Genomic DNA, 70,624 nt, shown 5'->3' on the forward strand with positions numbered 1-70,624 from the left:
CCTACACAAGAGAGAACAAAGAAGAACAGAACCGTTTATGATTTTGGCACCTTCCGACAGCAAATCATTTCTGAAATGTAGCCTCCCCTTTTCTGTTTTAACCACTAGAAGTTTGCCAGGCTGGAATCCCCCTGCTTTGGGTGCGCTGGGGGACCTATAAATCACCCAAAACCGTAGCTCAAGGCTCTCAGCTGGATTGGGGCTGGACTGGGTCTCTCACCAGTGACTTTGTGTCTGTGACAGTCCCAACAACCAAAGATCCTCATGTGTTTTGCAATGAACTCGACTTGGGCATAACAACCACAAGGACCAACAGAGCCACAGTCTCACCCACAGGCTCTGTCAGTCCAAGCAGATCAGACTCTGATAGCTCCGCAGACCTGCTCCTCCTGGTCTGAGGAGCAGAGCATTATCACTTGTGGTCTTCCTCACAACTCCCTACAGCTGCTTCAGGGGAGAATCCTGGAAAAACCCTGCAATCTTCCTCCCTCCGCTGCTTGTGATTGCTAGGCCTGCCCAGCGTCCTGCATTAACTTAAGACAGCCCAGCTGGGCCTCTCGGGACAGTCTCAGCCCCTCTACTGAGGGATCAGAGATCAAATGACTCTGACAGTTGAGGCCTTCCCAGCTCTTCTCTTCCACCCTAGGGACAGCAGAGTCCTAGTCTAGGAACAGCAGAGTCCTAGTCTAGGAAATTTGTATTTTCGTAGAATTTTTCAGTCTCCAAGAGCACTTCCTGTTCCTCTTCCAAGGCACAGGGTCCTTTGTGTGCATTCCATTCCATAGCCAATGTCCAGGACAGCATCCTCTACCTCATAGCTGGGAAGTCCTGCGGCCAAACTTTGGTCAAATTATGCAGTAACAACAATTAAAGCAAAATGTGGCCATGAATTTGCAAGCAAAGAGTGATAAATGGGAGGTAAATGAAAAAAAAAGAAGAAGAAGAAATAAAAAAGAAAGGGCATAGCTACACCTAGATATGGTGGAGTAGAAAGTTTATTGTAGATAAAAGGAGAGCACCGCCAGACACAGGGACATCTTGTGTATTACAGAGTGGACATGATCCTGAGCCATGTAAGAAAGGAGAAAGGGGAGAGGAGAGAGCCAGACCAAAAGGCCAAGAGGGTAAATGATAGGAAAAAAGATCAGGTAACCAAAATGGTTGCATTACATCAGGAAGGGCAGCTCAAACCCTGGGCTAGAGGGTGGGGTCTATCAGGCATACCTTGTAACAGACAGGGACTGAGGGATGCTGGGAGAACCTGGTCTGCTTTGACTTATTAATTTGGCACCTCAGCCATTTGATGCAGGGTTTGAGACTTACCAGTAGGGAAAAATGATAAGGTTGAAATGATTTAATTATAATCTCAAAAGTTATTTTAAAACATTGAAACAGGCTTTATGGTCAAACTCAAGAGTTGTCTAATAAAGCAATGCTACACAAGAGGAACACAGGGTATCTCAAGAACATTACTAACCAAGCCTACAGTGGACTTGGGACTGATAACCACAATCCCATTTAGTAGGAAGAGTTGAGTCCTGAGGAGCTGAAGCAATGTCTTCTCAAAGGCCCTGCACCCAGACCATTACCAGCTCTCCCAAGCATATTCCCGGCTTTAGAGAAGGAGCTCTATTTTAGTCTCAACACACTGGGGCCCTCAGGAAAGCTTCCCAGGCCGTTACTGGCTCTACCAAGCATATTCCTAGGTTTGAGAAAGAGTTATGTTTCTTCTCCATATATGAGGACCTAATGGAAAGCCTTGCTTGATCACGCCAGCCCTAAACACAACAGAGTTTTTCCGTTTCAAAGAGCTGTAAGCCGGTATGGTCTTGCCCATGTGGCAGAACTATGCTTTTCTCAGGAAGAAGGCTGGACCTTCATGGCACACCAGGCCTTAATGTTGGCTGTGACCCTGTAATGCCCCTTTAAGCATGTTGTCAGAGTCCTGTTCTTTGATATGAGGATAGGCCTAGAGGCTGCTTGTAAATCCGAGCTGTCTCCTTTGTTATGGTTTGGAGCCAAATGTCCAGGACAAACCTGGTGAGCAAGTATTTGTGTCCCAGCATCCTAATCTCTGACAGGCCTGTCTAGCATACTACTTCTCCATGGGTTGTTTTAGGGGCAGACTCCCTCAGCTAAATTCTACTTGGTGTCACTATTTCCTAAGCACTCATAAATCCTTTACATCAACAATTCTACTCTGTACATCACAGCTTAATATTGGAATGCTACCCAACGCTTGAGACACTGAGAGGACCAGGCCTGAGCCGCCCCCACCAAAGAACTAGGCCATAGGTCACCAGTTTCAGAAACAAGATAATACACCTAAAGAATAACCTGGTTAACATTTAACCATCACCCCTAGCAACAACTAATCAGTGAATACCTGGAGTTCACCCAGGTGTTTTTTACAATAGGTTGAGTAAACAATTACGGTTTGGCCCTCCGGACACCTTAGAGTTGCTAAATGTCAATCAATCAGAGAACTGCCAAGCTGGAACTCCCCGAACCTTGCTGTAACCCCTGAGCTCGGGGCTCTACACTCGAGAACTCCGTCGGTGACAGTGTGGGCCTGCGCTCAAAGCTTGTAATAAAGACCCTACTGCGTTCACATCGGAATCAGCTCCTTGGTCTTTGGGGTCCTCAAGACCTGGGCATATCAACCTCCACAAAATTAACTCCAAATAGATCTTACACCTAAACGTTAAGTGCTAAGAGCAGAACTTGAAGAAGATACTAGAGGAACTAGGGCTCTCCGAGTTTAGAATCTTGCCAAGGACGTTTCTAATGCTTTGTGCAGATGCAGTCCCCATGGTGAAGTTATTCAGAGGCCACCGCCTGGTCCAGGGAGTGACCTTACAGGTGGCCGCATCTGGCCGTGCTTACCACCCAGCCCCTGGGACAACCCACCACACCAGCTCCCGCCACTCAGCCGCCTGCTCTTCCCCGTGGTGGGCTCACCATGCCGGGACTTCGGGGCTTGCCTGAGCTCCCCCTCGCAGCATCCAGCCGCAGCGCTCAGAGCGCAACAGGCAAAACCACTCCAAGTTGCTCAGCTACTGAGCGGAACCCGCAGCAAGACACCCGGAAGAACCCGCCTCCTCGTCTGACCGGCTAGTCTACCTTGAGGCCCTGATTGGCCAGTGAGTCTTGAGTGACATGAGCACCTCCCTTAGGGTTAGAGTGTGCTGAGTGGGCGTAACATAGTGATTCCTGTCCCAGGCTTCCAGTCCAGGGCCAGACCTTTTTAAAATCTGCAAGAGATTGTGCCTGTCCTCCAATAGCCTACCCGTTTGTCTTTCCACCCAGCCCTGGGGAGCACCCATTACCCCAGCTCCAGCTACTCAGCCCCCTGCTCCTCCCCTCTGTGGGCAGTGACTCTGCGCTCAACCCTTCTGACTTCTGAGTTTGCCAGAGCTTCCCTCGCCTGCGCTCAGTAGGCACTTCCCCTTCTTCCTCCGGGAATTAAGGTGGAATAGCTTGCATGGCCCATTATTCAACTTGTAATGGAGTTATCAATCTGTCCCAGAAGTGGAAGGGTGCCCAGAATATTAACAATTAAAGGGACATTTTAGGAAGTAGGGTTTTTTTGTTACGTTGCTTCATGCTGGGTCAGGTAAACTGCTGCTACTTTTCACCTGGTAGGATGAGACAACCCTAGGAGAAAAGCAGGACACAGGTGACAAACACTGTGAATCAACACACCTTCCTCAGTGGGAAAGTCAAAACAAAACAAACAAACAAAAACCCAAACCAAAAATCCTACAGCTGTATTAGTAAAGTTTCAGACCTGAAAGAACGGATCTCTCCTGTATATAGAAAGTGGATTACAGTGTCTCGCAGGCTGTGGTACAAATAGTCCAACAATGGCTGACTACCAGTGGATCATTGTAGAATCCAGTAGTGGTCCAGTCCATGTGGCTGGATGTTTTAGCTGGTCTTCAGTATATACCTGAATTCCAAAGAAGTAGGCCAGTTAAAAAAAAAAAAGACTTATTAGCCAAAGGTAGGGCAAGCAGATGAAGAGAAGGTGCTATCATTTTCAATGTCCTTTATATATGTAGGCTGCCACCAGAAACTGTGGCCTAGATTGAAGGTAGATCTTAGCACCACAAAAGATCCAGATTAAAGAAGGGTTTCTCCACTTCAAAAGCTATAATTAAAATACTCCACAGCACCCAACTCTTTGGATTTTACTTAATTCCAGATGTAGTCAGTTTGAAAAGCCATACCAAGAACAGCCAGCCCAAGGGCCAAGACAGAAGAGCTGAGAAAGATTTTTTTCCCTGTGTCAGGCAAACAGAGCATGGGAATCATTTTCAAAGCAATGATTTTATTCAGCAAAGGAAACAATGACATTTTACTTAGGGAGTGTGGACATGTTCATATATAGGCCTACCTACTCCTAAGCATGTTAAATTAAATCCTCTTCTAACAAGGTCACAGTGTAAAAGCAGAGATATTTAAGGGCATTCTTAGCTCAAAGTCATGCAGAAACATGTGTAAATTATGAAAATGATGGAAAAAAATGACCAGAATGTCCATCTTGTACCACAAGGTCTTAGCCAAAAAATCAAGTAAATGACACCATGAAAGTAGATTTCCCAGGAGCCAATGCTACCTGTTAATCATGATGTGTGACCTAACAGGTAGATGTACCAATGCCATAATTCTCACATATACAAAGGACAGAGAACACAAATTCAGAAAGCAACAAGGAAGAGTCACCTGTCAGCACTGTGAACACTGTTCTTAGAGGAACAGCTTTGCTGAGCCATTCTAACCTCAGAACAAGGCTGCTTTTGCCTCTGAGCAGGCTGGCTCAGAGCAATGCCACAGCTGCTTCCCTGCAAGACCAGAGAGTTCATTTTAAGTTGTCCTGACTGCTGTCTGTATCAGGGCTGGGACATCACCGAATAGAATCCTATTTTTAAGCTTTATTTTTTAATATATATTAAAGGATATATATGTTTGTTTTGCCTGCATGTATCTATGCACAATAACAACAGAGGCCAGAAGAAGGCAGAGGCCTGTGACTAGAGTTACAGGAAATGGTGAGCTTCCATGTGGTTTTTGGGAATGAAACCTATGTCTTCTGTAACAACATCCATTGTCCTTAACTACTAAGCTATCCCCCTAGCCACTTTTTAATTTAAATTTTATTTTTATACATTTTAATTTAAACAAATCATATCACTTTCCCCCTTCCTGTCCTCTCTTCACCCCTTCCAAAATTCTTCCCAATTTCTTCCTTGTTAAGCAGGCATGAATAAGTATGCTCAAACATATGAGTAAAACTTGCTGAGTCCATTTCTGTTGTGTGTACATGGTTTCAGGACTGACCACAATGCATTGTATAATCAATTAGGGAGCTCATCCTTGCCTGAGGCTAATTCTCCCACTTGGAGATTTTCACTCTTTAGTAAGCAACAGGATTCTGGGTGCACAAAGGTCCTTGCACCCACAGATCACTAGGGAAACAAGAGATGTTAAATTTACAGGGGCTTCTCAATGAAGGAGATAAAACACCTGCATCTAATCCAAAAGGCTGGGTGTGGATTTTGTTAATGACCACGTGATCTCGGCTACATGTGGAGGCAGACCTCACCTACCGTTTTGCCATAGAGGAAGACCTAACCCAAAATTTCCAGAATGATTATCCCAGACTCTTTCTGGCCTAGACTATTACCCATCTGTAGGGGAGCTGTGATATGTACTATCTGGCTGGTTGCCCTCTATGCTATTGGTCAGAGTCCACAGTAAATTCTAGGGCTTTTAGCCATAGAGCCCACCCTCATGGTCACATGTACTTTGTAAGGTACTTTCCTTGTAGTCACACCTTAGCTTTATTGTGCACCTGGGATTGGACTGATTGTTGACTGTAATCTTTTCCCAAATAGTACTGTTTTAAATATGCTGGCAATGAACTGCCTAATATTAGACCCCCCCAAGTCTGATCCTGTAGCTGTGGGCTTTTCCACTTGTGCCCCTGTGCCTGAAAAACAACTGAAGCTTATTATTTATTAATAAGCCTAGTCCTTAAGCTTTGGCTTATTCTCCACCTAACTCATAACTTCTTATCCCATTTGTACTAACCTAAGTTCAGCTCTGTGGCTGGTCACCTCTCCCCTGCTTCATACATCCGGCTGTCCTGGTGGTGAATCCTTTTCCTGCCTGATTCTATCCCAGAGTTCCTCTCTCCCTGCCAAAAGTCCTGTCTTCAAATCCTGCCTCAGCTTATTGCCCATCCTATTTTTACTGACAGGTGATGTTTCCACACAGAACACAAGCGTTTATCCCTCATGATACAGGTGGGTAAGTCAATCTGCATCAGTTCTCATTCTCATCCCTAGTGTGGTTTGCTTCCCTGTCTGGTAACCGCAGGGACCCCCTCAACAGAAGTTTGACCACCAAGTGACCTAGAATGCCTTGGACAGAAAAACATTATCAAGATGTTATCAACATTATCAGGTGGGAAATACCTCAGAAGCTAAGAACACTCAAGTTTCTTCCAGAGCACCCAGGCTTCATTCCTAGAACACAAGGCAGCTCACTATTATCTGTAACTCAAGTTCCTGGGGTTCTGACATCAGCTCCTGGCCTTCCTGGCCAACAGGCATGAACAGGGTACAAAGATACACATGCAGGCAAAACACTCATACAAATAACAAATAAAACTTTGTATAACAGAGCACGAGAGAGAGAGAGAGAGAGGGGGGGGGGAAGGAGAGAGGGGAAGGGAGAGAGAAGTTGCATCATAAAACTTATTGTTCAAGCTGAGCATGGTGCATTTCAATTCCAGCACTCAGAACACAGAGACAGGAAGAATTGTGAGTTTGAGGAAAGCCTGTGCTACATAGTAAACACACACACACACACAAGGAAAGAAAGAATAAAACTAAATAACATAAATAAAAGGGAACAATGAAACAACACATACCTCTTAAAGTCAGGTGTTTGCTGTCAGTGCCCATATAACCATTTTTTAAAAAAGAACATTGCCAAGCATAGTAGCACATGTTATTTATTAACCCCAGCACTTTGGAGACAAATCCATCTCTATGACTTTGAGGCCACACTGGTCTACACAGTCACTCCCATAATATAACACATTTCAAATGGACAAATAAATTTTTAAAAAGGTGAATACTGTGGTGTCAAGAACCAGGGAACAACCGCTGCAAAACTTGCAATCTCCTATGAAGTAGATGAGAGATCGGCCCCAACTAAAAGTGAGGTTGCCATTTTTTATTCAAGCTGAAGGCTGAGGCACATAGCCAAAAATTAGAAAAGTGGAATTTTCTGCAGTTTGTGATTTAGTAAACTACCAGCCAGCTCTCAGAACATACCAAGAGCAAGGGAAACGATATACGATGTGTAAATTTCAAGATTATAGAGGAAGAACAAGTCAAAGAAACAAGTTGACCTTTAACTTGGGACATGATTAGAGAACACACCATAGGGAACAATAGAGAAATAAATCAAAATTTAACATTAGGTCTAATTATGAAAAGGAAATGAAAATGTAGTCAGCTGGCTTTTGACAAACACAATTTTGTTTTCTTTGAAACAGAGTCTCATTTAAACTGCAGCTGACCTTGATTTGCTAGGTATACTATAATGTATAATACATATTGACTCTATAATAGAGAACAGTATTTATTAAATCCTATACCTTTAGCTCATCATTCACCGCATGACAGTCCTCTATAGAAGAGGGATCTCAGAATAACTGTGGGGCTGGAGAGATGGCTCAGAGGTTAAGAGCACTGGCTGCACTTCCAGAGGTCCTGAGTTCAATTCCCAGCAACCACCATCTATGAGATCTGATGCCCTCTTCTGGTATGCAGGTGCACATGCACCCTAATATAATAAATTAGGGTCTGGAGAAATGGTTCAATTCCCAGCACCCATATGGCAGCTCTTAACTGTCCACAACTCCAGTTTGAGCAAATCTGACACTCACATAGACATATGTAGGCAAAACACCAATGCACATAAAACAAAAATAAAGTTGCTTAAAAAAAAAAAAAAAAAAGAAGTCTGATGGGGTTGAAGACTAGATAGTTAACAGTTTCAAAATTAATCGTTTAGGATAACAGAAATTGATCTAGGTACAGAACTAGGTACAGAAATTGATCTAGGTACAGCCACCAAGTTAGGATAGTAGAATACTTTATCCAAGGGTGCCAAATACATAAGTGTAAACCTTTTTTTTTTCCCCTATACAGGGTTTCTCTGTGTAGCCTTGGCTGTCCTAGACTCACTTTGTAGATCAGGTTGGCCTCAAACTCACAGAGATCCACCTGTCTCTGCCTCCCTGAGTGCTGCGATTTGAGGCATGGGCTATCACAACTGGCCATAAATGTAAATCTTGCCTAATAATTTTCATAGTTGTTATTACTGCATATAGTGTATTAATGTAAGAGAAAAAGCCTTTTATTGGACTAAAACAGGAGAGGTGTAGGCATGGTCTGTGTACTGTGTAAAGATACAAATGTGGATTTCTGTGACCCCCATACCTGGTTGCAACCCCTGTTCTGAGAATCTCCTGTCTCAGTGTTGTGTAAACACTGCTCAGTTCTTCCCTGATAAGTCAATAAAGAGGCTTAACAGCCAAGTCTGAGTAGAAGAGAGAATAGGGCTGGACTTCTTGCCAGCCAGAGGAGGAGGAGATAAAGAAGGGATTTCAGCCAGAGGTCCAGAAGACATCATGAGAAAAGGGCAACTGGAGCAGAGAAAGCCATAAAATTAAAGTATCTTAGGGATTTTGGCAAAGAGGAAGCCAGACTAGCACGGAGGGTTAACAATAGCTTAATACTGCTCAGTTCTTGTGCTGTAAAGCTTATTAAACAATTATAATACTCCAGTCTCAATTATTTGGGTGTTCACTGGGATAAAAAAGAAATTGCAATGCACAATTTTAAAAGTAACACTAACACTGCTTTTCCCCTTGGGGTATCCAGGCTTGTTGTGCCCTGGGCTGGCCTGGAGGGAGTGAATCTTAGCCAGGGCTGGTGGGTTAGTCAGGATCTCAGGCAGCATGAGTGCAAGAGAAACAGCCTTCTCCATAAAGTTTTCAGTGAAACAGCTCTCTTCACTGGGATGGGCGGTAGGGGACAGGGCTATATAAACCTTGGGGAGTGGGTAGGGGTTTTCAAGGTGAGCATACATCATTGGCTGAGGCTGAGGTGCTGGGAACGATCATTTGCAAAGAGGAACTCCAGGTGCTTGCTGGATATGTCCTTATAAGGAGAGAGGAAGTTTAACCTGTAACCTGGCCGCCAGGCTATGTGACTACCTCAAGGATGGCAGAGTGCAGGTTGCAAAGCTACATGCATTGGGACATGCAGACCCAGAACAGGGAGGAAGCAGTCCTACTCCTGCCTGTCTCAGGATGAGGTTTTCAGGGTTTGAACCTGTCTCAACCTCACTCTTGCTCTAGACTGGCTCCTCCAGTCACACAGCTTTCCAGCCCCACCCCACAACCCCATGATCTCATTTAACAAATACAAAAAAAAAAAAAAAAAAAAAAAGAGGGTGGGTGTAGAGGTCTACTTAACAATCCTCTTAAAAGGCCACCTAAATCATAAACATGGCTATTGTTAAGGCACTTGACTTACTTCATACCTAATTATCCTGAAATTCTTTTCTGTGGCCTAGTCCAAAATACCAGCTTCACCGAGTTCACTGCAAGAACTCACACTGAGACAGGCAGAAGCATGGAGTTGTATCATTCCTTCCAACTCATTCTGCCACCTAACAGGCTAAGCTGGACCTCCAAATGATCCTGCTTCTGCCTCTCAAGTGGTAACAGTGCATGTCTGTGCCATACTTGGGCCGTTATTTTAAAACACTGGTAGACTGCCCTATTGCTCTGAGAAACTACTGCACCAACTTCTACTTCCATCAGCAATGTGAGAATGTCCTAACCTACAGTAAACATCCTCACTTTCCCCTGCACCTCTGCCATCCAGTACCAAGGACTGAGCCCAGAACTTGTCATATGCTAGGCAAGTGCTCTTATACTCAAATACACCCTCATTTCAAGAAGTCTGTGTACCTCTTCTTTGTAACAGAGTTACTGAAAGGATTTATTCAACAAAGTTCCAAAGGCTTGAGAGCAACCATAGATTGAAGATTTCCAAGTCAACTTTGGTTTTTGAATTATTCATCCATTAATAAATCCATTTAATAAATCCTATTAAAGGATTTTTAAAACATCAGATATGCTATATTTATGGGAAGATACTGTTATTTTAGATCAATCTTCTTATAATCTACATTCTTCATCATGTGTGCAACTGTCCAGTTGCACAGAAGGGACCAGCACTTCTCACATATAAATATATCCACCTTACAGATTAATCTCATTAGTGGTTTCAACAAATATGCAACTTTTCTAAATTTACTGAGGTGGGAATAGATTTTTGAATGGGGTTCAAATGCTAGGCACAAGCTCTATTGTGGACCTTTCTCCCTTGCTGGAAATAGAAAATGTTTCTGGTTACTTTTAAACTCCTATCAAAATCATCCAGAAAATCCAACTCACAGAACAGTTTAATTATTAATCATACAAGATGAATCATGTCAGTCAAGGATTTTAAAGTGATTTTTTTCAGCGTTTTTATAAGTATTTTAAACAATTCTCAGAAAAAAAAATTTCTCTACAGAGAACAAATGAAAATAAGGGCTGAAGATACAGCTCAGTTGATAGAGTACTTATCCAGCATGCATGAGGCTCAGGGCTCAGTCCTCAGCACTACATAAAATGAACGTGGCTCACATTCCTATAATCCTAGTTTTGAGAAGGAGGCAGGAAGACTGGAAGGTTCAAGTCTATCCTTGATGGTGGTGGCACACATCTTTAATTCCAGCAATCTAGAGGCAGAGACAGGTAGATCTCTTAGTTCAAGACCAGCCTGGCCTACAATGTGAGTTCCAGGACAGCCAGGGCTACACAGAAAAACCCTTTCTTGAGGGGAAAAAAAAGTAACAAACAGGACTTAAATTCAAGTGAGCATCTTCTGTGTATCTCCCAAGTCCCAAGGGACCCTGCACATTAAGGACTTCATCTGCTGACTTGCAGGTGTGCTATGCTTCACCCTGTTTCTCCACCTTCCTATCAAATAGCAGAGACCTTCAGCACACCAAATTCATGCTTGAAGCTGGACAAGTCCTGCCCTTAGTCCCTCCATCGATGTCCACACTGAGCATTGCAGCACTTATAGAAGGTAGTCATTGGCTCGTCTGCAGAACGGGTCTGAAGCTGCATGAAGTAGGCACGAGGGTGTTCACATTTTGGACATGGCTCTGACAAAGAGAAAAAAAAAGTTGTCCACATTACACAAACACTCAAGTGTGGGTAAACATCCCATTCCCATGCTAATCTAGACTCCCTTGCTAATGTTCAATTTGCCAAGAGCAACAGCCTTCCCACAGTACAACAATAATAAGGAGACTAGCGAGACCTGGTTTTTGTTTTTTTTTTAAGATTTATTTTGTTTATTTATTACATATACACCAGAAGAGGGCGCCAGATCTCATGGATGGTTGTGAGCCCCCATGCGGGGGCTGGGAATTGAACTCAGGACCTCTGAAAGAATAAGCAGTGCTCTTAACCTCTGAGCCATCTCTCCAGCCCAAAGAGACCTTGCTTTATAAAAGCAACAAAAGCCCTGAAAGTTGAAAATGAGTAAAGGCTTAAAGCTTTTTTTAAACCCTTCCCTCCCTGGATCCTATTTACCTTCACAAATTTGGTTGAAGAATGGCTAGAAGCATAGCATGGGACGGGTCTATTATAGTCTGTTTCGTGGGACTGTAACACACAGCTATAATCTAGCACTTGAGAGACTGAAGCAAGAGACTTGCTACACGGGCAGCCTGGGCTACATAGCAAGATTCTATCTCAAAGACAGATTAAAACAAAGATTTTAAGCCTCTACTCATTATAAACAAGTTCTTGAGGATGGCCTCAAAGTCACTATGTAGCTAGGATGACCTTGAACGCCTGATTTTCCAGTCTCCACCTCTCAAGTAATACTACAACACCTAGCTAATGTTAACTTCTAACACAGAAGATCTGTATATTCCCCTATAGAGGGAAAGACTGCTAATTGTGCTGACCTTCCTTCTAAAACAGGTGATATTTAAGGCTGTCTTCTATCATTCCATTATCACATTTAAGTCTATCAAACATAAATCAAGACTTAAAATATTTACTTCTTTTTTATTTATATTAATCACAGGTTATTTACTCTGTATCCCAGCCGTAGCCCCCTCCCTCATTCCCTCCCAATCCCACCCTCCCTCTCTCATCTCCTCCCTGCCCCTTTCCAAGGCCACTGCTAGGGAGGTCCTCCTCCCCTTCCATCTGACCCTAGCTTATCAGGTATCTTCAGGACTGGCTGCCATGTCCTCCCCTGTGGCCTAGCAAGACTGTTCCTCCCCTGAGGGGGGGGGGGGGGAATAGTTCCTGTTCCCCTTAACATTTACTTTTTAGTGGTCCCACATGTATGTTTTGCCTGCGGGCACTCTGTGCACCATGGTCATACAGTTCTTGGATGTCATAGAGGACACTGGATTGCCTAAAATTAGCGAAGTACAGAAGAAGGTCTGAGGTGCCATGTGGGTGCTGAAAAGGAAACCCAGGTCCTCTGGAAGAGTAGCCAGTGCTCTTAACCACTAACCCATCTCTTCAGCCCCGAAACTGTTTATTGGTTGAAAGATTGAGACAGCTTCTCATAAAGCCCAGATAAGCACTGAGCCTTCTGCCTCCACCCTGAGAGCAATGGAATTATAAACCAAAACCATCATCTTCGTCCGGGTTATGGTCCCCGCCCCCATCCCTACCCCCACCCCCGAGACAGGGATTCTCTGTGTAGCCTTGGATGTCCTGGACTCACTTTGTTGATCAGGCTGGCCTCAAACTCACAGAGATCAACCTGCCTCTGCCTCCCAGAGTACTGGGATTATAAGTGTGCACCACCACACCCAGCTCAGTTATAAATTTTTTAAATCCATATAGAATTAAAAAAAAAAAAGACCAAAACTGATCATTTTTTCAGTACTGGTATTTGAAAATACAACATAACTCTTCCTGAGAAGCCTGCATCCACTAGAGCATGGATCTCTCTCCCCTTCTCAACAACCATGTTTAAATCAATACTGAAACTTTTGTAATGAATTCCAAATTTGCTTCAAAAAAAGAATATGTACCAGATTTATTCTTAATTATACTTGTTTATATCTAACCTTGAGAATCTACATGAAACAACTGTGCAGGTATCAGCATGGTAATTTTCCTTTCATTATATTTAATCCTTGAAAGAATCTGCTTTAAAATTTTTTTTAATACAGCCAGGTGGTGGTTACACACCTTTAATCCAGCATGTGGGAGGCAGATAGGTAGATCTCTGAGTGTGAGGCCAGCATAATCTACAGAGCCAGTTCTAGGACGCCAAGGGCAACAAAGAGAAACTCAGTCTCAAAAAAATAAAATTAAACAATAACAAAAAATGTTAATACTTTGCTTAGAGCTTAAAGACTAAACTAAAATGCATCACCAAAATATTTCTTGCATTGGCAAACACAAGCTATTTGTCATTACTTTATTATTTATATTTTCTTAAGTTCTTTTACACTTATTTGTGTGTGGGGGGGGGAAGAGTCAGAACACAAAGTTTTCAGGAGTCAGCTCGCTCCTTCTACTATCTGGGCTCCAAGAATCAAACTCAGGTTAACAGGTTTGGCCACAACTGCTTTTACCTGCTGAGCCATCTCACTGGCCCTAATAATAAACAGGGCTGCATTAGAATAATAAATAGTAAATTTATAAGCAATAACAGCTAGGACTGAGTCACTGGCTGTTACAGAAAAATGCCCACCTGCAGTAGAATCCACATTCTCCCAGGCAGCTGCTCCACCCAGTACATCATCCACTTCTTTTAGCTTTGGATACTTTCGGTTCGTTACCTAACAAAAACAAGCCATCAGACCCCGAGTAATCATACAGTTTTACACACCAGCCACCAAACCACAACTCTCCTCCAGCGTTCCCTCTACTGGGTAAGTGAACAAATGAATACAAAATGTATCTCCTTCAAAGAGCAGCATGAGCCACTGAAATGTAGGGGTTTTGTGACTGGGATGTCCCCGAAACAGCACAGAGGTTCAGTGTCAGAGACCTCTGGAGACTGGAGGAAACACCAAGACAGAACATGAAGAAAAAACAGCTGAGTAAAACCTACTCTTCTCCTATACCCCTAAGACACCTAATAATCCAACATGAAAGAGAAATAAAGCCAACCACCACCATTTAGCGGGGTATCCCAGCATTCCCCATGTCACATTTGGTTGCTCTCCTAAGTTCATCAAGTATACCTCAAATTTCAAAACGGTGTCACAATTCATCTTACCACAAATCCAGACTCTAAACTCCTACCATACATACAGCTCTAATGTGCGAGCATTTAGAATGAGGTGTCAACAAGGCCTGGTGTCGCACATCTGCAATCACGGAACTCGGGACAATGGAGCAAGGAGGAACAAGAACCGAACCGACGGAAGCGCAGACAAAACAAGGGCTGGAAATGCACCTCTCTGGGTTCCAACACAAGCACCACACATACAAAGCGGCAACAATGGTAAAATATTAAAAGACAACGAATCCCGATGAAAATATCAATGGAATGAGGATAAACAGGAAGAGCTGGGTTTTGGTTTGTTTCTGCGTTTATTTAATTACTATATGTATGTGCAGCGCTGGTGGGCTTTGAATTTATTCTCCTGCCGCAGCCTCTCCACGTGCTGGAATTATGGGCATGCACCAACAGCCACAAGGGCTGGAATTCTTTTTTTAAAAAAAGAGAGGAAGAGAGATAATGGGAAAGGAAGAGGGAAACAAGAGAGGCATAGATGACATCTAGATAGATAGATAGATAGATAGATAGATAGATAGATAGATAGATAGATAATGAATGAGTGTTTGTGTGTGGTTATTCAGGGAAGAATGGCTCGGGCAAAAGGAAGGACCTAACAGTACCGCGTGCACGGTGAAGATCCTCCAGAATGGCGACAGTGGCTGGGAGCAAAAGAGCTACAGAAAGTACACAAGGATTTGAAGTCAGAGAAGGTGAGAAGCGGACCGGAGCCTGGCACGCCGGGGATGGCACAAGAGTTCTTTGGGTTTAAGAGTATGGCTCAGCGGGGAGGTCATGAACTGAAATTCTCGGAATTTTTTCGAGCGTCGCAAAGCGGGCGACGGGGAGCTAGCGGCGGAAGTCACTGAAGGGACCAACAGAACGGCTTCGACGCCGCTGGAGCAGCAACGGCTGAACCTGGGGCGCCTCCTGCGCGAAAGCCCAAGAAGCACACCGCCGGCAGGAAGGCCTGCGCGCGCGGACGCCGGCTCGGTGCCGCGCGGACGGCGAAGGCCCCCGCCGCGGACTCACCTTGCGTGTGACGTTATGGACGTACGGGCAGGTGTTGCAGGCGAAGCGATGGCAGCGCTGCCCCTCCTCCACAATCAGCCCGTTCCCGCAGCCCGGGCAGAAGAGCAACATCGCTCCGGCTTCAACACTCGGTTCTTCCCGTCCGGCTCACCGCGTCGCTGGCGACCGGCTTTTGGCAACACTTTCCCAGAGGCCCTGCGGCGGGCAGCCTCGCACTGGCCATTGGTCGCCGCGGGTAATCCTTCCCCATTCCGCCAATAGCATGCGGTCTGCTCTCCCAGCGGGCCGTAGCCCTGCGCGTGCGCACAGGTCTCGCTACCCGGAAGGGCACTGAGGGGAGACGGCGGAGGAGGCTGGCAGCTGGCGGCTCCGGCGTACCCAGGGCTTGGTGGCCCGTGGGAAGTACTGGGGGACGGGGGGAATACTGCCGCACTTCGAGCCTTGGACCTGTTCCAGGAGAGTGTCTCGCTGCTCCGCAATCTTCCTACCCGAGACTGACAGAGAATAACCAAATGTCCCAGGGATTTAGATTGGCTCGTTCCCCAGTGCTGATACTACCTCTGTACCACTGTCTGCCTGAGGAACGGATCACTTTCTTTCTGGACCTGCCATCCTTCCATCTGGCTATTTCTTCACCTGGCTTCAGTTCTGCTCTTCCGCTTACACAGCTAGACTCAACGCTATAGATAACAATCCCAGCAGCTACTCTCCACAGCCCTCCGGCTGGTTCTCTTCATCGTATTCCTATAGACGCCTTTACCTTTCCCAGCTCTAGCTTCTCAGACCTCTTTGAAACTCCGTGACTCTAAGCCTCTGCAGTCATTCTGTAACCTGCATGGGGAGGAGGCGGGGTGAGTTCTAGTTTGTTTGTTTGTTTGTTTTTGTTAACTATACACAAACTAGTTTAGTTGTCAGAAGAGAAGAACCCCAGCTGGGAAAAAGTCTCTATAAAACTAACCCAAGTGAATGGGGTATTTTATTGAATGCAAATTGACAGAAGAGGACCCAGCCCCTTAGGGGCGGTGTCACCTACACTGGTGGTCCTGGGTGGTGTAAGAAAGCAGGATGGTGGGCCTGATGATGTGGTTCAGCCATTAAGAGCACCTGTTCTCGCGGAGAACAGGGTTTCGAGTCCCAGTACTCCCGGTAGCTCACAAACGTCCGTAACTCCAGTTCCGGGGGATTCCACGCCGCCTTCTGACCTCCGTGGGCACCAAGCGTACCCGCTGGGTACAAACAAACACTCATAGACACACATAAATAAATCTAAAAACAAAATTAAAAAGAAAGGAAGGGAGGAAACAAGCAATCAATCTGGGCAAGTCTTGAGCAAGCCAGTAGAAAGCATTCCTCTAGTGTTATGGCTTCTGTTTCTGCTTCAAGTTCCCTCATTGGCTTGCCCTGATCTGTAAGCCAAATAAACCCTTTCCTCTCCAAGTTGCTTTTGTTCATGATGTTTTATCACAGCAATAGAAATCTAACTAAGACAGGTGGATTTACTGGGTGGCATGTAGTGTGTAATTCGAGAGTTGATAGTAAGTTCTTAGAAAGAAAGAAAGAAAAACCCTTCATGTCAACCAAGGTTACTAAAGAAAGCAGGAATAGTTCACAGTTGCTTTTACTGAAACTGCTATTTGTGAATTTATTGTTAATTAAATTCTGACATTGTAAAGGCACAAATATGTCTATGTTTCTGACATAGCGCACTCATGGCAACTGTAAAAATCATTTTATTAAATGTGTATGAAATATAGTCAGTCTTAAATATACACAATAAAAGGGTAAATTTTACAACTACTATATTAAATTTTTGAGGTTTTATTTTGCCTGCATGTATATCTGCACCACATCATGTATGTAGTGCCTGCAGAGGCCAGACAAGGGCCTCAGATACCCTGGGACTGGAGTTACAGACAGTTAGAAACTGCCATGCAGGTGCTGGAAATGCAACCCGGGTCCTCTGGAAAAGCAGACAGTGCTCTTAATCACTGAGCCATCCCTCCAGCCCCCTAATTTATCATTTTAATGAAGATAAACCTGAATGTAAATTAGCATATAGATCTGAGTGTAATCAGTGTCTCTGTGCCTCCCCCTAAAATTCTCTGGATTACACTCCATTTTTATTCATGCTGGAGCTGAGGAGTAATGATTCACCACATAGGGCTGCAAGTCACATTCTCCAGGACACTCAAAAAATGTCTCTCAGATTCTTGGACAGGTTGGAAACTCTCATATAGGCCTGGTGGCTTTTCACAGAAACGGTGTGGGGAGCTGTCAGGCACCAGAAGTTCCATCGTCCAGCTTCTAACCTTAGTTCAGAAGAGCTGACCTAATATATGGCTGGACGGTAGAGATTCATACACAGTGGCGGCCTGGGCAGCATCAAGGGAGGTCTACGGTGTAGATCCTGGAGGCCAGTGCTCAGTACCTGCACAGTTTTCCTAGCCACTTTGTGTGCCTCCTTGTACCCAAGTATTTACAGGGGAGGAGGCTGAAGCACGGAGCTCCCAGCTCGAGTCTCAGCTGGCCAGCTGGAGAGATGGAGCCTGTTTCTTTGAGGGATTCTTGGTGATATATTGAATTTAGGGATCTGATCAAGTCTCCGTGTGGAAAACGAGGCTCTGCTGAATTCATGAGGATACCTGGCTTGCGCCTAGTAACAGTTTGGAAGTCAAATACTAGGTCTGTTGTTCATCAACTTGACAGTGAGCTCACAGTCCCAGAACAAAGCTCTAGTGCCAGCAGGACCCCTCCCTCTAGAGACAAGACTTCCTGTTGTTCATTTTACTAGGGGCTGAGAAACAGCTCGGTTCAGGTGGTGGGTGACCTGTCATTATCTCATGCAAGGATTCTTGACAGAAGTGTGAAAATGGGGCTGAGAAGAAATCTCTTTTGGGATGTGTGGACAGACATTAGCCATGCTTTGAGAGAATCACAATGGTAAGTTAAGATTTCCTCTGAATCAAGTAACAGTAACAATCATCCATATAAAAAGATATGAAATTAACCATTGAAGTTTTTTTTTTTTTTTAATTCTGGAGTGGTCAGAGTGTCAACTTGATTTTGCATCAGTTTGGAAAATTTCAAGGTTCTTAATATTGTTTCTTGTCAATTAATTAAAAATAAGCTCTGAGGCTCTTAGTTCAGAGACTCTTAGAAGTATGTACTGTTTGGAAGGCAATCTGATGGGTGATAGATTTTGACAGCCAGTTTGAGATAACATGTTCTGGCACAGAAGAGTCTACCTTCGGGATAGCATCTGATAAGCCCACTTATCAGATATGCCAATACTAGGATGTTTGCGGGTGTGGAACAATCATACAATGCAAAACGAAAACTGGCATTTGAAAAGTATGCAAACTCTAATCCCACTAGCCAGAATATAATCTCAACAATTTCACCACAAGATTATCCAGAAAATAAAGTTGAAAGTCAGAAATGATGTACCTTCAGGCATTCAGGGAGCCTGCTGATTCTTTCTAATCACATTGTTGCCTCCTTAAAGTATCAAAGGAACCTGCTTTTTGTAAACCCTTGACTTTTCTTTTTGTCTGCAAGACCAGCCATGTTAAATGAATATGTCTCAATCTCCCACTGAAATCATCAAACCTTTCAAATTTATTATTATTCAGTAAGTCCTAACATCGTTGAAAGACACAAATGTGCCAGGCAATGGTAGCTCGCGCCTTTAATCGAAGCAAAAGCCAATGGATCTTGTAAGTTCAAGGCCAGCCTTGAAGAGGGTGAGTTCCAGGACAATCAAGGCTAAAACAGTGACACCCTTTCTGGAAAAACAAACAAACAAAACAGACACAAACGTATTCATCTGTATTTCTAACATGGGACACTCACAACACCTGTAAGTGAGTAAAATAATTTTTTTGTCTTCCTATAATTGCTTTTCTTGTTTTTTTGAAACAGTATCCCACTATGTAGGCCAGGCTGGCCAGGAGCTCACAATCCAAATGCCTCTGCCACACAAGTGCTGGGACTGTAGATGTGTGCCACCTACCCAGATGATCTAATGATTCTTGATGCTCCTGGCTCCATGACATCATTCACTACCTTCCTACTTATGTCAATAGCTCAGACCCTTCAATCCATTTGGTTCACCAATTCCTCACACTCAGTTTTCAGTTAGGTCTCTAAAATCAGAATTCATATTTAACACTGGCATACAGCTTTTATATATAGCTAAACATTCACATATGAATGAGTCTACATAAGACCCATACTAATTAAACACATACTGAATGTATTGCTTTCTCTTTAACATTCTCAAAATATGAGCAAGTGAGTTAAAAGAGCAAATGACGATGCTCTTCAAAGTTACTTTCAATCTGTCTATTCCAAGTCACACTGTTAATTATGAACAGTGGATAACATTACTTCCACCTTATACAAGTATTATAGATTAAACAATACAATATTTGGTGGAAGAAAATTTAATAAGGAAAAAGAGGGATATTAGTCAAATGTTAAAGACTTATTTCATGTGCGTGTGTGGTTTGCCTGCAGGCATGTATGTCACCACATGTGTACCCAGTATTCACAGGAATTCGGAAAAGGGAGTCAGATTCCATGGAAGTTGAGTTGGTTGTGAGCTACCACGTGGGTGCTAAGAATGGAGCCTGAGTCCTCTGCATGAGCCATCTCTCCAACCCCATTATAAAATGTAAAAAAGAATGGAACCAAGAATCTCATACTTCTGAATGAGGATTAAGCATTCAGGGTCCTCCTTGGTGTTCAGCTTCTTTAGGACTACAGATTTTAGTATGTGTATCCTATATTATATGGCTAACATCCACTTATAGGTGAGTATGTATCATATGTGTCTTTCTGTTTCTGTGTTACCTCACTCAAGTTGATCTTTTCTAGTTCCCACCATTTACCTACAAATTTCATGATTTCCTTGTTTTTAATTGCTGAGTAGTATTCCATTGTGTAAATGTACCACACCTTCTGTATCCATTCCTCAACTGAGGGGCATCTAGGTTGTTTCCAGATTGTGGCTATAACAAATAAAGCTGCTATGAACATAGTTGAGCAAATGTCCTTATTAAATAGTGGGGCATCTTTTGGGTATATGCCTAGGAGTGGTATAGCTGGATCTTGAGGTAGCACTATTCCTAATTTTCTGAGGAAGAGCCAGATTGATTTCCAAAGTGGTTGTATAAGCTTACATTCCCACCAGCAATGGAGGAGGGGTCCCCTTTCTCCATATCCTCTCCAGCATGCATCATCCCTTGAGTTTTTTATCTTAAACATTCTGATGGGTGTGAGGTGAAATCTTAGGGTTGTTCTGATTTCACTTCCTGAATGACTGAAGATGTTGAACATTTCTGTAAGTGTTTCTCTGCCATTCGATATTCATCTGTTGAAAATTGTTTAGCTCTGTACCCATCTTTTAATTGGATTACTTGGTTAGTTGGTGTTTAACTTATTGGGTTCTTTATATATTCTGGATATTAGCCCTCTGTCAGATGTAGGGTTAGTGAAGATCTTTTCCCATTTGAAGTTGGAAAAGACAAGGAACAGGACAGGAGCCTTCCACAGAGGACCTCTGAAAGACTCTACCCACCAGGGTATCGAAGGAGATATTGAGACTCATAGCCAAACTTTAGGTAGAATGCCGGAATCCTTATGGAAGAAAATGGAGATAGAAAGACCTGGAGAGTACAGGGACTCCACAAGGAGAACAACAGAGCCAAAATACCTGGGCCCAGGGGGTCCTGCAGAGACTGATACTCCAACCAAGACCATGCATGGAGAGGAACTGTTCAAAGGAAGCCCACTGGCTGCTCAGTTTCCAAGTGGGTTCCCTAGGTACAGGGGCTGTCTCTGACATGAACTCAGTGGCCAGCTCTTTGATCACCTCCCCCTGGGGGGAGGGGTGCAGCCTTGCCAGGCTACAGAGGAAGATGAGCCCTGATAAACTAGGGATAGAAGAGGAGGAGGTCCTCTCCTATCAGGGGACCAGGGAAAGGCCACAGGGGGGGAAGAGGAAAGGTGGGCGGGACTGGGAGGAGATGAGGGAGGGGGCTACAGTGGCATACAAAGTGAATAAATTGTAATAAATAATATATAAATAAAATTAAATTTAAAAATCCCATACTTGACACAGAAGCAATGCTGAGAATAAAATGTCTTCACACTTTTTATTGAGTTGTATTCACCCATGTTTCACCTCATTAAAAAAAGAAGTAATGTTTCTAATTTCTTGGATTTTCAGCTTTACGTTCCACACTGGCAAGTCTATTTTTATGTACACCTTTGATTCTTACATTACAACACATTTAAAACACCCACTCCTTAAAACACAGCAGTTGTCAATGTTGTTTACAATATAAATTCTGAAGACAAACATTTGAATAAGTTAAGATTTATTAGCCTGAAAACAATGTGGTGTATTATTGTATATAACACCAATATATACTGAATTTCTGGCAGCAAAGTGTTTACTCATGAGAAAATTCCAATTTTCCCCTGGTTTTATAATATAAAGGCCAATCATTTCTCACTTGTTACAACTATATTTAACTGAATTATGGTTTAAAATCACAAAATGATAATATACAAATACAAAATGCTAAGAAAAGTTTAACATATAAAGGGAAAATGTCATACGCATTTTATTATTTTTTTTAAAATCCAGCATAAAGGCAAATGTGGCTTTTCAAACTGTAGCCCATATTCAATCACAGGAAAAAATTCAGTCAAGTCACCTAATATACAGAGTTTACAGATATCATTTATTTAATTTTATGTCCCCAAATTTTCAGGTAACATAAAAGTCTAGCTAACAATTAGAGTTAACATCAACAAATATCTGCAAACTACAAACATCTGCAAGTCAAGTTAGAGCATGCATTTCTCTCTGAAAGAAAAGAAGCTAAAATTGGAGTTAAAAGGCAAGGAAAAACAACTATAAACTTTCTTTAAATAGCTTATATTTAAAGTAATGTTAAGTGTACATTATATTTATAATGTAGGGCATTATATGTTTTCCCAACTATACATGCAGACTATACTGTGTGGTAAAAATGATTCAACTAACTTAAAAAAAAAAAAAAAGAAAGAAAGGAACCAAAATACCCATTTAAGTTTAGAGATATCACAGAACTATCAAACTTCTCCCTGAAAGCCACATAAGGCTAAGCTAAAAGCAAATCATAAAATCTCAGTACTTAATCCTAAATTAACACTCTAACTTGGGTTTATTATTAACAATTTACACTATTCTTTTCTTTGGGCTAAAATTTTTTTTTTTTTTATGAGCCAGCTTTTTGGATCAGCAATGAAACTTCAAGTCCTGCCCTCTGACAGCCAAAAAGATTGCTTTTTTAATTTTTTTACTTTTTTAAACTTGATAGTTCTCAACGCCAATGGCCTGGAGATAATGGATTTCACAAGTCACTGAGTTAAATTGCTCTAATGCAATGGAGCTAGTAAAATACATATATCTGTTCTTAAGAAAATTTACAAAACTAACAAGTTTTTCTCCAGAACTATAAAAGATAAAAATCTAGGAACTGGTACTCTCCTATCTATGATCAAAGGAAGACCGCAAACTGAAGTCGGGAGGCATGGGCTGTCTGTTAACACCTGCGGTCTCTCCACCTGCCCTGAGAGGTCGCAGGGAAACACCTTAGAAAACTGTTCTGGTCTTTGCAGTTCAATGACCCAGGAATCATTCCTACGGTTCAAGGAAAGCTTGTCACGCACACATTTGTTAACGGGGGTGGGGGACCAACTGCTTGGAAGTCTTTGGAAATTCCAGAAAGACATCTGGCATCTTTATTCTTCCCTCCTGCATTTCATTTTCTTTTAATAATTACAGTTGACACTTCACATGGGATCTGATTAGTTTGATTAAAATAAGGATTTTCAACATTTTCCGACCTAGAAAATGAGGAAAGTCAGAAGAACTCAGTGCCAGCAATAGAATCAGCACGTAAAATTCCAGCTGGGTGGTGGTGGGTTCACACAAGATGTTAGACCCTTACAGACTCGCCCCTTGCTTCACACAGGACACAATGCCATCGAGTTCAGTGTTTAAGTCCGCCTGCAGAAGGAGCAGATCACGCGGTCCCCAACAAGCTCAAGTTACAGTAGAACCAACAAGATGCACGCCCTGCCCCACCCCATCCCACCCCCAAGGAAAATAATTCTATGCAGTTTCTTGTTGGATTGTGCTTTAAATAAATCACACCATTGCATGAAAAGTTTTAGAGGATAGAGAGGGACCAAGAAAGGGAAAAGACACGTGTAGCTGGCCAGCAGTTTCCTCTGGGACCCCGATCCCACTCTCCCACGGCTCACTTTTCCCTGTAATACAGCAGGTAGTCCTTCAGGGGGTCAGGCAAAGGGAGGCGCAACACCCTCTGACGAAGGAAGTTTACCGGGGGCTCAGGCTTGGCCTCCCGGAAGGTCCTCTCTGCCACTTCCCTTCGATCCTCTTCGGCATCCTCACAGCTGGTGTCATCAGAGGGGTTGGAAATTCGACTGGCAAAAACCTCTTTGTCCAAGAAGACAATGGTCTCCATCCGCCTGCGACGGACTCTCCTTCTTTTGAACATAGGCGTGCTCTTCACTCCACCTCCTCTGGTGGCGTCCTGGCGCATAGCCCTCTTGATGCTGCCACGGATAGCAAGCCGGGCCAGGTCCTGCAGGCTTCGGACGGCTGGTGGGGCTGTGGGCAGGGGCAGAGGCTGTGGGTGTGGGCAGGGCAGAACCACACCTAACTTGCTGGAAGGGCTTCAAAAGAGGGAAGCATTCTAACCAAATAGGAACCAGTGGGCTACTCGGCACCATGCACCACATGTGTTTCTCAAAAGGCATTTGCAAATACACTAGTTTCTAACCCTGAAAAGGAAAGAAATACTGTCTAGCCAATCAGTCAGAGGTAAAACTTGAACTTAGGGTTTGTTCTTGCTACATAGTTTGTAACTCTACTTATTCTTCTCAATGATATAATGATATTTTGAGCCTCTACTCAAAATACAGTAATCTACATTTTTTATATAAATTTATTTGTATACATTGGTGTTTTGCCTGCATGTGTGAGGGAGTCACAACATCCCCTGGAACAGAAGTTACTGACACTTGTGAGCTGCCATGTGGGTGCTGGGAATTGAACCCAAGTCCTCTGGAAGCGCATGGTTAAGAAATGGCTCTTAAACGCTGCGCCATTTTTCCAGCCCCAGTAATCTACATTTCTAACATCCTTTTATCTACTTTAATAGTTTTACATGAGTTTAAATACATTAAACAGAAAATATAAATCACTTTTTTCCTCCAGTGCACATAACCTTCTATAAACAAGAGGCCACCCTATAGAGAGGTTCTCATGTTATCTACAACATGTTATCAAAATCATAATCCTTGCCTAGAACCCACCAATATCCTTTGTCCTAAAGGAATGCAATTCTGTAGACAAGGTAACCACAAACAGCACCTCCTCCCTCTTTTTGAGGTCCCAACCATTGTCTTTTGTCTTCTGTCCTTGAGAACATGGGGCTGTACTCTCTCTCCAGGACGATCCTGCCATTCTACTGAGGAGTTAAGGCCATGTATTTCAACAACAAATGACCTGTAGTATATCCTGCTTTCACCAACTCAATTTAAGAAAGTTTAGTTCCAGAACCTCTGCAATCCAGCTGTTTCCCCAAGATGCTAAAACAGTCCATCACTGACCATTGGGCTCCCAAGTATCAGCTGTGACCTGTCCAGCTTTCTCTGAGCGGTACCAGGAATAACTGATTCAGTTCACTATGGCCAGGCTCACAGCCCTTCTCTGAATTCCTTCCTTAGGCTTTGTGACACTCCCAAATGCTCAGTATCCACTCCACTCCTCTCTCAGTATGACCGCTGATCCTTGTTTAACATCTATTGTGTAAATGTCAATAATATAGACTAGTTCCCCAAGCTGAAATTTAGTCCCAGTAAGTCAAAGCCAACCCCAGACTCCGCAGCAATACCTTGGGCTCTCCTGTTCTTCCTTAGAAAGGTCATGTGTCCCGGAACCCTTCCTGTCTGGTGTTGTCTCAATCTTTGTTTCTTGCCTGAAGGGGAAAACCCCATCAATTTCCTGCCTGACTTCTGACTCCAACCTGCATGCATGCCACTCAGGAGGCTGCTCCAGGCAGTGCATGTCCAAGCTGCGTGGTATCACTGTGTGCTGGCTTTGCTAAATGGTTTCTCTTCTTCGCTTGGTCTCATCAACTTCAGTGATCTAGGAAGATCTGGGAAGATAGAAGCTGCAAATACCATACTCAACTGATCACTTTAGTAATTCTAACCAAAGCACACAAATATTTATCACTCAACATTAACAGTGAGCATTTCAGGAGGCAACACATGGCCAGGGTTCCTACCCAGGCTTGACAAGCCTTCATACAGAAACATTCATGTTTAATCAGATCTTCAAAGTCTTCCAAATGCTTTCATGAATCCTTGTCTTCCAAACCCAGACATTGTGCCAGAGGATGGTGTGTTCCTTATCAGGAGCCATATTTGTTTAAAGAACAAAATTTCAGAACACCAGTCTGACAAATTGACCCTCCAAATGACTGACAGGATTATACCAACACAGACGTGCAGCATCTTCAATAACATCTCAAGACCTCAACGAATGAAAACCCAACCTACAAATCGGGCGTGGTGGCACACGCCTGTAATCCCAGCCCTTAGGGAGGCAGAGGCAGTCAGATCTCTGTGAGTTCGAGACCAGCCTGGTCTACAAATTGAGTCCAAGGCTACAAAACCCTGTCTTGAAAAACAAAACAAAACAAAACAAAACAAAAACACCCTACATACCAGTCAGTTTCTCCAACATAGACCACAATGACGACACCATGGAGTCTGTGTCCCTAACTTTGCCCTGATTCTACTCCTCCTCTCTTCTCTCTAGGGAGTTCCTTCTCACCCTGAGCATAACCAAGCACAACAGAACATTACCCTCTACATATCTTCCCTAGTCATTCTAAGCTCTTTTGTGTGTTTCACTGTTGCTACTTACCAAACTTCAAGGCCTTGTCTATATCACACAACATGCAAAGTAGGACAATTTGTTAAATGAGTATCCACAAATTGAAGCATGTTTTTGGAAAAATTTCACCAAAATGTATGATGTATGTGTCAAAACTAGGTATACTAACTCACATTCAGATGCATTCTCTATCTTTCTCTCACACACACATAAAAACATACATTTTCCAAATGTTTCCAAAAGTGCTCAGAAAGTGTGATGAGTAGTCTTCATTTAGAAATCCTAAATCTTCATCACTTTGAAATTCTATTTCTGTGAGAGCTGTTTAAAATATACAACACCAGGATGAATGTCACCCCTACATTAGCTCCATGCAGAGTCTGTATCTTGGAGAGGTAAACACAAAGATTAAACCATGTGAGGCTACACAAAATTTCCCAGCCATGCAGCAGAACAAACTGCCCACCAGCATTTGCTTAAAGAAGCAAGAGCTAGGCTATGTGAGGAAGAGAGGACTGTGTTCAGGTCCCACTCCACATTCCCAGCAGGCAAGGCAAACTGCCCAGGATTCCCCAAATTAGTTCCTTTTTCTGTGAATCCTTTACTTTCAAAGCATGACCAGGAACAACACCTTATAGATTTAAAAGAAGATTAAAATCATCTAAGATGGCCTAAAATATCTTGTATAACTTGAAGATGCGGTGGGGGAGGTTAACACTCTTTAACATCAAAAGGTTTCTTGTACATTTTTTTCTATTCTAATTTTAATCAGAGATAAAAGGACAGGCAGGATGTTTATACTCACGTAGCTGGACAAGTCTGGACTGTCCTGACTCCGAACGGCAGGGCTGGACCAGAGGGGCGAAGGAAACAGCCAGAATCTTTTTTGTTTCCCAAGCAGAAGGGCCTGTGCGTGTTATCTTGGTCAGCTATCTCAAAGACAAAACAATGTTGGCTGCTGCGTAACTTATATTTAAGTATAATCACTTCTATACATCAAATCTAAATATGAAATAGCCCGTCTATGTACCACCTAATGTGATATGACTTACAACTAACATGAATATTCTTATGCAAATGCTTAACCTGAACATACTCGAGCTCCTTGAGCTACCTTCCCTTTACAAGAAATACAAATGGTAAGTCAGTTAAAGGACTAAAAAAAAAAAAAAAAAAAAAAAACGAGATGAGGAAAATGAGAGTCATACTAAATAACTTTCTAGGGTTCTTCAAAACAGTGGCTGGAGTTAAGCTGGAGAGGACCTGCCCACAGTAAAGCTAACCAAAGATGTACAACCAAAGACGAGCTACAGCACCTCAGCCATTTACCCTGAATTCTGTGTTCGCTATCAGAAGTGCAGCTGCAATGGCATCTGAGACACAAAACATCTGAGGGTCAAGCCACCTGCCCCTGCACCATCTAGGGAGCAGGAGAGGCCCAAATGCCAGATACTACCACCTTGTGGCTGTGACTACTCCACATAAATGTGTCATTTTAGAGGCCTCGGCAATCATCCTTACTCTCACTGACAGCACTTCAGGGGTCCAGTGAGATGTGCTGGCTGATACACAGCGTGTGGGTCATCAAAGCACTTTACGTTATAGGATTAATACCAAAGAAGCCAATTAAACAACACAGCCTCTGTGTGTTCAATGTGACTAGGACAGTCTACAAATGGCCTTAATAGGTCACAGAACTGATACGATTATGTGATTATCTTTTCCAAAAACACCTAACCTAGAAAATCATCCAAAACTAAGATTCTCTAAAAGGATTAAGCAGAACAATTACTAAATATTAATCATAATCAGAGATAACAGAAAAAACACTTTTTAGAAACTTTTTGTGATTTATTTTTTAATTTGTCTGTACGTGAGCGTGGGTGTAAACGTGCGTGCACAGGTGAGTGACAGGGCTCTCAGAGGCCAGCGGAGGCCATCAGATCCCCTAAATCTGGAGTTACAGACCTTTGTGAGCTGCCTGAACTCAAGTCCTCTGTAAGAACACTACGCTTGCAACTGCTAAGCATCTCTATCAGTCAGAGACTTTAAGGCAGAGCTTCTAGCTACAATGAACATCAAATATTCAAATATAATGCATAAATGAGAGTGAGACCTGACATAAGACTATAAACCTGTACTTCATAAACTGGAGGAGTAAATGGAAATAGTATGAGAAAGCCTATGCTCTTCAAATTGACCTAGAGCTAAAGTGATCTGTCAAAATATTGTAATGGAAATAAAGAAACAAACAAAGCCTTATTAATTACCTCCCTTTGACAAAAAAGACATTACTTAGAAAACTAATAAGCAAACACTGATAACCAAAGTTTATCCCTGAAGTATAACGTATACTTTAGGGGAATCAAATCACTAGTAACTGGCTTTCTCTTTATTAAAGTTAACCAGGACCTAAGTTTAAAAAAAATACAGAATTGAAGTGTATTATTCTTTAGTTCTTAATAAAACACTGGATTTGGCCACAGTCATTCTACAGAGATGAGTACACAGAAATGCTGCTTGTGTCTGTATACTTAAGTGGAGCTCGTACGCTAGATCTAAGCAACTGTACAGCAAAAATGTGCAGAAAGTTAACTGTGCAGCACTAAACATGTACAGGTTTTCTGCTCGTCATTACTCCCTAAGCAACACAGTAAAAAACCTACTTACATAGCACTGACAGACTATCAGGTATTACAAGTAATCTAGAGGTATTATAAAGTACTTGTAGGTAATACACCACTAACATGCAACGTGATATTATAGAAGGATCTGAGGCATATTTTATTATCATGAGTGGAAAGAAAGTGGTCTTATAATCAGTCCTTTGTATACTGAAGATAAAGGTCTATTTTAATACGTGGCTTATATTCTTTTGTTCTTCTCCATCAAAATATGACAAAGGTAAACTCTACCAAGCCTCGAGATCTAATTACAAATATAGGTAAAAAATACAAAGCACAGAAGAACATGCAATCCACCACTGAGAGCTATGGACTGCAAAATCCAGAGTGTAGAAAACACTATGAGACCAAAAACCTAGTCCCCTGAACAAAGAAAATATGAAAAAGAAAACCAATAGATTAAAAAACCAGAAGGACGAGGAAGATGGTCCAGTTGGTAACGTGCTTGCCATGCAAACACGAGGACCAGAGTTCCACTCCCCAGAACTCAAACAACAGGCAGGTGGTCTGGTCCACAGAGAGCCACAACACTCAGACGGGACAGGGGAGCCCCAGAGCAAGCTAGCTGCACTAGCTGACCCGGTAAACTCTGGGTTCAAGTGAGAGACCACACCTCAACACATATGGCGGAAAACAATCAAAAGAGACACCGGATGTCAGTTCTCTGGCCTGCACGTGCACACTGGAAGACACGAGCACCCACCCCACCCACACATGAACACCCATACATAGACACACACGCCTAAGACATATATCAACTAAATGCAACTTGTAAACACCAAAATGATTGACTCAAAATTAAATGACTTAAAATTACAGTCATGGAGGTGGCTACAGCTGGGATACAAAATGAATAAACTGTAATTACTATAAAATGTAACAAAAAATTACATTCATGAACTCTCTTAAGCACTGTAAGTTACAAGCCAGTCTATACAAGAAAATTTTTGAAAAGGGAGGAATTTGTAAAATGCTTTTTATCAAAGTATTGAGTGAGTACACCAATAAGACCAAAAAAAAAAAAAAAAAAAAAAAGGGGGGGGGGGGGGGGGAAAAAAAAGGGGGGAGGAAAAAAAAAAAAAAAAAAAAAAAGGGTGGGGGATGAGGGAGAAAAAGTAGGGAGGAGGAAAGAAGAAAACAGAAAAACAAGTGCCAGAGGGAAAGGGGGTAACAGAAGGGTCACGCATAGTGCAGAGGGTACGGAGGACTCCGGCACAGCCACACCTGCCCTTGGCTAGTAGGACGGCAAAAGCAAGAGCAGCACCCATAAACTGACTCGGAGAGAGTGCACACAGGTCAGCGGTGTAGGGAACCTGACCTTCTCTTCTAAGGGCATGACGAGGATCCCCCCAACTTTGAGAAGGTTCTTCATGTACTCTTCGTGTTCTTTCTGCACACCAGCCCCACAGTACACACGATCGTACTGACAGCAGTCTGGGGCAATCTCCAGGCAATTGCCAGTCACAAAGGAAGGTTCGCAGAAGTCAAATCTGCAGGGGAAAAAGCTTTCTGTAACTCCGTGGGCCACCGCAACAAGTGCGGAAGACAAATTTATGCTTATCATAGGTTATGTTTTAGCTACAGAACCACAGAACAATGTAACACTTTGCAGACCCAGGAGCTAAAAGCTACAACTTTCAAATAGTTATACTATATAAACAGAACCTTACAAATTACAAACAAAACAGAATGAAAGTGAAACTTCCAATAGGATCCAAATATAAAGCAACACCAGCTGCTATTTTTTTTTTTTTTTTACGGTTTTCACAATCATCAGCAACTGGAGATTTTCTTAGATTTTGATTTCTGTATTCATTGTGTGTGTGTGTGTGTGTGTGTGTATGCAAATGGGTGTGCCGCAGCGTGTGCGAAGGCTCCAGATGACGACTGTAGGAGTCAGTTCTCTTTTCACCAGTGGGTCCCAGAGATCAAGCTCAGGTCATCACCCTGGGCGACAGGTGCCTTTACCTCCTGAATCATCTTGCCAGGCCCAACAGGAGGTTTTTAAAAAGCACCTTTTTTTTTAGATAGGATCTCTCTACTGGCTAGCCTGGGAACCTGCTATGAAGACCCAACTGCTCAAATTCACAAAGATATGCCTGCTTCTGCCCACCACTGCTGGCAAAAAAACAAAACAAAACAAAACAAAACAAAACAAAACAAAACAAAACAAAACACCAACAACTTTTTATTCTCTTAAATGTCCATTCTTTAAGAGCTTTAGTGGCATATTTTAAACATGAAGAGCTACTTACATAAACTGTTCAAAAAACCCATAACCATTATTTTAAACAATTAGGTGATCATCATTTTCTATACTGGAACATGAAAACTCAACACAAGTTTTTTTGTTTTTCCTCTTCTCCTACTATACTAGTGAACAATTGATGTCAAGTATCATAACTTACAAAACACAAGCCAGCCAGGTGTGGTAGTACATGCCTTTAATCCCAGCACTCAGAAGAGAGAGGCAAATGGAGCTCTATAAATTTGAGGCCAGCCAGGTCTACATAGTGAATTCCAGGACAGCCAAGGCTACATGAAGAGACCTTGCCACAACAAACCAAAAAATAATAGGAAAAAAAAAAAACCTATAAAGCCATTAATACCAGAGAATGTTAAAACAGTCACTAGGGTAGACACACATATAACCTGGGATCATCCAACCACACTTTAACCTCGCTGGCATACGCATACTAAGACACTAGCTTTTTCTATCTATAACACTATCTATAGCTATAACTAACAACCATGTTAAACACTTTGTTTGAACTGATGGGTAGCATCTGCGCGTACTTGTCAAAACTGTCACTTGTTCTGATGAAGACATCCAGTTTCTGCTTTGCGTACTCAGTCACGTCTGAATGGAGCTCCACTCCGTGGTTCACGCCAAAAGGACCTGAATGTGGGAGAGAACCCTTGCTCAGTTGTTTTCTGTACTTTCTTTCCTACCACACAGATAATTCTTAGTGTATAATGACAGAAACTCACAAGGTTTTGAGGGCTCAGCACATTCGTGTCTCTAAACTACCCAAGGGAGTCTTTCAGTGTATAGCATAGTTTCCATTCATTAACACAGTATTTATTTTGATGGCTGGGCTTCTGAAAAAGCTCTCAAACATTAAAAGAATCCTTTGCAAGTTGAAAAAAAAAAAAAAAAGCCAAGAGTAGTGGCTTTTACTGACAAATGTAAGAAACCTATATTTAGAAATGAAACTTATATTAGGATTTATGGATTATCACTGCTGGCAGTATCAAGTGCCACAGTGTATCCAAGCTTTCTCTTTTCCTAGGCATTAAGGCGTGTGTGTGTGTGTGTGTGTGTGTGTGCGCATGCGGCACACTTATGCCTAGATGCATGAGTGTTCACGGCAGAAGTCAAAGTCAGTATCTTCCATTCCCCATTACTTTTTGAAACAGGGTCCCAGTGGATCTTGAGGTCACCAACTCAGCTAAACTGGTCAGCCAAGCAAGCTCCTAGAAGCCTATCTTCTGCCAGCTCTGAGATAATAGACACACATTGCTGCACCTGGCCTTTTTACATGTATTCTGGGGATTTGGACTCAGTTTTTCATGCCTGTATAGTATCTGCACATCTGAGCTATCACCTCAGCTCCTTAGGCTCTTTCTTTTGATTTTTCAAGACAGAGTTTCCCTGTATAGCCTTGGCTGTTCGGCTGTTCTAGAACTGTACACCAGGCTGGCCTCGAACTTACAGAGATCCGCCTGCCCCTGCTCCCAGAGTGCTAGGATTAAAGGCGTGGGCCACCACCGCTCAGCTGTATCCTTAGGCTCTTTCAAGATTTATTTATTATGTATACAATGTTCTGTCTGCATATACACCTACTCGCCAGAAGAGGGCACCAGATCTCATTATAGATGGTTGGGAGCCACAGTGTGGTTGCTGGGTAATGAACTCAGGACCTCTGGAAGAGCAGCCAGGGCTCTTAACCTCTGAGCCATTTCTCCAGGGCCCCTTAGTCTCTTTTCAATAGCACTTAAAAAAATATTTATTTAACTTTGCATGCATTGGTATTTTGCCTGCATGTATGTCTGCGGGTGTTGGATCCCCTGGAACTGGAGTTACAAACAGTTGTGGGTGCTGGAAATTGAACCTGGATTCTCTGGAAGAGCAGCCAGGGCTCTTAACCAGTGAGCCATCACTCCAGCCCCTCAGTGGCATTTTAAAATATATTTATTTATTTTATGTAGATGAGTGCTCTATCTGCATGTACACCTGCATGCCAGAAGGGGGCATCAGATCCCAGTATAAATCTGATGGTTGTGAGCTACCACGTGGTTGCTGAGAATTGAACTCAGGACTTCTGAAAGAGCAGACAGTGCTCTTAACCACTGAGCCATCTCTCCAGCTCCTCAATAGCATTTTTAATATAGGCAGTTTTATTATCTATTTCCCTAGTCAAAACCATTGCCTTAGCTAACCAAATTAAGATTAAAAAACATTTCAATTAAGAAGAAGAGCAAGTAACATCTGAAGTCTTTGGCTCACTATAACATTTTACACAAAGCAGGAATTCAACAGCTCTTCAGCTGATAACCCTGGTAATATCAGAAATGGCCATATTCATATACTCATTCTTACAACTTAGAGAGAAAATAGCCTCAACAGCTCTAAATGTGAAAACCTAATAAATCACTTCCATCTCTAAGAGGTCCTTAAAAATGCATAAATTTCTTACCTTTTTTAGTGGCAAACAAAAACAACAAAAAAGGAACTGTTACAAAGAAATTCAACTACCGAAGGATTTTAGTGACACTCAGTGGAAAAGAAGAGCAAAAGCGTGATTCAATTAAATCAGGAAATCACGTAAGGTCAAGACTTACACACCGTTTCGGTTTTCCATCATTCACAGAAGAATGTAGCAGTACAGATGGGAGGGGACAAAGGAAAGCCCTCCCCACCCACCGACTCAACTCAGAGCCTAGAGGTGGGTATTACCCAGTCGCCCACCCCCTTGTCTCAGACAACTGATAGGAGGGCCATGATCTCCAGCAGGGCATGCACTATAAAATCTGCTATCTATAGCACACTATACTAAGGCAGAAGGAACACAAGCTCTGTACCCACACTCACCTAGAATGAGGCCCACCATGGAGCTGAGGTAGCCAGTCCCACTGCCCAAATTGAGAAAAGAGAGCCCAGGCTGCAGATCCAGAGCTTCCATCACCTCCGAGTAGATGCACGGGGCTGAGAGATGAATGTTTCCATGTTTCCACGCCAAATCTTTGTATGCATTTTCTTTAAATTCTTCAAGATAATAATCTGCTCGGTCAATAGCTCGGAAAGCCTGCTCTACTAAGTCCGTCCGGATGTACTGGGCTTCCTTCAAATTATCAATGAGCTCATCGTTGTCCTCACCAGCACTCACAGCACCGCCCATGTTCAAGATTACAATCAAGCAAGACTACAATTAAAATTTTAATAACTATTTACATTAAGGGCAAGAGTAAAACAATAAAAGCTCTAAATAAATGCTATTTCCAAATTCTGAGTTCTGAATGTAATAAAGATGGGAGTATCTTTGGTCAATAACTACTTCACCCTCCACAGATGCTGGTACTGGTGGCAGGGACTACAGGGCCAGAGGGATAGTTCAGTGGGTGAAGCACTTGCCACACAAAGCCCATGATCTGAGCTCACTCCCCAGAACCTACATAAAGTTGAGAGTAACCAATGCCATAGGCTTGTCCTCCGATCTCCTCATGCACACAATGGCATATGTGAGCCCACACACACCATAATTTAATTAGGAAAAACAAAAAAACAACAACCTAAGCTTCACTAGAATTTTAAGCTAACAGCAAGTAATAAGCCATTTGATGTTTAATTGAAATTCAATTTAAAAAATACATTATTTTACTTGGGAAGTATATATGCCAAACTGTGACCCCTAAGTGTCACAGTTTGTAGGAGTGGGCCCAAAGGATCCTAGGGATCAAACTAAGATCTTTAGGCTGAGTTGCAGATAGTTTTACCTGCTGAGCCATCCGGAGGTTCAAATTTAAACGGTATCCCAACGCTAACTGGAACACTACATCTCAACACACACATAAACTCACTCACAACAAGCAATCCATCCAACCTACTGATTTTGTTACTCTGATGTTTAATTTTTAGGTAAAAATATCCACAATACTTTCTCCCCAAATAGGACATATTGTGACAAACACCTTATTGTAACAAACAAAATCCGTTTCAAGGCCAAAGTTTAGCCGTAGAAGGGGTCACTTCACAGGACTTTGTGGCCTACTTCCCTACACAGTCTCTCCTTGCTCTCTAAGAAGTACACTTATTTTCTCTGTCTCAGTGAAGAAAGCACCAAAGACTAAAATACAATATGGCCTGATCCAGCGAACAGGGAATATTCTTTACCCTGGAGGTCTTTTTCTTCGTAGCAAATGAAAAGTATCTTCCCCAGTTTTTCACTGACCTCAGGTGACTCTTCCAAACTAATAGCTTTATTCCTACAAGATGGTGATGCTGATATAAACTGCTGAAGAAGAGACTATCGAACCACAGAACGATGGTCGATTTTCTGAATCAAAAGCGCTCCTGTTCAGGAGGGTAAGGGCATCTTCAGTGAGGTCCAGGACAGCATGAACTATATAAAAACCTGTCTCAAACAACAATAACAAAGCTGTTACGGCCCCTCTTTCCTTACACTCTTCTCCCTGGAATACTGAAGACAGGCCCTATACACACCCACGTACACAACCAGTACCAAAAGGTGACCTACGCCTAGGAATGAAAATCAACTACTACTCTGGCATCTTACAACAGGTTAAAAAAAAAACAAAAAACTATGTCTTGATGCAATTTCTTTTCCACTTTATGATGAAATAATCCATACTCAAAATAAAAAAAAAAAAAAAGATTTTTTTTTTTTAGGGGGAAGGGTATTTGAGACAGGGTTTCTCCTTGTAGCCCTGGCTGTCTTGGAACTTGCTCTGTAGACCAAAAAAATAATTTTTCAAATTATGGTTCAATTGTTAATTTAACCTACTTTCAAAGTGAATTCAGAGCCCTTGTCCCAGCTGTAACTAGTCCGTAGTGCTAATAAGGTTGGGCTTAATCTTGGATAAGCCACTTAGTTCTACTGCTCTAACACAGTCATATTAAAATTTGGGACACCAGTTGAATAATGCTTACAGGCCAACTTAGGAAAAGCCCTTTAAAAACCACATATCCTACTGAAACAAGAAAGCCATCCTCTTCACCCTGAATATATTCTGTCACTGTCTTGGCTCCACTAGTTAACAATCTTCAGCAGGTACCATATGTTAGATATATTTCACTTTGTACTAGATATTTATGTTAACTGAACTTTTTTTCTCATGTGAAAGCTTACTCCATGTTAAAAGAGCAGAATTTCAATAAAACCGAAAATAACCTTTCACAGTTGCCACCCACCAGTCAGCACTACATTAAACCTCAGAAGACAAAGGCAAAAAGCTGGTCTTAGTTTACTAAACTTTTCACAGTCACAGACAGCAAGAGGAACTATGGTGAAACCCAGCACTGTCTAGCCAAAGGCTTTGTTTTGTGCACAGCATGGACACAGGTGTTAAAGACTCACAGAAGAACAAATTTCTTGTTAATACTTTGATAATCAAGTGTAATGTGCATTTTATTGGTAAACTGTCATGTGCTTTGTCAGTTTGTTGAAAGTGGATGATGAGAGCAAGGACTCTCTTGTACCAACTCCAGTATGTTTGTTTGCAGTGGCCTCCAAATGTTTTCCAAGGTACCTTTTCCTGGGACTGGGTAGGTACCTAATTCTATGATGGGAGAAAGGGAGATCAAAATAGCCCAAGAGTAAAACATTATGTCATTGAGAATAGCTAAAAGGTTAGTCATTTACAAAAGTGTTGTTTATTGCATGATATAAAAATGCCTTGGTAGGAACAGGAAGCCAGAAATTCGGCCATGGAAATCTCATGTATGGAGAGAAAGTTCAACTGGGAACTCCAGCTGTCTGCCTCAACTTCTCCAGTCTATTTGTACTACCTGACTGTAAGTGCCCAACTTGATTATGAATTATATATATTAAACTTAATATATATATTAATTTTATATATTAAACTTAGAAGCTTCACCTAGGGCTCTCTATCAGGAACTCCAAATGGCTAACTCAAATGGGACTTTCCCAGATGATTCCTGCTATTATGTTTTGTTTGTTCTCTCAATGGGGCTAAATTCCTACTAGATATGAATACTCAATCTGGTATTTCTATTTACTACTGCTGCCACTACTCACCTACTACCTACTTCTTTTACTTTTGCTGGCTATGTGTACTTAATAAACTCACTCATTTAACACAGATGGCTATCACAGATCATGCCCCAGACTGCAGATCATTCTCTAGACTACACAGAACGCCAAGGTGGCCCTATCTATTGCTATTGGTGGGGTGAACAGTAATAGAGTCTGATCCTTAATATTAGCTTTCTCTGACAATCTAATGTTGCCTTGCATGGAAGCATCACTGCTTGCTGCTGAGATACACATGATCAGTGGCCATATTAAAAAAAAAAAAAAAAAAGCCCTACAGCGCACTTGAAAACATCCTCCCCCAAACAAATAGTATCACTGCACAATAACGCAACGTAGTAGAAAGGCAAAGAATCATTTTTAGGAGGCTGTCCTTCCCACACTGCGCTCCACACTTCACTACCGGCTGTAACGCTTCTGACAGTTCCTACTCAGCAGTGATTAGCACAGGCCAACAGACCAGGAGGGCACGGGGAAACACTGAGCAGTGGTGGTGCACAGGACTCAGAGCAGACAGCAACAACACGAGTGAAGCTGGACTAGCGGGGCCCTGTTTCCTATCTATACTGAATCTGGAAAAAAACCACACAGGCAGGCCCGCAGCCAAATCTGGATGCCACTTCTTAAGGGGATGCCTTGCTGGGAAAATGGACCCCAAACCATCATTCTGCCAACTCCTACTGTTTTATGCATAGAAAAGCTTCGGGACTACCAGAATTGAAAAGAAAAAAAAAAAAAAAAAAAAGACAAGAAAAACTCGTTTCTTCCCACAACTATCCCCAGCCAGGTCTCAGGATGGAGAAAAAGCAGGACCAAGAAAGAGACCAAAATCACCTCAGAGGGCCCACTTCAATTCCCTGTACATGTAATCAGTGCTGAGTGTCTTAAACACCTCGTCCTAGAAAGAAACCCTGCCAAACAGCGGAATGGAGCCCACTTTAGCCATGTCTTCGATGACAAGAACACAGAACAACCGTGCAGGCCCAAGAGAGCAGAGAGGCAGATACTCAGATGACTGGGTTGATGGCAGAGCCACAGGCCTAATAAAAACCAAACAAAGGGCCCAGGCCTCTCCAAGTTCTCTCCAGCCACTTTAGTCCTTTCCCCAGCTGGATCACTCTTTTCTCTTCTGCAGGATAATCTGCCTTCTTACAAATAACCGCCCAAGGTGGAATTTGTTTCAAGCCTTGTCAAGGTCCGACGTGCCCTTAAGCTAATTGCAAATATGTCCTACTTAAATCAGAAATAGGCTGTAGATCTAGAGCAAACAGACCCCAGAGTACGCAACAGGCGCGGGGCGAGGGGCGGGGAGGGGGCCCACTGGAGGAGAGGTGCTAGTGTAGTGTGGAGGGTGCTGGACAAGGAGACTGGGGGGGGGGGGCAGGCGCTGGTGCTCGAAACTCTCGGAGATGCTAAGAGACACGGATGCTGGGAACGGATAATCAGAGCTGGAAAAGGGATACGGAGGAAAGGGCCAAGGGGCAGAGACAGCTCTACCTCGGCGCTCAGCAGCCCTGGCTTAGACTCCGACAGCAGTTCTTCGGGCTCTTGTGTCGCTTCGCACCGACCTCGGCCGCTGTAAACATCCGCTGCTTCTTTTGCGCCTGCGCGCGCTACAGCGGCTCTGAGCATGTGCGGTTGGGGAATTTCTTAAAGGGGCAATGGCGCTGACCGCGGTCTGTACCTTTCCACACACTGATCTGAGTGCCTTAGTGGGTCCCTGCGTCGGTGGCCACTTTTTGGTCTCAGAACATGTCCCTGGCCTAGTGATATGAGAAGATGCTCTCTTGTCAGCGAGAGAAAGGTATTTTGTCTGCAGGGTTCGGAGTGGGCACACGTGGTCCCTCTGCTTATGGACACTAAAGGACACAGCCCCCACAGCAGGAAAGGCGGAAATGAAGAAAAAGGGTGATAGGTTGGTTGCCCACGTCTGCAGGAGTTACAACACAAATGACTGCAGGCTACCTGCCAGACCACCGGGGCCAGGGCATGGCTATCTGCACACTTGAACCTTGCAGTCCTTCAGCAGTTCTCCTGACCATTTCAGAGAAACCTACAAAACAGATCACAGGGCTACCTGTCAAGACTGTTGTGAGTTTTGTTCTTCCAGTTTTGACTGCGAAGCAGAAACCTGTTCCGTATCATTGTGATTGCACATCTCCTCTACTCGGCTTGGAGGGTACATGTTGAAGAAAGTAGCGTCAAGATGGAAGGAGCCTGGGTTCCTGAGTCAACGTCTGTAAGGGAGTCACTCAGCCTGATTGTGTTATGAATGAAGAATAGATGATTATACTATTTTTAAAAGTTTGTGTAGAAAGGCGAAAGACCCAAAATAGATAACACAGTAATGATGGAAAAGAACAAAAGTAGAGATCTGACACCATCTGATTTCATGACTTACTATTAAAGTTACAGCAATCAAGTGTCATATGGGGGAGATAAATTAATGGTATCAAATAACTAACCTTTGGAAAAAAATAAACACAATTCAATGGTGGAAGGCTGGTCTTTTCAACAGAAGATGCTGGAATAATTACACATCCACATGTAAAAATAATAGAGACAGATGTAACCCAAATTTGATTCCCAGAACCGAAGTCCTCCTACAACACCACCTCCACAGGGATCTGGTGCATCTGGCTTCTACAAGCACCTGTGCTCAGGTGCGTGCACACATACACACTTAAAAGTAAACTAAATATTTTAAAAACTAGCGTTTCTATGTAAAATATACTGTTAGAAGAATAAAGAGGTAAGAAACAGACTGAAAAACAATATTCTCAAAACACATATTTAAAAAAAAATCCTTAAAGCTCAACAATAAGAAAACAAACAGCACAAATGGAAATGGGTAAAGAATATGAACAGATGCTTCAGCAAAGAAAATATACCGATGACGAATGAGCATATGGAACAGATGTTCAACATCATTTGTCATTAGCTAATTGCAGAGTTATAAAACAATGAGCTATCAAGACACACCTATTAGCATAGCCAAAATTGATAAAATTTATAATTCACCAAATGCTGGTGAAAACATAGAGAAACAGTACATCTCCTTCATCGCTGGTGGGAATGAACATTAGTAAAGCCACTTTGGAAAATAGTTTGGCAGTTTCTTACTGAACGAGACAAAGGCTTACAAGACTTGAGGGCAAACAACTGTAATTGCAGCGCTCGGTAGTAGAGGAAGAAAGATCCGGAATGCAAGGCCATACTTTGGCTATGTGATAAGTTCACAGCTAGCTAGGGCTACATATGACTATTCAAACCCACAGAAGACTGTTCAAAAAAGTCAGCATTTGAGTTCCTAGATATTTACGGCTATACACGAAAATCAGCATGTAGTATATCAGCTTCATTTGTAATCATCAAACATTGAAAGCAACCAAAATACTAAATAGGTGAGTGATAAATAACTGGTATATCCACATAACACAGTTTTAATCTGATTTTTTTTAAGTGAGCTTCTGAAGCGTGAAAAAGATGTAGCAACTTTACACACTTAATTCCTATTTTTAAAACTTTGTTGTATGTATTTGTATGTGTGTGTGTGTGTGTGTGTGTGTGTGTGTGTGTGTGTGTGGTGTTTGCATGCATATGTGCTTGTGTGTGCACGTGTATGTAAATAGGTACACATATGAACATGTGTGTATGTACATGCGGAGGTCAGAGATCAATGTCTAATGTCTTCCTTTGTCTCTCTACCTTATTTTCTGAGACAGACATCTATCACTAAACCTAGAGTTTAACCCAGCAAGCCCCAGGAACCCTCTTCTCTATGTGAATGCTGGGGAGTTAAACTTGAGGTCCTCAAGCTTACCAGCTGAGCTGTCTCTCCAGCTTCCAAGTGCTCACTGCTAACTGAAAGAAACCCATGTGGAAAAGCTGTGACACACCGTGAAATCCCAAAAGTAAAAATTTGTAGAAATACTAAAAAGCTCAGTGATTGCAAGAGACATGGCAGAGCAAGAAAGACTGTTAGGACAGTTGATGGTTCTGTATGATAGTATAAGAGTAGAAACATGTAATTAACATTTGTCAAAACCCAGGAGGTTATGGATGTAGCTCAATGGTACAGCGAATGCTTGCTTAACTTGAGCAGGGGCCTAGCACCACAAAAACACATGATGTTCAGCCTCAAGAATGAGCCCTAAGGCAAGATACTGACTTTAGTTCATAGTAATATACATTGATATCAATTTTAACAATGTATACTAATATAAGCTATTAAGAACAAGAGGATCTGTGCAGAAGGCGGAGAACCATGAAACTATTTTCAGCTGAAATTGTCTATAAATATTAAACTCCCAAATTTAAAATGTATTGCACTTTTTAACTAGAAAATTTCCAGATATCTAAAGACTGAGAGGACTCAGTAGCAGACCTATACAATGTGACATAATAAAGTTTTTTTTTTTTTTTTCAGGCAGGCAACCCAGTGATCCAGATGGAACTAGAGATGTACACCAAAGAATGACAGGTACAAAAGCCTCAGGGTTAAATGTGACAGACAGTTCTTTTCTTGCATTTCAGCATTAGCTTAGGGTACCACTCCTTCCCTTATTTATCTCTGTTGTGGTTGTTTTTACAATGGCCAAGCATTGCCTTGGCAATTACAACATTGGTAAAAAAAAAAAAAATAATAATAATAATAATTTTTTTTGATCCAATGTGAGTTTCACAACCAGAAACCCTGCTCTTGAGGTACTCTGTGTCTGAATGATTTTGCTCTGCTCAGGACTTGGTAATAGGAAGGCTGTTTCAGTGCTGACTGTGGGAAACCCAATAGTTGATATGCTTCAAACTGCACAAAGTTTCAAAGTTTCATTCCTCTGGCAACCACCCTGTCCTCAGCCCCTTCCCTAGCCTACCTTTCTGGTGTCTCTTCTGAGTCCTTTTGCCTTAGGCTCAGGGTTCCCACCTCTGGCTGCTTGCCCACACACACTGAATGCTGTGTGGCTTTATCAGTGCCACCCTGGAGGGGGGGGGTGTAGCAGAATCCTAAGAAAGAACCTCACTAGGGAGGCTCAGTGTTGGGCAGCTGGGACTGGAAAAATGACAAGATACAAAATTTGCCATGAGGCGTGACTATCGTGCAGCTGAGTGGAAGAAAAAGCCAAAATAGGTCTTTTTGTTTTGTTTTGTTTTATTTTGTTTTTCAAGACAGGGTTTCTCTGTGTAGCTTTGGCTATCCTGGAACTCACTCTGTAGATCAGGCTGGCCTTGAATTCAGAGATCCTTCTGCCTCTGTCATCAGAGTTCTGGGATTAAAGGTGTGCACCACCACCTCCCAACTAAAATAGGTCATATTTAAGGGAAGAAGGAAGGCATTTTTCTTCATTTTAGGCTTTTTAGAAGAAATTAACAGTATTCAGACAGGCATCAGAGTCTCTATGCTATTCACCACACAGTTACCACAAGAAGATGCAGATCTAGAAATAAATGTGTGGAATAGCTGGGAAGGAAGGGTCTTCAAATTAATTTCTGGTCTTTAAACTATTTTTAAAAAAGAATTAGTCTTACATAGGCCCTGGGAAATGTCTACAAGTATCAATTATGTGTCACCTTATCTGGGCCTATATAAGGACCATATGTTCATATCTGAAACTGCTGACAGAGGGTCCTTACAAAGGCCATCTACAAAGACTGTTGGGGTGGGACACTTTTAGGAAGTGAGATCCAAGGTCTCACTGTTAGAAGCTCAGGATACCCTTCTCCTGAACCAGTCCCTGCTAGTACTCCTCATTGTCTCTTATGAACTGTGAGAGGAAACCTCAAGAGGAGTACCCTGGGAATAAAAGCCGTCCAGAAAACTGCAGCTGTTGTTAGGCCTAACCCAGTTAACAGAAGGTGGCAGCGATGGATGAGTTCACAACAGTGGACACCTATGGGTATCAACCAGGCCTTTAGGTATAAATAGAAGAGCCTTGTGCGGCCGTTTCAAGCCCACACATACGGGCTTGTGGCAGCTGTGATCATGTATAATGGGTGACCACAACAACAGGGTGGATTCCAATCGAGCATGTAGCTAGCTTAGGTGGCAAGTGCAGAGAAGGTGAAACAAGTCTGGGGATGCCCTTTCAGTGTTAGACGTGATGAGTGACCGGAGGCCACTGACTGTGAAAGGCAGGGATGTCAGGCAGAGAGAGAGAGAGAGACCCAGCTGGCTCCCCGCAGGCAGTCCAGCATTTGTGTGATGAGTCACCGTGTACACATTCTCTACCCTGTTCCAGCACCCACCCATCTCCAGTGACCCGAGGATGGTACCGAAGCGAAGCTCCCTCTCCCTCCGTTCACTTAGTATTGTGTGCTGTTTACCCACAGTGGTAATCTGGACCCAGGAAACAATGCCATCAGCCTGTCCACTTCTTTAGCACCTGAAGGGTATCTAGATAGTGCACAGCTTTCCTGAAGCTGGAGAAAGGCCCCTATAATCTCTATTTCTTCCTCTACTGACCTGGGAACCTTGGTAGCCCCTTTACCTCTGGCCTCTTGGACACCCACTGTGTCTGACTACTCTGTGAAGATCCAGCTGATTGGGTAGTACCCCTTCTCTTTAAGAAATGGTCTCTAGAGTCTATTACTATGCATCATCTAAGGCACCAGACCTAGAGTGAAAGGCCTATAGGCCAATTTTGTCAACACAACCAGTCTCTATACAACTCAGAGAAGTTTTGGGGGGCTTCAGTTTTCCCATCTGTAAATGGGACAATCTCACTGCCTATATCACAAATAGTTGAGAGATGGCGGGAGCCTGTGCTGGTAAAAAGGGCTCAGTTCAGATTATCAGTCTATATTTTTCCATCTTGCTCAGGGCTGAGGTTTGGTGCCTGAGGAGGGGGTGTCAAGGATTCCAAAGCAGGGGGGTTGAGGATCTCACATGGAACTTTCCAGAACTTCTGCTTGGTCATTATCTCTCCTAACCATCTTCAGTCCTAAACATTATCAAATGTCTTCTTCTGTTTGGACTTCTATAAAGAGCTGTGATAGAACTAAAGATAAGAAAAAAAAAACATATTTGACAGAGTATGAAAAAAAAACAAGTAATAGTGTGTCCAATTGGCAGAAGGTATTCCTGGAGCAGAGATGAACAGGTACAATGAGGAACACTCGCTTGCAGGTGCTGGGATTGTGGCAGCAATGTCTTGCTCAGTCTCTTCTGTCTCAACTCCCATGAGGAAACCAAGACTGCTGATGTCCTGCTCCACTGCAAGGCATGTTAGTGGTTGTGAGTGGGTGCTCTGGGGTGACTCCATAAGGAGTGAAGTTGTGCAACCTACTCTAATTTTGTAGGTTCTGAGTGTATCCTTCGAGACCATTACTGGCTTGTGAGGTTACAAGGTGTAGCCAGCCTTCAGAGGCCCAAACCAGCACAAATAGACACCTTGACTGATTGTCAAATCTGTTACAGAGAGGTGGGGTCCCCTGGAGTTCAGAAGACTCCGTGTCCACAACATGGAGAGAGCACAGCCCATACCCTAGTACGCATGATGCCTTCCAAAGGACGAAAATAACCATCCATTCTTCCTCCCCTCGGTACTCTTGCCCTCTTTGGGACCATTTGATGCTTGGCAATATTACAGAGAGCAATATTACTGAGTAGGTGTTTCAAGGAGACACGGTAGTGATCCATTTTGGCAGCTCTGGTGTGGCCATGGGATCTTATTTAATGAATGGGGGTTAGAAGCCGATGGAAACTGGTGACTTGTTGAGTCCAGGGAAGTCTAGACTTGGAGCAGCCAGTAGGGATGTGAAATATCCAAGTGGAGCCCCAGAAGGTATCAGAGCTGAGATAGGTAGCCTTGGGGGATGGGTGGAGTTCTCCACTCATTGCAGACATCAGCCTCAGGGATAAGGAAAAGACCCCAAATGTGGGCTGGGAAAAGCCCAAAAGAGCTTAAGCACTAAAGGGCAACTAGGGTGTGGGTGTGAAAAAAAAAAAAAAAAAAAAAAAAAACCAGGAAGAAAAAGTGGCCAGGCTTCAGATAAATCTGCACTCTGGCTTGTCTGCATATTTCAGACCTGGAGAAAAGCAGTTGAGGAAGGGGCTTCAGAAGCATCCAGCAGGGACAGCTTAGAGCACTGCTCTGTCAAGACAGCAGCCTAGGACTGGCTGAGACACCTACAAGGATAATGGCTCCTGTGGGTTCTACTATCTTTACCTAACTTAATCTGAAGCTCTTACTGGAAAGTCCACAGTCTACCCCTTTTTAGGCATAGCAAAGGGAACAGCATAGAGATTGCAACCCCTGGGAAATATACCCTATCTTCATTATAAGGCCCACAATTAGCTAATACCTAGGAACCCCTTCACACCTGTGTTATATCAGCCCCCAATGGGGCACTTATAATTAGTTAATGGGCAAGCCTCTCCTAAGCCTGAGGCTCCAGTCAGTCATGGAAGTGCTGATCCCATGCTGATGTGATAATCTCTGTATAGGGTGTGGCCTCCTGCTGGGTACAGGATCCAGTTGAAGGGGCATGGGAGGGTGCAGATGTTTACATGTGCCTGTTTTCAGCCCCTCTCAAATGGCAGCTTTTAAGGCATAAATGGTCAGGGAGGGGGAGGTGGGAGAGGAGGCAATAATATATTCAGAGTCCAGAAAGCTCTTAAGTGGGAGACAATTGGCCCAGGAGACACAAAATACTGAATTCTAGCCACAGTATAGGAAGCTCGGAACCAACACAACCTATTCTTTAAATACTCCCCCACCCCCAAGGACTGGCAGCACTAGGTTCTGCTGGACATGTGCTGGACAAGTGTTCAGACAAAGATGATGTCGGCAAATGTTTTTAGAAGTTGCAGACTCTCAAGTCACAACCAGAATTGGATAACAATTCTCCCCCGTAGAGAAACTAGAACTTTATTCTCTTGAAAGAGTAAGAGAGTATTTACAAGCTGGGACGAAAGGCTTCACTATGGAGAGAATAGATTCACCAAAATGAATTCTAGAATACATCTGCTGTGACTTCGAGGCAACTCTGTTCCCAGCACCCAGCAGTCTAGTGGACTGTCCAACCCCTCAAAGCAAGGAGACAAAAATCTTCCCGGTGTTGAGCCTCTCATGCCACTATCAACTGTGGGGTTATACATCATGCTAACACCCTGGAAATAGCCACGGCCTCACCTTCCTGAGGCTGGAAGAACTGCTTGCTTAATAGTGCCATGACCAGGCTTAGGCCTGCCGAGCCCAGTGGATTTAACTAACACTCAGGAGCCATGGGTATTGTGGTGCCCAAAACTGAACACTTTAAGGATTGGTGGCCCCAACACGATGCTCCCAGGTCCTCCTAGTATCCTGGAAATAGAACGGGGGTGGAAAATTCCTAAAGGTCATATAGGATCAATATAATCTCCAAACGCTTGAATCTCTTTAAAAAGCAAGGGTTCTCTTCCCCAGGATTTCCTTTTCTAAGAACTCCCTACATAACCATCAGCCTCTATTAGAAGTCTTAGCAAGTACCCATCTTAGGGAAGACCAAAGGAAGATTTGATCATACTGTCATGGCTGTCAGCTGCTCAGTTCCTGGCCAGCCCTTGGTTGGTGCCATTGCAGAAGGTAGGTGTGCATCAGACAAACTGGGACTCCATTTACAGCCTAACTGAGACTAGGTACTGCTCTTTCCTTAATTGCCCATAAGTCTCCTACTTCTAAAATCCTCTGTGACCCACACCCACACACCCACTACAGCTGTAACAGTGACCTCTGAAGACTTTCTCTTACCTGTATTGTGTTCTTAGTTCTGTTTTCTACTTGAAATCTTCACAAAGACCAGAAGCAGATAGATGTGTCATCAGATCTTAACAAAACCCACTAAGGATGAGCTCCTGCCCTTTACAAACTGCTTTCACATATTTTGGTGATTTTTGGCACTGTAGCTCTTTGGGATTGTTTGGAAGCTCTTTAAGTAAGCCATTTGTGTTTCCTGGACCATTTGTTCATGTTGTGTGTGACTAGAAAGAGGCTCTCGGTTGGAGACTGGGGTGGGCAGTGTCCCTGACATGCAGTATTTCACGGGTGTATGACAGGCTAGACAACCCTTCAAAAGCAAGAGGAAGAAGACTGCGAGTAGTAATGGAGTAGGGCTAGTGAACCAAAAATAAAGCTGCTGTTCTTACATGAGAGCAGTATGGACCTTTCCTCCCATGGTATCTCATTCTTCCACAGTCCTAGTCTCAACTACTTACCTCACAGGCAGCCATTTTGGGGCCCTGGAAACACCCTCTCCTCTTTTACTCCATCAAGGGTCATCACAGTCCTCACCTCTGTGTCCAGTTCTTATGACCTAGGATAAGCTCAGCTTGCAGCAGAGACATTCTGCTAGCCAACACCCTGGCCCATGTTATAGTGCCTATGCCAATGGGAAGGGTTGCAGCCCAGACAACTAACTGCTATCTGTGCTGTAACTTTGGCAAAGGAAATCCCCAGGAACACTTCATCATAGTTACGTAGCTTCTGCATGGCCCATGGTATACGGCCCTAGCACCCAGGGCCTTGCCTTACTGGAACAGAAGCTGGGAATAAAGCCCAGAGTTTCTAAGAATTTCTCAGGGAAGATGGGTTCTGTCTATATATAGAAAGAACTAAGAGAAAAAAAAAATCTGGGCACAGAGATCTTTTCTGAGACTGATACTCCAATCAAGGACCATATGTGGAGATAACCTAGAACCCCTGCTCAGATGTAGCCCGTGGTAGCTCGGTGTCCAAGTGGGATCCCTAGTAAGGGGAACAGGGACTGTCTCTGATATGAACTCAGTGGCCTACTCTTTGATCACCTCCCCCTGTTGGGGGTGCAGTTCTACCAGGCCACAGAGGAAGACAATGCAGCCACTCCTGATGAGACCTGATAGGCTAGGATTAGATGGAAGGGGAGGAGGACCACCCCTAAGAGTGGATTGGGGGAGGGGCATGGGTGGAGAAGTGGGATGGGGAGGAAACAAGGAAGGGGGCTACAGTTGAAATACAAAGTGAATAAACTGTAATTAATAAAAAAATAAATTTAAAAAAAATCTGCCTTCAGGCACCATTCCTAGGGAAGTCAAGTTGAATGTGACTTGCCTTGAATGTAAATCTAAACTTGGGAAAACTTGAAATCCATTTGTCATTCAAGTGTAACAGTGGAAAGGCAAAAAAAAGCCCAGGCGCTTGAGCTAAAACAGATAAAAGGAATCCATTGCTTCACAGATGGGAAGTCTAAGAGTAGACTGCCTTCAGGCATAGTTAGATCCCATGGCTCTGAGGTCATCAGAGAGCTCTCTCTTCCTCTTCCTTCTAACTCGGTTCTTAGCGCTGCCTTTTTCCAGAATGTTGGGGCTTTCATTCATTCATATCTAAGAAAGACGGTATGGAAGCGCAGTTATATTGCATAACTCTAATCTGGCAACCCAAGTGGGGCAACTGTTTCTTCCTGACTTGAAGAGAAAATTCCTGGGGTGAGAGACATGATTTGGACCTGGGGAAAAGCGGAGTGCAGTGACTTCAACCTTTAAGAACCACACTTATGGGAAGGCAGGTCCAACAGAAGTGTTGGTTGAGCCACACTGGTACCAGAGAAAGATTTAAATGGAAGAGCCCACACAGCACTCCCCAGAAGCACAAGGAGCAGGGTAGCAGCCTCCTCACAGACCATAGCACCTATGCACAGTGAGACTTTTATTAGAAATCACCCTCCAAACACACCACGAAGTACTGTGGGTCCAACGTGTTTCCTGAGGAAAGAGGGTCACAGTATTGGGGTATCAAGATCCTGGGCAGTTTGGCCAGTGAGTCCAGGCAACTGCCTAGAAATGACCATGGCCAGCACTCCCTCACAGCAACATGAATCATCCATAAGAACCTCCACAAATGCAACACAAGAAACGCCAGAGCACACGCATCTGCACTACACTTAAATAATGATAAATACAGAATTCCATTTGCTGTTATTGGCCGGACAAAAGGAACTCAAAGGGGAAAAGAAAACTAAAACACCTTTCTCTCTGGTGGACCAATGGGGAGAAAACCCAAATTATCAAAATTCCTCAGTTACAAAATACTTTTTTTTAAAAAATTCCATTATTAAGAGAATAAATAACAAAATATATAAAAAATAACTCGGTTGCATCAAAATTATAACTAGAAGTTATATCAAGATTCTTTGTGGCCTATCTTATAGTCAAATAAATGTTTTAGTTTTGATTTAACTTATTTAACTCTTATGGTGCCCTAGTGTGTAGTCTAGTTGAAATAGTATAAAATTAATAAATAAAAATAATAAATAGAAAACATTAACATAAGAGGGTATGAATATAAATACTCATCATGACAAAATTAAATAATTTACAGAATAAACTAACTACTTTCAGTGTCTTCCAGGAAGTGCAATTTCTCTACTTTTAAATACTAATTTGGAATTGCAGTCACAATTAACTTGGACTCTATTTACACGGTAAGAACATTGTGTTTTTAACACATTAAATTAAAATTTACCCTTTTCACATCTTAAATGAGTCTACAAAGAAGTGAAATCTTGGTGGTCTCCCATTAACAATTTACCTCTGACCTCACTCTCCCCACCTCAGTCACCTTGGATGCACAGAAAAAGATAACAATGATGGGTCTAGCACCTGGGTGGAGGTACAGAAAGCAGAGGCTTGGCCCAGTGGTCCTGGACTTAGAGCCCAGGCCAGGAGTTTAAAGACTGGAGCCAGGAGGAAGCAGGTCTGCACAGCCTACAGGCATCTGCTGCCCAAGCAAATGGCTGATTTTCAGGGCCTCCAAGTGAAAAATACCTTCAGCTGATTTTCTACGATGCTCATCAGCTGTGTAGACTGCCATCTTGGGAGGCCTGTCCCTAGATTCACTTCTCAAGCAGAATGCACCTTTAACACAAAGTTGAATTAAATGAAAACACAAAACATACTTGCCACATGGGCCTCAGTGAGCATAGCCAGAAGCCTAGGCATGCCCTCCTGCTGAGACTAACACCCATCAAGTCCATGGCTGCCCTCCCAACCTTGACAGACAATGGAACACTGTGGCTGCAAACTCCAAAACTTCCCTGAGAACCTTGTCCATGAGCTTCCACGGAGACTTTGAGCTGCTCTTCAGACTTCTTTCAGAAAACAAAAATAAATCACTTTGTAATACTTCAGTGTCCCCAGACACCCACACAGAGAGGTCTTCATGCCTGGGCCTCATGGGGACATGATAGGAGACACTGATTTCCAGGCTCCCCTTTGGGTAAGCTGCCCAAGGCTGCACCCAGGCTTCCAATTAGAAGTAGCTATAAGTCAGGGGTCCCCACTGTGAGGAGCAGAGCAGGGACTCCTCTGGGCAGTGCAGCCTAGACCTGAATGCCCCTCACAGCTTGCTTGATCGTTTCCAGAAGGCCTTTGTTCTCCGGGTTCTGGTAGCAGTCCTGATTGGAGTACATGTCAGTGAGGGTGTTCACATAGGCGTCAAAATTCTGTTCACATATTGGCTCCTAGAGAATAGAACCAGATTAGCAGGCCCTACTACAGGTGGACCCCCATATAGTAGAAACTAGTGGGGAAGCCTTAACCCCAGGCCAAAAGGGCAGCAATAGCAGCCACTCCTGCCAAAACTAAAAAATCACGGCAACAAGATTCACCATTATACCCCAATTCATGAGCTACTCAGGACTAGATCCAACAGCCAATGGCTACCCCATCACAGCACTGAGAAGGCTACCAAGGGCATGGGATTATTCCCAAAGGATCCTTCCCTCAAGACTCATGAACAGCAGTGAGGTCCACTCACTTTCCCACCTCTGGAACTGTCCCTAGGGCAACTTCCAGCTCAGCTGTAATACCTACAGGTGACTTGCTGCCTACCATGTGTGGAAGGCGGATATTGGCAAGACTTTGGATAAGGGCCTGGCTCAGCCCAGACAGTTCCAGGAACAGGGCCTCATTCTGCTCCTCGATGAGCTTGTTCTCCTCCTCAATGCTCTTCAGGTTCTTCTCCATGGAAGAGATCTGTGGTAGCGATATGAAGATGCTTGTCTCAGCTCTGGCTTATTATGAAAGCACTGGCCGTCCCTCACCATGTTCTAGGAAATGACAAAGCTTACTAGTGGGAAAGAGGCTTGGTCCTGCTTCCTGTGGGGAACCCCACTCAGGGAAAGAGATGGTCCCTGACTGGAGAGGGTGAAGATCCCCTGGAAGCACCCTCTGCTTGAAGGAAGTAGGAGCTGCCATGTCAAGTCTTTGAGGCTGTTCTCTGCCTTGTATCTACTAGGGAATGGGATGAAACCACAGACTCCAAGGCTCCCTGCGCTCAATCTCTGCCCACTTCAACTGTGCTCTTACTTTGCCAGGCTCCTATTTCTTTCTGTAGGATGGGAATAATTGCATTCAACTTGTGCTGCCCCTGCCTCTGAGGCTTTTACTCCAACAAAAGACCAGCAAGCTGGATGCCAAGGCCCCAGGCACATCTTCTCCAGACCAAATACAGCTAAATTTCTCCATCTTCCACACTCTGACAATAAGCCTACATAGGATTATGCTGTTTCTGGGGTTCCTAGTGTCAAAGGACAGTCCCTAGCTTAATTGCATGTCTCCAAAAAGTGAAAGACTGAACTCATGGGAAGACGATGTGTGACAGGAAGCAAGGGCAGTGAGAGGTCCTGTGAGATGCTTCAGGAGGGGCTGAGTGCTCCTCTCTACCAGTGCTGACTAAAGTGGCTCTAGAGACCTGCCCTTGGGGCGATGGCTAAGACTTGTAAAAGAAAGCAACCAGTCTTTTACAGATAGGCTTTGTTTTGCAGTTTAAAGGTAATGCCATCTCTCTGTATCGCCCAGGCTACCCTTAAACTTATGAGCTCACACAGACCTCTTGCCTCACCCTTCTGAGTAGCTGAGTACCACCACAGCAGATTCTTAAAAAAGAAAGAAAGAAAAAAAAAAGAGTCCTGAGGCTGGAGAGATGGCTAAGTAGTTAAAGAATGCTATTGCTCTTTCAGGGCACCTATACTGGGTGACTCACAACTGCCTGTAACTGGCTCCAGGGATATCTGACATCTCTGGCTTCCATAGGCACCTATGCAAACATGTGTGCACATGCGTGCACACACACACACAACGATGACTCCAAAGTCAAGAGCACATGCTACTCATAGAGAGGACCCAGGTTCAGTTCCCAGCAACCATATCACGCAGTTCATAATCTCTTGTAACTGCAGCTCCAGGGGATTCAATGTTCTTCTCGGGCTTCCATGAGCAATGCATAAATGTGCATAGACACATACAAATGTATGTATTCAATTAAAAACAAAAATGAAATATCTAGCAAAAAATAAATAAAGCTTTAAGATATGGGTTTGGCAAAAAGAGAAATGAGAGGTGCTGATCACAGCATGAAGGCTCTGGGGAGCCTGATAGATGACTTGGACTATACTGTGTCTCATCCAAAGACACAGGTAGAGAGGACAGTGATGGTCCCAGCTGAAAGACTGTCCTTCCTGTTGTCACTTCCAGTGGTTCTGGAGAATAACACATTAACATGTATAGGACACATGAGCTCTTCCTGACTCCATGATTGGTGCTACATATCATAGGCTCTTGAAATGGCATTAGCCTACAAAGAAACTAGATTATCAAGACATGTGGAATGAAATTGTTGCCTCTAGGAAGGGGCCTGCTGCTTTCCTGTTTGACCTCTCTGCCCTTGATGGGTGCTATGTTCATTTTCTATCCTTTTGTCTCTCCAGCCATTAGGGGACACTCATATAACACCAGCTCTGCTCTAGATTCACTTAGCAGACAGAAGGTAGAGCAGTAGCCCTGTTGCCAAGCAACAGCCCTGTTCACCAATACTCAACAGTAAAGGCTTTTCTCCAAGAGCAAGCCCTGAACAAGGGAGTGGAAAGGAAAGGTTCTAACCTAACCCACATTTTACTGAGGAAAGCAAGATCTTTAGGTGGCGCTGTGCTGGTCCAGGTAGAAACAGAATAGATAAGCTGCCATTGCTAATGAGACTGGAAAAATGAATTGGACAACCAGTACTAGCAGAGCCAGAACTCTAGCAAACTGCTCTTGCAGGTGGAGCAATCCAAGAGGACGACTAACACTAGCCAGGTTAGGGGCCTAGAAGACTCCCAGGCGATGCAGTGAGTGGGCAGCTAACCAGTGCCCTGGGCGCTCTGTGCTCTGTGCTTTGCTTCCATTAGTTCAATACCAGTGGTACTGATGGAAGCAGCATTCACAGGCTGGCTCTGGGTGGCCGGGAAGAGCCAAACTGAGTAGTGCCACCCACCTGAGACTGCAGCTGCACCATGGCAGCCTCCATCTCCGAATTGGACTCATTCAAGTCTCGTATCTCCTGATTTAGCTGCTTGATCTCCTCATCATTCTCCAGCACTGCCAGAAAATAAAAAAGGAAGAAAGTAAGAAAAGGAAGGAAGGAAGGAAGGAAGGAAGGAAGGAAGGAAGGAAGGAAGGGAAGAAAGGAAGGAAGGAAGGGAAGAAAGGAAGGAAGGAAGGGAAGAAAGGAAGGAAGGAAGGAAGGAAGGAAGGAAGGGAAGAAAAGAAGGAAGGAAGGGAAGAAAGGAAGGAAGGAAGGAAAGGAAGGAAGGAAGGAAGGAAGGAAGGAAGGAAGGAAGGAAGGAAGGAAGGAAGGAAGAAAACCAGCTGCTGCTCTGTTCAACTGCTTTGGAGATGGTAAGGAAGATCTTTATGCAGAGGTGAACCTCTTGCCAAACCCAGAGTGCCTCTCTTGGGCATGTATATTGGGAAGTCTTGGAAACTGAGAACAGTATTATTTTCCTCCTACCTTGACCTGTGCAGGATGCACAGATCTCTTCAGAGACATTAACTGCTATGACCAAAGAGAGATATGTTCAAAGAGAATCTCCTTGCCTTCACAAACTCATGGGCAAGGCTTTTGGTGCCCTCCCATCAGACTCTGATCCATATATAATCACCAAGCTCAAAGTCAGAGTCAACACGACTATCAAGTGGAGTCAGGGGCTCTGAATCCAAGCATTGAGAACTTCAGGATTAAGGTAATAGGACAGCTAGATCAAGGCAATAACTACCACAGATCATTTTCAGGGAGCTCAGCTTCCCCATCCCCTTCCCACAGCACAGAGAGAAGGATAAGAAGGGACATCCCAGAAGGGCAACCTCACCATCACTTGTCTTGAATTTTGGGCTGAGAATCTCATCCCCTGAGAGTTTTCCTTTCTTTCCAGCAAAGGTTGCTCTGGGACAGCCAGACAAACTAGAAGCAGAAGTTACAGATCACTGACCAGTTCAGGACATAGTGCATAGGCAGGTCCGGGATCCCACACCGGGACTACATCAGTTCCATTCCCTCTCACTCAGATGACCCTGCATGCCTCCCTGTGGGGCTACTGCTTCACCTCAGCTTCCCTGCCTGGTGAGCAAGGCTGTACTCCAGGAAAGGGGCCCAGTGATGCACCCCTCAGAGCCTTCCCTGTTTGGCACAGTCATGGCTGGTCACAGGTCCTAAAGGAAATGGGGCATTGCTACCTTCAGGTGTTATTACTCTGGGCAGAGGCTGAGAACTGCGTGCTCCACCTGCTGGCCCTCTGAAGCACTCTAAGAGAGGGTCCTCAGAGCTAACTCCACCTGAGAGATCCTTCAGGACATAGATGGACCAGCATTCACAGGTGATTTCTCCACTATAGCTATTCAAGCAGAAAAGCATACAAAAGCATGTGGATTATCACACACTACTTCATGTTTGTGCAATGATCTCATTCCCATTGTAAATCAAAGTGGTAAGAAAAAAGGAAGGTTGGAAGCACAGAGTTCAACTACCCTGCCCACCTGGCCCAGGCTCCTGCAGTCTTTTTTTTTTTTTTTTTTTTTTTTTTCTGTTATTGGCATTACCTTTGTGGTCTATATCCCAGCTGCCCAAATGAGACCCGATTTTTTCCTGTGTTCCCTACTAAGTCCCTCACTCTCGGAGACAATTGGATAGATACTTGCTCACAAAGTTCTGTTTCCTTTCCTAACAAGTATGCCAGGTCCTTCCCAGCTAAAGCTACACGGGGGCTTTCCCTCCACACACCTCAGGGAAAACATCTGGCTCTTTCTCCAGAGTACCATTTGCCCACTACTCTGCTGTTTCCCCTGATCCCTGCTCTCTATTCACCAGATTCAGTTAACTCTCATTTGTTTATGCAATCAGTCCCTACTCACTCTGCCCAACACACACTCTAAACGGCAATGACTGGTTATCCCTTTGTTCTGGGCTCTCTCTGCTCCTTGATGCTGGGTGGACTGTCTGTAAATTAATTTTGTTGTTGTTGAATGGATGTGCTAACTTTGTGGGTAGAAATAAGGGCAAGAAAGAAGAAGAAAGAAAGAAAAGGGGGGAGAAAGAAGGGAAGAGGTATTGGCTTTCACTTCAAACAAAAGTTACTGGACAAGAGCAATGGCTTATTAGAACAGCGTGCATGAGAAGGGATCTGGTGAAGCAGGGCAACTTAGCCCTATGGCAGGTACTGTGCGCCTAGACGAGAAGAGGGTTAGTTACCAGGCCCCTTGCAAAGCAAGTGAGAGCCTCTGCCCAAAATTCAAAAATCAAGCCCAATGTAAGAGGCAGGGCACAAGGTATAGAAAACAAACCTTTCCTGAAAAGTGAAATATGGGCAGAGGCAGGAGTCTGGTCATACATGGCCTCCATATTTAACGGGATAATAGCATAACATACTCATAACATCAGGGCACAGAGGGACACTTATGAGGGCAAACACATGCTGAGGCAAAACAAAGACTCTCTAGTACCAAGAGCCTCCATGACATCTCTCTTTGAGCTACCTACTTGGGTCTTGCTTTCCCTTGCAGAACTGTTATCCCCACTAAGTACTAGCTTGCTCCCCCCCACAGGAGTTTTGTCCCAGACGAAATATCCCTGATTGTTGACATGCGGGTCAGTACCTTCTGTGGGTGAGGAAACTGCCATTGGCATGCCCAGAGCCATCGCAACCTGGGGTGGGGCAAGTAGGGCCCTCATTCTTCAACGACTTCCAGGAAAAAGATGAACCATTGAGAGCGCCCTCTTTCTGCCTCCGAGCGGCCAGCGGGCAACCAGAAGCACTCCTGTGAGAGGCATATTTGCCGCTGATGTGGCCGAGCCCCACACAGCCTGGAACTGGGCACCTAGACACAGAAAGACTGAGGTGATCACAGGGGCCCTGGGCAGGAGGATCTAGGAACCCTGCAAAGCCAGGCTCTAGAAACCCTGCTCAAAGTACTTCGTACTTTTGAGTGAGGCAAGAAGCTAGTCAAATCTCGTAGCTGGAGTTCCGATTGGGAATGCTGTCCCTCTCCCTCTTTCTCCTTGGTCCTTGCATAGCAGGGCTTGCAAATCAGAAGGGTGGTGAGGGCACCCCAGGCCAGTCAGCACAATAAGGCCTGTTAACCTACAGCTTCAGAGCTGTGACACCCAGGGGTGTCTGGAGAACACAGTGCTCAGACAGGAGGGTATTGGCTTTGACTACCCATAATCACCCTGCAGGAGGCTTGCCAGGAGTAGTGCTTCCTTTATTCCAGGTATTTGAAGACAGAGACAGAAGCACTATGGCTGTAATATATATACGCAGAAGACAAATGTCCCAGGCATGGTGTATGAAAAATTGGCTAGGACCGGACACACCCACTCATGCCCCAGAACAAGTTCTTCAATCTGAAGATTTGCAGTCCTCCCCCAACAAATGCAACTCAATGAAGTCACCATTCATCACATGTTCGCTCTATGCTAAGAACCAGGCAAATACACAGGACCCAAGGATAATGCTGCCATACTTTACAGAGTTTTCTGTGGATACAAAGAAGTCAGGGCAGGACATTTTCAGGAAGACAGAGGACCGGAAGCAGTCTCCTGCTGCCTGATAGTTGCCTGCTGTGCTCCTGGGGCAGAGGGCATAATGCCAGCTGGCGAGTAGCAAGGTGACAATAGCAAGATAGTCCCCCATCTCATTTCCAGGACAGTCTTGGAGACAGTCTCCTCTCCATCTTTGCCAAGGTCCTGCTTCCTCTGTCTGAAACACCTCTTGCTTTCCTCTCCTTCCCTTCTTGCTCCTCCAGCCCACACAGGCCTCAGACAATATAGTGGCCACAAGGAGATCTCAGCCTGAAGCCTACAACAGGGACACACCAGGAGCACCGCACAGGGGATTTGGGTAGCTCGCATTCAATATCTAGCTCCTCGAATCTGGATGCCCATCACTGTGAAGTCTGGGATACCTAGGCCAAAGACAGCCAACCTGAGGGTTGAGATGAGACCCCTCCTGAGTCCCCAATATCACAAGCTCATATGGCCAGCTGAAGTAGGCTTTTCAGTCACTCCAGACAGCCGAATTCTTCTAACCACTTGAAAAGCCTCTAACCTCTTTGCAAAGAGGAGTTGCTTCTATTCCCTGGAATAGCATGTATGAGCAGTATTCAGGAGCGATTCCTTCCTCTTAACAATGGCATCAAATCTTCAAAATCAGCAGTTTTGATTTTGATGATCAGCGAGACATGACTATGGCATGAGACAACAGGCTTCCACGCTCCTTGAATGAGCTTATATTTTCCAGAATGGCAGTGGGGCGCAGAAGCCGTGTGTACAGTGACATGAGACATGGGTCCAGGAGAACGGAGAACAGAGGAGTAGCTGCCAGTGGCTGGGACAATATGGACCTCCAGAAGTCATGGATAGAACAGGAGAAGTACCAACACCTCAGCACTGTACCCTCTGTTCACATCTACGACATCAAAGTCCTGACAACGGCTTAGTCTCAATCAGTGCTTGTGTGAAACGTTAAGAATGAGAATTCTACCACAACCCCACAACTACAGTTCACACCTGTGCTGACCAAAATCCCATACTTCCACAGGACTTGGTATAGCCATTAAAGTTCCTGCTTTAGTCTGTACTGGTTTAAAGATGCTGATCAATTATAAATATTTTATGAGCAAGGGTAAGTTCTACAAAATGGAACTACTCCCAGGCGCCCCATTCTTGCCATAAAGACATTAGGAAATTCATATTGCCAGTACTGCGTGATATCTAAAGATTGCAGTCTCCTTCCATTTGCAGAAGTTTTTTGTTGTTGTTGTTGTTGTTGTTGTTAAAGCAAAGTTGACAGTACTTTAGAAAAAGGAAAACTATTTTTCCCAGCTAATTTGAAAAATACCAGTTTTGACCTTAATTATTTACAAACACAGCATAATTCACCAACAATATCACAGCCAGCAGGGTCTTTGCCGACATGCTTGACAAGAGCTTTGTGTGCTCATGGTCCCAGGCCAATTTCTGGATTCTTAAGGAGAAAAATAATTTTTCAACCCAAGATTTAGCCAGCACATGTTTTTGCATTGTTAATTTAGCACCCACTGCAGATTTTCTTATAAAAATTATATAGATTTCATTAGACTAAATAAATAGTTGGTGGTGGCAACCCCTTCTGAACAATGTGGTATCTGTTAGGCCTCTCCTCTGTGGCCAACTAGATTTTGGCCACAGCTGGAACAAGTTCGGAGAATTAGAGTAATCCGAGGCCAATTGTTTTGCTGCTAAGTGAGTATGCAGATGCCATCGGCCCAGTAAACAACATAGTCAGGGAAGGCCTGCTTCTTGAAAGCCCAGCCCCAAGCGGCAGCCTAAATCCTGATCAACACCCAAAAGCAGAGAGATCTGTTCTGTTCACCTGCTGGAGGAATGCCCTATCCACTTTACTAAGGATCAGCTCCTGTGTCCTGGGTAAGTTAGTCAGTGGGTCATCCCTATTTGAGCCTGTGACATGACATGTCCCACCTGCAAAAGAGTGTTGCAGGAAACTAGCTCTCTATAAGAAGAATAATCTTACAACGATACAAGTACCTACCAACTGCATCACAGATGGTAAAGGTTTGCCCATAAGCCCTCAGAAGACTTATCACCCCTACCTTGCCCCAGAGGGATGGAAGTAGCCATTTCCAAAAACATAAGCATGTATTATTTTTGCTTCAGGGACTTGTGTCACTTAAGATCCACAAAGGATGTGGGAACTCTCTAGAACTCCTAGTGAGGCAATGGTGCATTGCTTTGAGCTTTTTTCTGTCTCTTCCTCCACCTCATGAAATTCTAGCCCATGCGCTGGCTATAGCAAATGATGAAAGAAGCCCCTTGCTATGATATTTTGGTGGTCAAACCCAATTTCCCCAAGAAAAAATAAAAAGGGATTATAGGAAACTGGCCTTGATCAGCCATCCTGATACCAAATGGAGAAAAGTTTAAAGAAAATCATCAAGCTTATAGATTTATAGAATGGTGAAAAAGTGAAGAAGAAGAAGAGGAGGAGGAGGAGGAGGAGGAGGAGGAGAAGAAAAAGGCTGTGAAAGGATTTGTAAAAGACATTCAGGCCAAGGTGGTAAGAAAGGAGTTACTGGAATGCAAATAAGGATTTATCAGAAAGCACAAAAATGGCTCCAAAAACTCTGCCAGGGTTCATTGAGAGGCAGTGCCACAGAAAACAGATCAGTCCTAAGGATAGATGCAAAAGCTGCAACAGGAAGAAAGTAGTTTGAGAGGATATTTTAGAGATTATATTGACAAGAATTGAAAAGTAGCCAGAAAATAATATTCTATGGTGAGGGAAACTGAGAACCAAGCCAAAGCCAAGAGGTATTGTCATCATCTTAGGTCAGAAAGACATTGCTTTTACTCAATGAGATTTTTTTTTCATGTGTATAAACATATAGCTGCTTGAAGCATTGCGTGCCTTCCAAAAGCCAGTGTCTACTCCTAACAACCAAATTGTATTTATCACCTCTCATCCTGGTCAAATTATCAAGTACAGCGATATCAAATGTGTTCCAGATGAAGACGTGCCAATTTATTGTCAACCATAAGAAAAGGGATGACTAATCTTCAAGTTCCAGAAAATATCCTTCTCTGCTGGATAAACTCTCTTTGCAAAAAAAGGCTCTTCCTGAGAGGAAGGAAATGGGAGAAATGATCAAATGCATCTGGTAAAATGGTAGACTTTTATCTAAGTCAGAAAAGATAGCACCATTATAATAGAGAAGTATATAAAGATGAGAAACTACTTGCCACTGTTTTTAATATCCAGCTATATAGTGTTGTAAAAGTTAAGTGAAGAATAAACACAAATATAAAAGCCCTGACTTTGCCCTTTATGTGTGATGATTTCAGTGTCAAGATAAAGTTATACATGTATACGTCTGTCCATATAGCCCTTGCTGTCCTGAAGTTTACCATGCAGACCAGGTCAGGCTGGCCTTGAATCATAAAGATCTGCCTGTCTCTGCCTCAAGAGTTCTGGGATTAAAGGCGTGCCCCACCGTGCCCAGTTTGTAAAAAACTGCATTTTAAAAAATTAGCCTAGCATCTGATAGGCTGTACCTTGGAATACATTCAGCTGTGTACATGAACAAGCTAAGACCAAAATGCTAGCTAGCTGTGTGTGTTTACTTCATTGAATGACACTCCATTGTTATGCTAGGGAATTTACACCCTGTATCTAACTGGTAATCAGAAAAAGAAAACAATTTGTAAAGGAGAAAAAAAAAATAAAAGAACAAGAAGATCCTCTCTGCTCCCCATATTGGGTCGAGTCTCCATTTTCAGCTCTTCCAGGCCCTCCCCCTTCACTAGCTATAGACAAACGTGCTGATGGTCAGATACATAATATTCAGAAAGATAACATCTTCCTAATGAACTGCCCTCCAAAACTTCACACCTGAACCTTCTGGCCAGACAAAACACAGACTACAAGGCCCGTGAGAATCCCAGAACCACTTAGGGGCAGTGGGGTACTTAGCTCATTCCGTTTTATTTAACCAATCAATTAGCATCTCAAAGCCCCACCAAAACACCTCTGACCTGAGCCCAGAGAACGTGCTCTGGGTTCAATATCCAGGTTCCAGTACTACTGTAAAAATAAAGATTGTCATCAATCAATTTAGTGGCCAGATGCAAAGAACAGTCTAAAGCTGTTTCGTTTTGTTTTTGAGACAGGCTCTCATTAAGTAGCTCAGGCAGGCTTAAACTCAACGACCCTCCTGCTTCTACCCTTCCAACCTCTGGGATTCCAAATTTGTTTTTAAATGGCATTGTTTTATTTGTGTTGTTGTTTAGTTATATTTAAAAAAAAAAACCCTCAATTTTTCAAAACAGTGAAGGAGCCATAATGACTCAACATACTTCATCAACTCGGGGTCCTCCTTGTCATCCTTGGTAGGTGCCACCTTGAGTCCACTCTTCTTGGCACGTGGGCAGCCTGACAAACTGGTTTTGAAAGAGGAAAACATGCCACCTCAGTCCCAGAACAGCAGCTCCCTCACTGCCTCATGCTACTCCCTCAAGTTCTGTGGCCCCCTGTCGGGGTGGGAAGGAGGGAAGAAAGGATCAATCGGTCAGCTGACTCATTAGTTACGCTTTCAGATGGAACAGAGTTGGCTCGCACAGAGCCTTCAACAGGGCAATAGAACAATCAAAAGTGGGAAAAAGCTCCAGGAGCCTCTAATCTGATACTTTGTCTTTTTATTTTACTGCACAGGGATACCTCGAGCCTATTCAAAAGAGATACAAATGGGCTCTAGTTGCTGGCAACTTTAATATCTTATTGAGAACATTAGCGCTTTGTCTAAGTCAGAACTCTCATCACCACCCTCAGCCCCACTCACCTTCTGTGTGAAGCATAGTTCCCTGTTATGTGGCCAGAGCCATCACAGCCAGGTGTGGGGCACCTGCAGAGGAACATAAGATGAAACCAGAGCCAGAAAGACATTTGCCCCTTTGGACTCAGTTCTCAAATGAGTCCATCATAATCTTAAGCCCTCGGTCCTTCAAACAACCACCCCACATCAAGCACTTCTTTATCAAGGGGCACCACATACCTTAGCCTGCCATGGCCAGCAACAGCTATTCAATAGGATTGTATCAGGGACTTATTACTGACCCCAGCCACTCCCAGGAAAACCCAGAAAACCAAGAGAAGAGTAGATGAATGAGCCTAACTTGACACTGGACACCAAAATGGGGCATTGGGTCCGGCCTGGTGTGTGCACTGTGGCCAAAAGAAAGTGTATGCTTCCAGCTTGGCTTTTTATTAAGTTCCAGTCACGCTGGTTCTCCAGAACACACTAAGCCTGAGGTTTAACCAGGAGAACTCAGAGAGGTGCCTGTGAGTACCTGCTGTGTGGCCATTGCAGACCTGAGAGCAGAACTCAGCCAGTGGCTTTTATGGGCAGATGGACCCCACAAGGGTAAAATAAAAAGCACAAAATACAAAAATCAAGCTTAATACATCCATTATATCCATTATATACGTGAATATAATTTCTACCTATACAGTAGTAGAAATTATACTTTGATGTTGTGAACATGGACTTTTCTTCAGTTATTTTCTCCCAAATGGAAAGCCACAGCAGATGTTGGTTGAATTTGCCTGACTTGGGGGTAGACCCATCTCCTCAGATCTGCTGCTTTGCATCTTGTTCCTAATCACAGTGAGCATTTGGTATTGGTTATCCAAACCAGTGCTACCCCATGACACCCTGGTCCTGGGGAGCCTCTGCTTTCCTGTATACAAGCAACATCTGACTTTTCGAATAGAGTGCTTCTTATATGAAGAACAAAAGCTAGGAGCCTGCTGTCTTAGAGGATGACATAGCTGTCATCATTTCTTGTGACTTTCTTTCTGCCCCCACCCCAGGGATTTGGGGGGGTATCTTCCCTGACTCCTCAGGTCCCTCAAAGTGTGACATACTGGGTACTTCTCTGTCTCTCAGATAGCCGACCCACCAAATCTTTCTCTAGTCTTCATGTGGGCACTACATTATCACCATGGTAGCCCTGCCGTACAGAAGTCCAAGTACAGGGACTATACAAGAAGGAACTGAAAATAGTTTCTTCTTCCTTTCAGTGGGAAGAAGCTCAGTCTGAGCCCCAGGGCTCCTGCTCCTTGACTTCGTGTCAAGGAAGTAGCCAGCAGAGATTCAGTGCAGAAAAGGGGGGTAGCTCAGTGGTCACATGGCAACCCAGGCTTCTGAGCTATTGGCACCAGAGATGAGATGCAGATATACTCAATAGCACCTGTGAGTCTTGGGAGAGTCTGTGGCTCCCAGAGAGCAAGCCTGTGCCTAGAACAAGAATATTCTGTATTCCTTGCTGAAGTGTTACTCGATGGTTTTCCTGAAAGGAACACTCAAAGAGGACAGTGTCCACATAGTACCTTCAATATACTCCTTATGGCGGCAGCCACAAGAATTAGAGCTGACTCCATCCTGGATTTCATCTGATTCTAAGTGCCCTGCCTGAAGAGAAGGAAGAATTCAGATCTCCCTTTGTACCTCACTCTGTGCTGCAGAAGTCCTGTCCACCCTTTTAAAAGATTTATTTATTAATGTATACAGTGTTCTGCCTGCATGTATACCTGCTCGCCAGAAGAGGGCACCAGAGCTCATCTTGGGCGGTTGTGAGCCACCATGTGATTGACTGGGAATTGAACTCAAGACCTTTGGAGGAGCGGCCAGTGCTCTTAAACTCTGAGCCACCTCTCCAGCTGCTGCCCACCCTTTATATGTCCTAGCATGCCTCCACTGTATAGAACAGTATGTACTCACACCACCACGACTCTCACACCATGGTAAACCGAACAGCTCAGGGCAGTCCTGATCATACACAGAAGGAGAGTAAATGCCCCTGGAACTTGCTTCAAAGCAGAGAACATGCTGGAGCATGCCTGCTTTTCGCCATTCATAGGAAGGCCACAAAAGGAACTCCATTTGCACTACTTTCGCTGGTTTGATGCCTACCCAGACAGAACAAGAATCCCAGGAGCAACTGGGGCATCAGGAAATGTGGAAAAGAAGTCGTGGTCACCTTCCCCCAAGACCACACTGGAGTCTGGAGCAATGAGGTGATGGCCCCAGAAAGAGCTCTGGAACAAGCAGAGCTTTGGGAGCAAAAGGGACTCTGAGACATGCAGCCATAGAGGGAGAGTTTCCTCTGCTCTGTCCGTAGAAGTTTTGTGTTACAATTGTTGTTTGTTTGTTTGTTTGTGTTTGTGTTTGTGTTTGTTTTGTTTTCACTGGCTTAGAGTGCAGACCCTCCCAGGGGCTGTCTCCTGACTGGGTCAGACAAATTGGCCCTGAATGTCTGTTGGCCCACAGAATTACATAGTTATATCCTGAAATAGAGAGTTCTTTAGGTTCTGAGCTGGAAACCTATGAACCCTAATCACAGTTGGAAAAGGAAGTAGAACTAGATATAAAAATAGGTGCGAGGGTAGGAGAGAATATAAGAAAGTTGATTAAGAAAGGGGGGGGTTGTAAGGGGGCAGTTACCTGAGGCTATAGTACTGAGTTCTCCAACTTTGAGTTTCAGGGCGAGACTACAGTGTTAGTGAGTGATTATATGAGCATACAAGGTATGAACCTGATATTCACTGCCAGAAAGAATAGAGCTGGTTAGAGGGAAACACAGAGTGGCCACTGGAAACCCATAGATTTCTGTCCTGGCATAAATCAGCTCAAGTCCCTTCTGCTGTCAGAATTCGAGCTCCTTGTCCAAAAGGCACTAAGTGCCCAGCATTTGTCTGGTCCCAAAACAGATCCATGGAGTCTTGGCTTGGATTCAGAGCCACTATCACAAAGGGCTGTGAAAGGGAGGGCCCTGGCCCTGCTGTGAGGACCTGAACAACATGATAGTATCTCTTTCTTCCAAGGTCTCTACTCAGCTCTGATCACCTGAACAAGGTAACCACAGCTCAGGGTTGTGGAGGCTATAATGTCACAGGTCAACTGAGAAGATGAAAGCCAGAGACAATGGAGGCCCCAGCTCCAGCTCCAAGAAAACAGACGCCTGGAAACCTCTGGGTGCTTGCTCCTCACTTCTGTGGAATGTCAGGCAAACTGACAGTTGGGGGTGCCCACAGAGCCTGCTCTGCCCATGCATTAAGGCAGAGAGGCACAGAAGCAGGGGGAGAGCCAGGAAAAAGAAGGCAAGAGCATTGAGTAGGGCTGGAAAGACAACCAGGGAAAACAGAACAGCCAAGGCACATGGGAGGCGGGAGGAGCAAGGAACATTCTCTGGTATTGTTAGAGATAGTTCATTTGACAAGAGCCCCGTAGCCTGTAGCCACTAAGCCATAGCCAAGTTCCGGCTTTTCTCAGTATCTAGAGTGGTAGTAGGAAAAGCAGGCCCGGCAGCCCTGTCAGAGTCCTTGGGAGTGGCTGAGGAAAGAGCTGGAGCAATCCAGGAGCTCTGTTCCAACAAAGAGATGGATGGGCTCAGAGGTCAGATTGCGCATAGCTGGAGTCACAGGTGCAAGGACAGCCTGGCCAAGCAGAGTCAGCCCTTTCAAGTGCTGCTCCTCTTCCCCACCCCAGGAAAGCAGAGCCAGCCTGGGGTGGGAGCTGAGAGAAGGCTGACTTGGTAGGAGCCTCATAAAGGAGAGAGCAAAGCCAGGTTGCTGCCTAAGAGATAGGCAGTCAGTGAGCGCAAACATACTTGAGGTCAGCAGAGTGGGCAGCCATGAGGTTTCTGAGGCTCTTGTCAGCAAGAGGGCAACCAGAGAGGCTGAAAGAGAAGAGATGGGATACGGGGTGAGCCATAGAAGGGAGCAGAGGAGATGAGGAAACCACCCTCACACACACACACACACACACACACACACACACACACACACACACACAGCACTGAAGCCAGAGCAAAGGAGCAGGGCACGAACCTGCGATGAGAGGCATAGTTCCCAGTGATATGGCCACTGCCGTCACAGCCGGGGGTGGGACAGCTGGACAAAGGAAAAAGAGCATCAGAACAGAGATCCATGCGCATCTGCAGGCCTTCCCCTAGAACGAGACAACTAAGGGCAGGTGTCCATCCTCAGATCTCAGCTCTCACCCCTGGGACTGGAAATTTCTCCTATATAATTTAACTCAAGAAGGAAAAGGAAGTAAGGATGCCTCTGAAGCATGAGTACTGAGTGTGCATGCTAGGCGCACACACGTGTGCTCCTGAACACGCAGATGGGGTACCCCTTCGTTCTCTAGCTCCTAAAGCTGGAGAACGACCTTCTCTAAGAATAAGAACATAGACCCAGCCACCCTGGGAAGGCCTGGTCCCCAGGTAGGAAGAAACTAGTGGGATACAGGATATGGAAAGGAGTATCCATAGATCCTCCATGAAATTAGCTCTGAGCACGGGTGAGGGTTAGATCAACAGCGGGAAAGGTGTTACGTAAAGCCTTTCACAGTCTTTTAGGGAACACGTGGCCGTGGGCGTTGATGAAAGGCTCTGCCTGCTCCACCCTGAGGTCCGGCAGCTGCCAGAGCTGAGAGCTGGTGTCTATGAACCTCTCTGCCCATGGCTACAATACTCATCTTGCCCTGTCCTGTTCTGGATTGTGGGCTGGACCAGAGGAATTTCCTGCTTCTTAATTGCTTTCAGAGGATCATGCTGGTGCCCAGAGCTGAAAGAAAGCTCGTCACTGTGAACTACCTGGATCTAGGTGGTTGCTAAGTTCTGGGACAAGGCTTGCTTTCTCAAGATCCATGGGAGGCCAGCCTTCCAAGACATTACTTACGTGAGAAGCTCCTTCTTTATGTCCTTGGAGAGAAACTTCAGCTTAAAGTTAGTCAGGGTGACTTCTCCTGGGTACTTCCGCTCCTCAAAGTTCTCTTCTGACACTTCCTGATCATCTGCTTCAGAGGAAGCAAAAGAGTGTGCTGCTGGCTCTGACTGAAGGAAAAAAAAATACCAGGGAATGTTTTTAACAACTGGCAAGGAAGCCAGATGTCCAGCCTAGTGGGGAACAAAGGGGGACCTGTCAGTAGTAAAATGTTTTACTTTATGAAAGAGGGAGAAAGACATAGCTACACCAAGACAGAAGACCACTGTGAAAGCCAGCACACTCATCTTTGGCCCACCTTCACCAAATTACCACGGAATGAACAGCTGGGTGCAGTATTCTTTAGGGCTCAACTATCAGCAGGTTGCTGAGGTATCTCAAAGCTGAGCTGAATAACACATAAGCTTGAGACCCCCTGGTCCATGGCATGATGCTTTGATCAGATCAGACACTCGACAAACACCACTAACTGAACCCTGGGCCTTGGGGTATTTTCTTAGTACCCATAGCCTCAGGGGTGTGACACGGGGAGTGAGGAGCAACAGCTCTTCCATTGAAGTCCTACAGCTTTAGAGTAACAGCTTCTGGAAAGACAAGTTACGCCACTTTTACATTCCAGAAATGGACCAACTTGTTATGGGTTTCAACAGGCTATTCAGACACTGCATCTGAAAAGATGCAACCCTTAAGTAACAGAAAGTCTGTGAAGCTGCAGCCCACACAGAAGCTCTAGGAAGCCTGCAGAAGCTATTATGATTCTTGTCACTAAACAAGGCTCCAGGACAGTGATTTGTTTGCCTAAACAACTGGACAAAGGTCCTCAGAAGGACACACTTAATGGAATTCTTCAGGGTCAATGAAGCCAGGAAGCAGAGGCCCTGGACAAAAGGTGTTCAGAGCACCCATGATATCATGACGGTTGCTGTCAAAATTCGTGAGCCACTGGGCAGGACTGATGGAAGGATCTGAGCAAGGAATCTAGAGCAGAGAGAGAGAGGGATGGGAAAGGCCAGACCTAAGAGCATTGGGGGATGAAATATGACTAGAAGGGTGAAGAGAGGAAGGATTTGGGGGACAACTGGCCAAGTCTACATGTAGAACATAGGGCAGGCCTCAGCAGGAGGACCTCGGACCTCTGAGAGATATCCCACTACAAATGGCAGCTCATTCACGGGAGACAAAGATGTTGTAAGAGGATATGCTGTGGGGACGGAATAAAAAGACCAGAGCTGAACTGGGGCTAAGGAAAAGGCAAGGAAGGGTCCCAGACATCCAACAACTCATGGCCCAAGAACAAGAGAAAACGGTGAAGACACCTCACAGAGGGCACCCCTGCCTCTATTAGCCCTCCTGCCTAGTTCAGAAGGAATCAGCTTCCGCGGATTCAGAGAGATGTGGTTCTCTATGCACTTCTCTATTGTGTGGGCTTACCCCCAGGACTCCTCTAGTGAGACCCAAGGGGGTTGCCAGCTATGCCATGATCCCTCTAACAACTGGGTAATCCCGAGTCTTACCCAAGGATGGAGTGAGGGTTTGAAGGGGGGGGTAACTTACAGGCAAGTAAATTTGGGTGGAGCTGGCCTACCTCACCCACCGTGTAGAGGTATACAGCCCAGGTCCCTCCAGATATTCCTGCCAGAAGATGGAGACTGTTGGTCTCACACTGGCTGTCCAGAATCTGTTTCTTAGGAAGCATCCAAGTAGAGTGGATACATTCACACATTTTACACTCAGGTAGACAGCATAAGAAGAAAGGGGGTGCTCCATCTCAGATCTCATGTCAAGTTATCGCCCCTCTCTCCAGTCAGTCGTGGTCTTGGGGACTCAGGCCACCAAAGGCTTCCATGCCCAAGGCCCGTGCCAAGAGTTCCTCACTGCCCTGGTCCAAGAAACCAGGCAGCAAACCACTGTCTGGATAGCAACTGTGTTTGATGAAATATGGTGGGGGAGGGGAGCAAAGCAGCCGGGGAGCTATTGATGAAAGGCCTTGCTAAAACAAGAAAACAAGCTTTTTCCTAAATCATCCCCGGGAGATAGGAAACATCCCTCTCCTTTTTGGAAAGTCTACATTGTTGCTGGCCACTAAATTCTGCTGAGGTGAGAAGACCCGCCCTCTCTATGGAACAAGACTGGGCATAATAACGCAGGACAAACCTTTGCTGGAGGCTGTGACCTGAGTTTCAGATACCCCGAAGATGAAGAATTTTATGAGATAGGCCTTGAAGGCTCTACACGGACTTCTCAAGGAAAAGATATCTAAGAAGGAAGCAGTGTTCACGGCAGCCCCGAAAGCAGCCGAGAGCCTACACACTCAGGCTAAACATAGGGCCTGGCACCCACCTCCTCAGGCTCTTCCTCTCGAAGCCGACTAGGTTTGGTATAGTCTAGGGGACGGTCCCACTCATCCTGGCGGGAGGCCTGGCTGGACTGGGGCGAGGTCATGGAGCTGCTGGGGGCACTGGTACTGCTCTGGCGCTGAGAGACATCAGGTGACTTGACACCGGGGCTGCTACTGCAGCTGCTGCTGCTGGGAAAAGTGTTTTCCCGCTTGCGATGCTTATGCATGCTCAAGTCCAGAGTTCCATTTTCATCAACCTCAATGTCCACAGCCTGCAAATGTGAAGGTTAAGAATATGGGTTAGAAGCCAGGCGTGGTGGCAGTCGCCTGTAATTCCAGCACTCTGAGAGGCAGAGGCAGGCAGACTGCTGTGAGTTCGAGGCCAGCCTGGTCTACAAAGCGAATCCAGGACATCCAAGGCTACACAGAGAAAAACAAAATAATAATAATAATAATAATAATAATAATAATAATAATAATAATAAATAAAAATAAAAAGGAATGTGGGTTAGCAAACCCAGCCCCTTCCTGAGCGTGTCTTCTGGTCAGAACACTGACTCTCCTAGAAGGAAACAATGACCTGCTGAAAGAAAAGAATCAGTGTTGCATCCTGACCTACATCCTGTAAAGAAGGGCCTTTGCATCCTATAAAGAAGCCCTACAGCCCTCTCTCCTCTACAGATTAGGAAGCCAGGCCCTTGAGGTCACTGCAAGCTTTAGGGAGAATAGGTCCGTGACCCCAAGACATGTCAGTCATTACTAACTTCCAGAGGAGCATATTGGAACAGGATATGAGCTTAACCTTGTGCTGCGCAGCACACCAACTGTTTTCGTGGGCCCTCGTCTACACTTTTGGTTATCTGAGCCTTTACTAGAGGGTCAAAATGTAAAAAAAAAAAAAGTAGCTAAAGGCTAGAGAGATGTCCCAGTGGTTAAAAGTGTGCATTACTCTTGCAGAGGACCAGGATCAAGTTCAGTTCCCAGCACCTACATCAAACATCTCACTACAGCCTATCTCTCCAGCTCCTGAGTATCCGATGCCCTCTGGCTCTGAGCGCCTGCACACTCATGATGCACATAAATAGAACATAAATATTTTTAGATGAACACCAATTAGTTCCCAGTTGCTCTTGGCACCAGCCACGGGCTCACTGCAAATTTCTCGGTATAAACTCTACTCGTTCTCCTCTCCCCAAAGGAGCGTGTGTTCACCTTGCTGGGGAGGTCCTGTGGCTTTCTGCTGAGGTTCTCTGGCATCTCCCAGC

The 70,624-nt window shown here is 44.2% G+C and overlaps 4 protein-coding genes across 7 annotated transcripts in view; all 4 read right to left on the reverse strand.

Moving 5' to 3' along the window:
* Positions 1-3,061, reverse strand: part of LOC129668124 (zinc finger protein 431-like) — a 19,347-nt gene extending 16,286 nt beyond the window's left edge. The window contains exon 1 of the mRNA XM_055595912.1: positions 2,962-3,061. Within this exon, the coding sequence (XP_055451887.1) occupies positions 2,962-2,964 (3 nt within the window). The 5' untranslated portion in view covers positions 2,965-3,061. The remainder of the gene's footprint in view (positions 1-2,961) is intronic.
* Positions 3,062-7,008: 3,947 nt separating this feature from the next.
* LOC129668260 (DNA-directed RNA polymerase III subunit RPC10) lies at positions 7,009-15,692 on the reverse strand. The gene is made up of 3 exons (XM_055596192.1): positions 15,453-15,692; positions 13,887-13,974; positions 7,009-11,313 (listed from the first exon to the last, which is right to left on the reverse strand). The coding sequence occupies exons 1-3, from the start codon at positions 15,561-15,563 to the stop codon at positions 11,186-11,188; spliced, it is 327 nt and encodes a 108-aa protein (XP_055452167.1). The 5' UTR covers positions 15,564-15,692; the 3' UTR covers positions 7,009-11,185.
* A 5,899-nt stretch (positions 15,693-21,591) lies between these two features.
* Positions 21,592-39,004, reverse strand: Pcmtd2 (protein-L-isoaspartate (D-aspartate) O-methyltransferase domain containing 2). Of its 3 annotated transcripts, none has more exons than XM_055596040.1 (6): positions 38,918-39,004; positions 34,222-34,552; positions 31,923-32,025; positions 30,445-30,616; positions 27,248-27,371; positions 21,592-24,144 (listed from the first exon to the last, which is right to left on the reverse strand). In XM_055596040.1, the coding sequence occupies exons 2-6, from the start codon at positions 34,526-34,528 to the stop codon at positions 23,771-23,773; spliced, it is 1,080 nt and encodes a 359-aa protein (XP_055452015.1). In that variant the 5' UTR covers positions 34,529-34,552; positions 38,918-39,004; the 3' UTR covers positions 21,592-23,770. The 3 variants fall into 3 exon arrangements, with proteins under 3 accessions (XP_055452015.1, XP_055452017.1, XP_055452016.1); XM_055596042.1 differs by having other exon boundaries at positions 24,063-24,317; XM_055596041.1 differs by lacking the exon at positions 21,592-24,144 and adding an exon at positions 24,324-25,516.
* Positions 39,005-49,033: 10,029 nt separating this feature from the next.
* Positions 49,034-70,624, reverse strand: part of Myt1 (myelin transcription factor 1) — a 66,120-nt gene continuing 44,529 nt past the window's right edge. Inside the window, exons 12-23 of one of the 2 annotated variants that reach the window (XM_055596174.1) lie at positions 70,572-70,624; positions 69,362-69,631; positions 66,977-67,131; positions 66,122-66,184; positions 65,902-65,970; positions 62,073-62,135; positions 61,591-61,674; positions 56,337-56,558; positions 54,557-54,648; positions 53,683-53,786; positions 51,261-51,404; positions 49,034-50,890 (exon numbers count right to left, since the gene is read on the reverse strand). The exon at positions 70,572-70,624 is cut by the window's right edge and continues 72 nt beyond it. In XM_055596174.1, coding sequence (XP_055452149.1) covers positions 50,750-50,890; positions 51,261-51,404; positions 53,683-53,786; positions 54,557-54,648; positions 56,337-56,558; positions 61,591-61,674; positions 62,073-62,135; positions 65,902-65,970; positions 66,122-66,184; positions 66,977-67,131; positions 69,362-69,631; positions 70,572-70,624 — 1,460 coding nt within the window. In that variant the 3' untranslated portion in view covers positions 49,034-50,749. The remainder of the gene's footprint in view (positions 50,891-51,260; positions 51,405-53,682; positions 53,787-54,556; positions 54,649-56,336; positions 56,559-61,590; positions 61,675-62,072; positions 62,136-65,901; positions 65,971-66,121; positions 66,185-66,976; positions 67,132-69,361; positions 69,632-70,571) is intronic. The other variant, XM_055596175.1, reaches the window with a different exon arrangement.

Source organism: Psammomys obesus, unplaced genomic scaffold (assembly GCF_907164565.1).
Source record: "Psammomys obesus unplaced genomic scaffold, mPsaObe1.curated_primary_1811, whole genome shotgun sequence".
NCBI lineage: Eukaryota > Metazoa > Chordata > Mammalia > Rodentia > Muridae > Psammomys > Psammomys obesus.

Coding starts and splice junctions, on each gene's coding strand:
- LOC129668260 (XM_055596192.1), bottom strand. CDS start 15,563: ATGTTGCTCTTCTGCCCGGGCTGCGGGAACGGGCTGATTGTGGAGGAG. Junction 13,975..15,452: donor TCCATAACGTCACACGCAAG/GTGAGTCCGCGG, acceptor TGTTTTTGTTAG/GTAACGAACCGAAAGTATCC. Junction 11,314..13,886: donor GAATGTGGATTCTACTGCAG/GTGGGCATTTTT, acceptor TCTCTTTGTCAG/AGCCATGTCCAAAATGTGAA.
- Pcmtd2 (XM_055596040.1), bottom strand. CDS start 34,528: ATGGGCGGTGCTGTGAGTGCTGGTGAGGACAACGATGAGCTCATTGAT. Junction 30,617..31,922: donor ACAAGTGACAGTTTTGACAA/GTACGCGCAGAT, acceptor TTTCCCCTGCAG/ATTTGACTTCTGCGAACCTT. Junction 27,372..30,444: donor TCATGCCCTTAGAAGAGAAG/GTCAGGTTCCCT, acceptor TCTTTGAGATAG/CTGACCAAGATAACACGCAC.